This window comes from Oncorhynchus keta, chromosome 26, assembly GCF_023373465.1.
Source record: "Oncorhynchus keta strain PuntledgeMale-10-30-2019 chromosome 26, Oket_V2, whole genome shotgun sequence".
In the NCBI taxonomy this organism is placed as follows: Eukaryota; Metazoa; Chordata; class Actinopteri; order Salmoniformes; family Salmonidae; genus Oncorhynchus; species Oncorhynchus keta.
Window position 1 is genome coordinate 18,524,621 of NC_068446.1, and position 72,089 is coordinate 18,596,709.

The following is a 72,089-nucleotide window of genomic DNA, read 5'->3' on the forward strand; positions in this document are numbered from 1 at the left end:
AGTAGCAGGCAGTTGAATATGGGCATGCATTTAATCCGGATGTGAAAATACTGCCCCCTGTCACCAAGAAGTTAATTGAAATGCATTCCAGGTGACTACCTCATGAAGCTGGTTGAGAGGATGCCAAGAGTGTGCAAAGCTGTCATCAAGGCAAAGGATGGCTATTTGAAGAATCGCAAAGATAAAATATATTTAGATTTGTTTAACACTTTTTTGGTTACTACATGACTCCATATATTGACTCCATATAATGTAATTTTCTATAATATAATACAAATTATTATGTCATTGTTATTATTATTAGACAATAGGGTGGCTATTTGAAGAATCGCAAAGATAAAATATATTTAGATTTGTTTAACACTTTTTTGGTTACTACATGACTCCATATACATGACTCCATATAATGTAATTTTATAATATAATATAATACAAATTATTATGTCATTGTTATTATTATTAGACAATAGTTGCCATATTATTTATTTTAATTTATTTTACCTTTAATTAACCAGGTAGGCCAGTTGAGACAAGTTCTCATTTACAACTGCGACCTGGCCAAGAAAAAGCAAAGCAGTGCGACAAAAAACAACAACAAAGTTACACATGGGATAAACAAAAGTATAGTCAATAACAATAAAGAAAATCTATATACAGTGTGTGCAAATGGAATAAGGCGTTATTGGCAATAAATAGGCCATAGTAGCGAAGTAATTACAATTTAGCAAATTAACACTGGAGTGATAGATGTGCAGATGATGATGTGCAAGTAGAAATACTGGTGTGCAAAAAAAGTAAATAAAAACAATATGGGGATGAGGTAGGTAGTTGGGTGGGCTATTTACAGATGGGCTGTGTACAGCTGCAGCGATTGGTGAGTTGCTCAGATACCTCCACCAGCCAAACTCCAACCAGTACCACAACCCTCTCCTTCATTGCCTGGTCCCAGTGGTATTCGATTCGCACTCCCGAGGGAGTACGATGGGACGGCGACAGGGTGCCAGGGGTTCTTACTCCAGATGGAGTTATACCTGGCAACCGTTCACCTGGCTCCTTCGCGAGGTCGGAGTGTTAACGCCCTCGTCTCCTGCCTCTCACGCAAAGCCCTGGAGTGGGCTAACGCGATATGGAATGATCCAGACTCGGCGAGGGACCACTACCCAGAGTTCACCCGCCGCTTTCGGGCCATGTTCGACCACCCACCTGAGGGCCGAGCGGTGGGTGAACGGCTGTTCCATCTAAGGCAGGAGAAGAGGAGTGCACAGGACTTCGCCCTAGAGTTCCGGACCTTGGCCGCATCACTATAGGTGCAGTTTGCGTGAGGAGGACACCACACTCTCCTTGGACCAGCTGATCGACATGTCCATTCGGTTGGACAACTTGCTGGCGACCCGCGGACGTCCGGATCCGGTCCTGCCGGTTTCATCCCTCAGCCCCTCCACTCCAACGCCCATGGAGCTAGGAGGTGTTGCAGCGAGGGTGACCGGAGGAGGAGCACTTTCCTGTACCAGCTGTGGTCGTAGAGGGCACACTGCTGACCGGTGCTGGAGGGGACACCCCAGGTGAGTCGGCACCAGGCTCACTCAGAGTCCCCTGTTGGTCACATGTATGTGTAATTTATTTTCCTGAATTTTCCCCTCATTCCCGGCATAAGGCGCTAGTAGATTCAGGCGCAGCAGGGAATTTTATTGACCGCGGTTTTGTGCATTGTTTAGGGTTCCCCCTTGTTCAGATTGATAAACCCTTCCCAGTGCACGCCTTAGATAGCCGACCATTAGGGTCAGGGCTAGTCAAGGACGCCATGGCTCCACTGGGAATGGTTACGCAGGAGGGTCGTGAAGGAAATAATGAATCTCTTCCTCATTGATTCTCCTGCGTTTCCGGTGGTGCTGGGGATCTCCTGGTTGGCCCGTCTCAACCCCAAGATTTCGTGGCAACAGAGTGCTCTAAAGGGGTGGTTAGAGGAGTGCTCAGGCAGGTGTGTAGTGGTTTCCATGGTGCAACGATGGTGGAAAGTCCAGACCAAATCTCCACCGTGCGCATTCCCTCAGAATATGCCGATTTGGCTATTGCCTTCTGTAAAAAGAAGGCGACCCAATTACCACCTCATCAACGAGGGGATTGTGCGATAAATCTCCTGGTAGACGCTGCACTTCCCAGGAGTCACGTGTATCCCCCGTCGCAAGCAGAGACGGTGGCTATGGAGACATATGTCTCTGAATCTCTGGGGCAGGGGTACATTCGGCCCTCCATCACCTAACTCCTCAAGTCTTTTTTGTGAAGAAGAAGGAGCGAGGTCTGCGTCCGTGCATTGACTATAGAGGTCTAAATTCCATCACGGTGGGGTACAGTTACCCGCTACCTCTCATTGCCACAGCAATTGAGTCATTTCACGGGGCACGCTTTTTCACAAAACTGGATCTCAGGAGCACGTATAACTTGGTGCGTATCCGGGAGGGAGATGAGTGGAGGACAGCGTTTAGTACCACATCCGGCCATTATGAGTACCTCATCATGCTGTATGGGTTGAAGAATGCTCCAGCAGTCTTCCAATCTTTTGTAGACTAGATTCTCAGGGACCTGCACGGGCAGGGTGTGGTGGTTTATATCGATGATATGCTGGTCAATTCCGCTACCGAGCTTGTGTCTCTGGTGCGCAAGGTACTTAGGCGACTGTTGGAGCATGACCTGTACGTTAAGGCTGAGAAATGCTTGTTCTTCAAACATGCCGTCTCCTTCCTTGGGTATCGCATTTCCACATCAGGGTTGGTGATGGAGTGTGACCGCATTGCAGCCATGCGTAATTGGCCGACTACGGTAAAGGAGGTGCAGCGGTTTTTAGGGTTTGCCAACTACTACAGGAGGGATATCCGGGGTTTTGGGCAGGTGGCTGCTCCCATTACGTCACTGCTGAAGAGGGGGCCGGTGCGTCTGGGGTGGTCGGCTGAGGCGGACAGAGCTTTTGGTCGCCTGAAGGCTCTGTTTACCTCGGCTCCCGTGCTGGTGCATTCTGATCCCTCTTCGGCATTCATAATGACGGTCTGCCTTTGTAACAGGGCAACACCACGATCCTGGTCGTTGTGGATCGGTTTTCTAAGTCCTGTTTGCCCTGTCTCCCTATTGCCCTACAGACTGCAGAGGCCCTGTTTACTCACGTCTTCCGGCACTACGGGGTGCCTGAGGACAACGGGGTCCCCAGTTCACGTCCAGGGTGTGGAAGGCGTTCATGGAATGTTTGGGGGTCTCGGTCAGCCTTACCTCGGGTTTTCACTCCGAGAGTAATGGGCAGGTGGAGAGAGTGAACCAGGATGTGGGTAGGTTTCTGCGGTCGTATTGCCAGGACCGGCCAGGGGAGTGGGCGAAGTATATCCCATGGGCAGAGATGGCCCAAACCTGTTGCCCTTCCAGTGTGTGTTGGGTTATCAGCCGGTCCTGGTACCATGGCATCAGAGCCAGACCGAGGCTCCTGTGGTGGACGATTGGGTGAGACGCTCGAGGGAGACCACTGGAGGCCGCCCATGGGTACCTTAAACGGGCCGAAGGGCGGCAGAAGGCAAGTGCTGACCGCCACCGCAGCAAGGCCCCGGTGTTCGGAACCGGGGGACCGGTATGGCTATCGATCCGAAACCTGCCCCTCCACCTGCCCTACCGGAAGCTAGGTCCGCAGTTTGTGGTGCCGTTTAAAGTCCTGAGGAGAGTAAACGAGGTGTGTTATAGGTTACAGCTTCCCCCTTATTACCGTATTAACCCCTCGTTTCATGTGTCTCTCCTCAGGCCGGTGGTGGCCGGTCCGCTTCAAGAAGCTGAGGTGCGGGAGGCCCCCCTGAGGGAGTTTCACCGCCTCCATCCAGATCGCCCTGCGCCTCGTCCTCCCCGTGTCGTCCTCGAGGCCGGCCCTGCGGGAGCCGCGAGTCGGGTGGTACTGTCACGGCTTCCACCAAAGGTAGTTCCTCTCCCCGATCGGGCGGTGCCGGCCTACTAGCCATCACCGATCCTTTTCTGCTTGCTTTTTCTTTGGTTCTTTCACACCTGGTTTCATTTGCCTTAATTTCTGTGTGTATATATTTACCCTGTTGCCTGCCTAGGTTTGTGAGGGATTGTTTTATTTTGTGATGTAGCTCGGTGAGGTTGTGCCTAATTTTTTTGTTTTCACCCATTCATACGAGTGTGTTATTTAGGAGCTTTGTTTGTTCCTCCTTGCGTGAGTAACGAGTGTCTCTGTTGTCGAGGGCGTTTGACTTTTGGATTGTGTTTGGTGGACTTGCCTATTAAAAGTACGCATCTCAGACATCTCTGCTCTCCTGCGCCTGACTCCTTCACCTACCTCCTAACGCAACATTGTCACAAATGTGCACCTCGATTAGGCTGATAGAGATCCTCATTATTTCTATATAGCCTACACTTTCTCGTTCTGAAGTTCTAAGGTGAGTGGGATGGGTGTGGTTTCGTGACAATGATCACGAGAGCAGTTCCACCTCTGACACTGCCAAAACATCAGCTATGCGGTGTCGTCTATCGCCGGTTAAGCCTTGATCTTATTGAATCTAGGCCTAAGAATTAAAAAAATTGAAATTAAGAGGCTGCAACTCAAGATGCAAAATATCAAATAAATAATCACTCACACGCACGCACACACACATTGTGTATTATTGACATACTGTACACTGAGTATCCAAAACATTAAAAACACCTGCTCTTTCCATGACATAGACTCACCAGGTGAAAGCTATGATCCCTTGTTGATGTCACTATGTTAAATCCACATTAATCAGTGTAGATGAAGGGGAGGTGACAGGTTAAATGGGCCAGCATGCCTGTGGAATGCTTTCAACACCTTGTAGAGTCCATGACCCGACGAATTGAGGATGTTCTGAGGGCAAAAAGGGGGGGAGGGGTGCAAATCAATATTTGGAAGCTTTTCCTAATGTTTGGTATACTCAGTGTAGTGTGTCACATATTGGCACTCTGCCCTTGTAATCCAATCATGCTAGAGAAAAAGCAATGGAACTGCCATGACACAATTGGATGTTTGTTTTTCCATCTTGGTCAGAAGTATCATTTACCAGAGGCTGTTAGAAAACACATGAGACTATTGTGCTGGAATGAGGGCCTGATCAGAATTCTACCCTCACTGAGAGAGGATAGACGATGGACAGAGAAAAAAGAGTGGTGAAGCACAATGAGCCTAATTAGACTGTATTGTGATAGCAATACATATCAAAATCCCAAATGGGCCATATAGAAATCCATACCAGACCCACAGTACAGTAGCTCAAGGGTGAGCAGCGTTTGCTGTCAAAGGTCAGTCTCTCAATGATCTACAAAACATGTGAGGAAATATTACAGAGAAGATTCTTCCCTCTCTCTCAGCTGTTTTTTAAAAACTTTAAGCGACCACTCAGTCTCACAAACGTGTTCATTCAACCACTCAGTATCAATGGTGGGATTTCCTGTCCCTCTTATCAGATATATGCTCGAACAATGGACTCAGCCCACGCAGTGACACGCACAAAGCCCCTCCGTCTGTCCGTACACCGGCCTGGCCTGCTGGACAAACCACTGTCCTCGCGGTGTTCCCCTAAAGCCAGATGTCCCCTGCTGGAACCAAGCCAAAGACCCTGACCATTCTGGAGCAGGAAACGTGATTTTAAAAACAGATACAGTCCATGGCTATACACTAGAATGACTGTACACTAGCATGGGAAGGAGCTCGTCAGTGAGGTGCCCCGAGGCGTCACCTGCTCATAGGCTCGACACAGATGGCTGACAATATGTCCCTCAGATCTATGAGGGACAATTCAAGATGTGACATGTTAAATAAAATGACTCCACCACAATATCAAACTGGATCAAAAAAGAAGACAGCAATGCCACCCGAAACAACTAACCTGCACACATATAAAGTAATGGCATGAAAATAGAAAAATACAAATCTAATACAAATCACAATTAACAAAACAATTTTATGCGTTTATTTGATTTATATTACAGTAACAAGAGACAGCAACCCATTGCAAATGTGCACAACAAACATTGCCTCTAGTAAAATAAATATACAACTAAATGCACAAAATAAACGTTGTATAGGGAAATATACAAATGTTCTAACATTTCTAAAACAACCGTCATATTGTATCAGCCGTCATATTGTATCAGCCGTCATATTGTATCAGCCGTCATATTGTATCAGCCGTCATATTGTATCAGCCGTCATATTGTATCAGCCGTCATATTGTATCAGCCGTCATATTGTATCAGCCGTCATATTGTATCAACCATCATATTGTATCAGCCGTCATATTGTATCAGCCGTCATATTGTATCAGCCGTCATATTGTATCAGCCGTCATAGAGTAAAATTGTTAGGGATAATCAGACAATATTTTGATTGTGCTTTTTAACAGCGTGATGAATGGCCCAGATATAACCATGTAACCTCAGTGTTATTACTGTGTAATTACCTATTTTTATGTTTCCTATTCTACGTGGCATAAGGGAAAGAGCAGAGTAGTGATGTAAGTTATTGCCCCACAGTTCCACTTGTCCTTTCTTGTAATTAGCCAAATTAGACAATATTTGCCATTTCCATGAAAGTACAAGGCATTCCTGTTTTCGGGTTGAAAACCAACTTGGATTTGTAAGGCAAAGCTGTCCATAAGCGTTTAAAAAGAAATAAATGTGTTGGCTTGCTTGTTGAAGACAGAATGCAATGGTTAGTGCCAAGCCAAGGGGAAAATGACACTACACAAGGAATAATACATTCTACAGCAAAGCCCAAACAAAGACTATGTACAGTACAGGAACAGTACGTTCACAGTAGTTACCACATCGACAGAAAAACAAGCAGCTTATCTCCAAAGAAGAAGATGTACAGTAAATATTATGTGGCTGTGCGTATCTGTGTATCTATTTCTGGTGAGACATGTTTCACATTACAGCATATCAGAGTTGTGCATTAAATGTACCATATCAATAGAAAATAAAAATAAAACATGAAGACAGCATCCACATTACTTACATTGTATTCACACACATATTTACAAATATCCAGCTTTGGGAAGGACCGGGTTGAACAGTTTGTTGGGTAAATGTCATACATTTAATTCAGTGGCACCTACAAATAGCACACATGCAGACACACACATACACACACACAGACACACACACACACACACACACACACACACACACACACACACACACACACACACACACACACACACACACCCTTTCAGTCATTCAGACAGCATTTTCCAGGTGCTCTTCACAACAATATCTCAGTGTGGGAAGAGGGAAGTCCAAGTGATGGGAGTCTGGAGTGATACAGAGCCCTGGTTGAGTGATGTTGAAAGTAGCACTTCCGTCAGAGGAAGCAGCTGGACACAAAGAGTAGAGGGATGGCTGAGAAATCAGCTACTGACTGCTGGGACGGGAGCACTGACGCTACTATCCACAGGACTGTTGGGAGCTATAAGACATGTCACCACCTGGTCGGACTAAACACCTCTAACATCTAACTTTCAAATTGGCTTTTTCTCAGAACAGTTAGCTTAACGGTTGTCGGTCTGTACGGCAAGCTCCACATTGGCATTTGAAACAAGCATCACTGGCTTTACCTCAAAACAGAAAGCCTTCTTTGACAATCTGTATGAGTAGAAAAGATCAAATGGCTAATACCTTGAAGAGTGATCGCCTGTTTCCTTGTACAGTATGCTCATGATAACCATGCACTGTTTCAGCCTCCTCCCGTCTTTGGAGACAGTACTAAGTGATACAGCAGTACCTGTCTGATGACAAATGTAAACAAGGGTCACACATACGCTACAGGACAGAAGAGGTGCTGACACCAGAAGCATATTTACATATTTACAAGGAATCTCCAGCAGGCAACGTCCCAGGCGGAATCTAAGCTGATGCTACCTCTCACATCATACACTTATTACTAGTCATACCCAAGGTCAATATGTACATATATACACAGGGACATCAACTGAAAGCGGAAGTCATAGTACCTTAAAACATCCAATCTAATCAAGTGATAAGACTTAGCCCACTGAATGTCATTTAAACCATTGGCCCTAGAAATGTCTGACAAAATGTCTCTCCATCACATAGTCACCAAAACTGAACACGTGGAATAATACTGACATTAATTCTTAAAGGGTGGAAGGTGGAGCAGACAAAAGGTGAAAGCTTCATCACACGATGTCTACATCTGGAATGATGTTCAAATTGAAGTGCCTCCACCTCAAATAATAATTGTGCTCCAACCATGGACGACGCTCTATGATTTAGTTAAACGTCATTCAAAACGACAACAAAAACATAGTCATTCAGTTTAACATTGACAAGAGAAATGTGACGCAAACATAAACACTGTATGAAACATATTTAGAAACGGTGAAAAAGCAACATTGAGAAAAGTCCACAGAAAATAGCACTGCTCCGGAGCTATAAAACACACTGTCCATTTCTAACAGCACAAACGTGATACACAGTAGCTCAATGGCCTGGAGAGTAAAGACAGTGTGACTATATCCAAGCTTGTGAGAGACAGGACCAGATACTATGGAGATAGTGGGTGACAGGTCTCGTCCATGCACTAAAGGCGCCAGGAGCAGAGGTTTTGAGAGGACCTCGCCCTTCTTCAAGCCTCTGACTGAAGAGGGAAGCTAATAGCGAGACATAGTATATGGTTGGGATAGGTGTGGTGGGGTGTTTGGGCTGCACTAAACAGGCACTTTATGGGGCAGCCATCGTGGGGGCGTGGCCTTACACCCGGTGGACCCTGAGCCTGGTGCCCATCTCCTCCAGGAAGACGTCGTCGCTGGCGCTGGCCAATAGAGGCTGAGTGGAGGCGTTGCTGCTGCCCACCGAGTTGAGACGCAGGACGTTGGCGTTCTGTGTCCCCTGGTCCACACTGGTACCCTGGGGCCCTATTGTAACCGGAAACTTGGAGCTGAAATTCAGATAGATCTACACAGAGAAGAGAAACAGAGCGAAAGAGTGTTGGAGAGGTGTTTTCATTGCAGTTCTACGTACTGCGTAAGCAACATGCAGCATGGTGAGGAAAGGAGATGACAGTGTAGCCCTCTGGTCTGAAGGTGTGAAGGGGAAGGTGTGAAAAGAGAAGACCTGCTCTGTGTTCAGAGCTCACTGGCATGTTTCAGAAGTGAGAGATGAGCCGAGTTCATGAGGAGACTGTTAGTTTGACCTCACACCCCTGTCACTCGCACCAGAGAGGACATGACACAGTGAAAGAGGTGATTATGGCACGAGTGATCGATCAATCATATTAATCTCCTCCTCTAGCCTTCGTGTCACGTTCAATGGGTACTGAGTGTGAGTGTGAGTGTGTGCGTGCATTAATGGAGGGTTGACACATTTCTGTGTGTCAACTGCTATACAGATGGAGGGCTGACTAGTCTGGTGGTATTAACATGTGGCCCTTGGTGGTTGCAGTGGAGGAGCACACAGTCATGTTCTGTATGCTACTAAAACAAGAGGGCAGGTAATATTTTATTGAATTTGTATAGTAGTTCGCTACTATTAAATACAGCAAAATCTCAAGGTGCTTCTACGTCTGGTTACCTTTTGGTACTTAAAAAAAAAAATCTCAGAATATAGAAATGACTGCTGGTGAATAACTTAAATCCATAGTCTGTCAACATGTGTACACAAGCAGGTTAGATGAGAGTGACCTACGTGTTTGGTGGTGTCTGACAGCTGTTTTTCGATCCTCTCCACCACCTTGCTGAAGGAGGGTCTCTTAAAGGGGTCCGCTTCCCAGCACGACCTCATTATCTCATACCTGAAACCACAGCACACACATGTTCAGGGGCGGCAGGTAGCCTAGTGGTTAGAGCGTTGGGCCGGTAACCGAAAGGTTGCTAGATCGAATCCCCGATCTGACAAGGTAAAAACCTGTCGTTCTACTCCTGAACAAGGAACCCACTGTTCCTAGGCTGTCATTGAAAATAAGAATTTGTTCTTAAATGACTTGCCTAGTTAAATAAAATAATACAAATATTTGCACACACTTGTTCTTTCTCGAAGTGTAAATGTTTTTAGTTGTAATATGAACTTTTATGGTGAAGAAAAATTCATAAAATCTGCCATCTGCTCAAATCCCACATATTCACACCCATGCATAGTACACCCACGCATACACTTCTCCTACTCCCTGATTCTTTCTCAAGATACTTAGACACGCACACCACACAAACACACACACTCACATTTCACTCGGTGCAAACTCTGGTGCATCCATTCTGTATCCTTCCTTAATCATTTTGTAGAACTTTGAGTCCACAGGTATCCCAGGATATGGACTGCTTCCTATAGGCCAAATAGGAAATAAGATAATAAAAATCAATGAAGACACACACACACACACACACACACACACACACACACACACACACACACACACACACACACACACACACACACACACACACACACACACACACACACACACACACACACACACACAGAGAATAATGTGTATGTAAGTACCGAGTGAGAAGATTTCACAGAGCAAGATGCCATAGGACCACACGTCACTCTCAAATGTGTACACACACTCAAAGATGCTCTCCGGAGACATCCACTTGACTGGGAGACGAGCCTGCGTGGAACACAAACCATCACAACCAGTCAAATATGTCAGACGCACTCCATCTATTCAGCAAATTCATCAAAGCAAATCTATTGAAGTCGTCCATCATCTCCATCACTTCAGCTGTGGAGGCTTGAGAACCGGTGAGGGGAAATGGTTCATGCAGATTCTGCTGTTCTGGAATTTCAAACCAATGTTCAGCATTGCTTGTTTTTGTGTTAGTATGAGAGGAGATGTATTTCCTAGGTTAAAACTCCCATAAGGTGCTGAATGTTTGAGACATTTGTATCTGGTGACCCCATACCAGTGACATTTCAAGTAATTCATAAACACACAGCTGTCTCAGAGTGCGCATTAAAATGTCACATTCACCAAATATACAGATTGGGACCAACATTGACATCCTTGATAAGATGAGCAAGAATGCCTGTATAAAATACAGTCAAATACTGAGCTAAATTGTATGCACCAATGAATTTGTGGCCAATTAACAATTTCTTTGTGGATTGTGCTGTATGCTTGGGGTTATTGTCTTCCTGGAAGATCCACTTGCAGCCAAGTTTCAGCCTCCTGGCAGAGGTAACGCGGCTTTGGCTAAAATGTTCATGATGCCATTGACCTTAAGCTAAGCCTTTTTTTTTAAAGGCTCAGTGATGTTAGGCTCAGTGAAGGTGAGGTATTGAAAGGGTGTCAATCATTTATACTCTTACCTTTTGGGAAATACAAATATATATTTTCCACATTTTTTGGCATACAATATAGCTCAGTATTTGAATGATTTATTTTATACAGTAATTCTCGTTACCCCACACATACAGATAATTGTAAGGTCCCTCAGTCGAGCAGTGAATTTGAAACACAGATTCAACCATAAAGACCAGAGAGGTTTTCCCAATGCCTCGCAAAGAAGTGCACTTATTGGTAGATATTCAATATCCCTTTGAGCATGGGATATTATTACACTTTGGATGGTATATCAATACACCCAGTCACTATAAAGATGCAGGTGTCCGCATCCTTCCTAACTCAGTTGCCGGAGAGGACGGGAGTTTTCAGGATAAAAAAGAAATGGAATGGCTAGTTGAGAGCTCCATGAACACGGTTATGCTAACATTTTTAGAAGCATTAGACCAGAACCTTGATACTGTTTGACGTCTAAATCTGAACATTAGTCATGAAGATTAGGCTATTTCCCGGCAAAATTCTAAAGGAAAACCTGGTTCAGTCTGCTTTCCACCAGAAACAGATGAATACACCTTTCAACAGGACAATAACCTAAGACACAAGGCCAAATCTACACTGTAGCTGCTTACCAAGAAGACAGCGAATGTTCCAGAGTGGCAGATTTACAGTTATGAAGTCATAACTGTAAATCTTCCAGTCAGGAACATTCACTGTCCGCCAACTGAGTTAGGAAGGATGCGGACACCTGTATCTTTATAGTGACTGGGTGTATTGATATACCATCCAAAGTGTAATAATATCCCATGCTCAAAGGGATATTGAATATCTGTTTGTTTTACCCATCTACCAATAGGTGCACTTCTTGAAAATCAATGGCAAGACTTGAAAATGGTTGTCTAGCAATGATTAACCACCAATATGACAGAACATGAAGAATGTAGAAGATAATAATGGGCAAATATTGTACGATCCAGGTGCGCAAAGCTCTTAGAGACATACCCAGAAAGACTATGGTAATTCTAACATGTATTGCAGGGTTTTCCAAACACGGTGCTGGGAACCCCACCCCCTGGGTGCACATTTAGTTTTTTTCCCCCAGCACTACACAGCTGATTCAAATAACCAATCATCATCATCAATCATCATCAAATGTTGATCATTTGAATCAGCTGCGTAGTGCTAGGGGAAAAACCAAAATGTGCACCCAGGGCCCCAGGACCGGATTTGGGAAACCATGATGTATTGACAGGGGTGTGAATACTTATGTAAATTAGATATTTATGTATTTCATTTGCTAACATTTCTAAAAACACGTTTTTACTTTGTCATTATGGGGTATTGTGTAGATGGGTGACATTTGTATTTTTATGTAACACAACAAAATGTGTAATATTTTCTGAAGGCACTGTAGCTGACAAACACACTTTATATCAATACAGTGCCTGTGCTTGACGGCTTTCACTGCAAAATGTCCAAAGCAGTATCTATAACTCATATTGAGATCTACAGCGAGTGATGGGGCAGACTTACATTGCCTTTGACTACATAATTGGAGTCAGTGGTGATGTCACGAGCAAGGCCGAAGTCACAGATCTTTGCCACTCGTCCCTGGGTCAGGAGAATGTTCCTGGCTGCCAGGTCTCTGTGGATGCACTACACACACACACACACACACACACACACACACACACACACACACACACACACACACACACACACACACACACACACACACACACACACACACACACACACACACACACACACACACACACACAGATAATGAAACATAATGCAATAAGACAAGGGTCCATAACATACTGTAGAACACTCAATACTACTAATACATTGTGACAGAGAATTTTCTTTCCCAAAAGTTGTTCCATACACACCCAGATACTAATACGGGGCCTGGCTGTAGTCTGGTGTCCGCTTGCCTTAATGCCTTATACATTTTTCAGTAGCATGCTCAAACATGCATCCTGGACCTGTTGACCAGCCATGGAAATGTGATCCTGGTATTGTTTGGAAAGAAAGAGGATGGAACTAGTGTGTGTGTGTGTGTGTGTGTGTGTGTGTGTGTGTGTGTGTGTGTGTGTGTGTGTGTGTGTGTGTGTGTGTGTGTGTGTGTGTGTGTGTGTGTGTGTGTGTGTGTGTGTGTGTGTGTGTGTGTCTAAATGTAATCTCATACAATGAACCAATAATACCAGTGGAAAGGGTGCTTTCCAGAGAATGGTTGGACATTAACATGGTCCACCATCATGGATTTAACTAGCTGGACTGAATTGCAGAGTACAATATAGACCTGTTGTTCTAGATAGCTGGTGGTGAGGGGTTTCAGGAGCTTATTAGGACAGGAGATCTTCGGTGAGGACATGAAGGGCTTACATTTTTGGAAGCCAGGAAGTCCATGCCTTTGGCCACTTGATAGGAGAAGCTGAGCAGATCCTCTGTGTCCAGAGAGAGACCGTCCTCATGGAGCATCTCACTCACAACATCTGGCTCACTACTGGAACCACCTGAGAGAAAGAGAGAGGATGGAGCAAAAAGAATTAGAGAGGTGTATAGAGAGAACAGCATTGTGTAGAAAGGTAGCTTCATTGTTTATAGAGGGAGATACATTGCAGGTTGTATAAATTCACTCTGAAATGATACATGTGACAATTATCAATGAATATCAGAGTGGATGTCTTGCCTGCTTTGCGCATCGAGCGCCTCTTCTCTGAGGAGAAGCCATTTGGCAGGACGCCAGTGACAGAAGGCCTCATATCCACGTAGCCATTCCTGCTGTCTCTGTGAGGAGGAAAGGAGCAGTCTGATCTCAGTTCAGCTGCCATGCCAATACTACATATTACTCCTACACACTGGGTAGGAAATCCTCCCTTACATAAATTGTGACTCTCCAGATACATTTACTCTAAGTATGTTTTCTGAATAACAACAAAGAGTGCTTCATGCTTCGTTCAATTGGGGAATTTTCAACAACGGCAGTGGTACTTTACTTCCGTGAGCAGGTGAGATGACATAAAGCAACAGCACATGCATACCGTACATACTGTGCTGTGATAATGATACACCACTCAACTACCACCCTCTCCTTGTCATTGTAAAAGGTCCACACTGACCCAGCTGTAGCTGTTCCCCTCTGCAGCATGACATTCCTGTAGTAGCAGTCGTCCCCTAGCTTGGAGCAAAAGAACGTCTCTCTCTTCCTTCTCAGAAAGTTCAGGAGGTCACCAAAGCAGCAGTACTCTGTGATCACCAGGGTTGGGCCTGAAGACAAGGAGCACAATTGCCATGTCGTCACGTGACAGTAGAAATAGAACACAAAAGAAGCAACACACAGAAGACAAACCAAGATAAACAAAATACTCTTGACGTATAGACACATCAATACAATCACAGTAAGTTTCAGGATCACCACCCCTACATCATAAAGCATGATCCAATGCTCAACAAGCCATAAAATCATTGGTGATAAAAAGAGGGAGTGTTCAGGTTATTACTGACAAACCAGTTACCCACACCATTCAGATTGATGATACCATAGACTTCTAGTCTTGGATAAACTCTTCTTCTTCTATGGTTGGTACAGTCCTCCAAACCTTCTGCCCCTTACCTCCAACAGTACAGGCTCCAAGAAGGTTGACGATGTTCATGTGGTTTCCGAGGTAACTGAGAACTTTCAGCTCTGACATCAGCGCCTCCTTCTCAGTGGCATGGGCACTGGCTGTGGAAAAACCATCGGAACGCGATCATTTTAAAGTGCTTCAAAGTCATCATCAAAGAAAACATCAAAGGAAATCTGCTTGTGCTAGTTTCACCTCGTGCTAGCACAAACACCTCTGGCCGCTGTCGGTGTCACAAGCATACATACATCAATGCAAACACGCGCACACACACATACTCAATAGCTACTGAAATATATGTTGTCCAATATCTGTTGAGGGTGTTCACCAATCATCATTCGGGCCAGGGGTCTTCTGACTGTGACTTGACCAGGTCTGATTAGTCAGACACCATAAAATAAACCGATTTGTCACCAACATGTGTCTCTTTTTATTGCCATTAAACTTGTCTGAGGCTGCGCGACCAAAGGTAACCCACCCGGTACCGCCACCCTGGAAGCCTCTTCCCCAGAGCTAAAGAACCGAATCACGCTGTGCGCATGTGTTCACTTTACTCACCCTCTTCTGAACCCTTGTCATCAAGCCATTTGATCGACATGATGATGTAGCCTATGTCTCTATTTCTGAACAGCTGATATAAAAACTAGCTGCGGTTTGATCGAACACTCCACAAATATATATACACTGAGTGAACTGAGTGAACAAAACAACAACCTGGCGACCTACTCTTTCAATAACATAGACTGACCAGGGGAAAGCTTTGATCCCTTATCGATGTCACTTGTTAAATCCACTTCAATCAGCGTAGATGAAGGGGAGGAGAATGGTTAAAGTAGGATTTTTTTTCATTTACATTTTACCCCATTTTTCAAGGTATCCAATTGGTAGTGACAGTCTTGTCTCATCGCTGCAATTCCTGTACGGACTCGGGAGAGGCGAAGGTCAAGAGCCATGCGTCCTCCGAAACACAACCCAACCAAGTCACACTGCCAGCCGCACCAATGTGTCGAAAGAAACACTGTACACCTGGCGACCGTGTCAGTGTGCACTGTGCCCGGCCTGCCACAGGAGTCGCTAGTACGCGATGGGACAGGGTCATCCCTGCTGGCCAAACCCTCCCCTAACCCGGGCGACACTGGGCCAATTGTGCGTCGCCCCATGGGGTGTTCCGGTCACGGACGGCTGAGACAGAGCCTGGACTCGAACCCAGAATCTCCAGTGGCACAGCTAGCACTGCGATGCAGTGCCTTAGATCACTGCGCCACTCGGGAGGCCAAAGAAGGGTTTTTAAGCCTTAAGACAACTCTACTCAATATTAGGAAGGTGTCCTTAATGTTTTGTACACTCAGTGTATTTTGTAGGCTAATTTAGGATGTAGGTTACAACTTTCTCTGTGTTGTTGTTACTAAGGACATTTCAGGAGCACAAGCAGGACGCAGTCTACACATTGCATTGGGGCAAAAACAATCAGCGTTTTAACCACAACTAACATAGAACCGTGAAAAGCTGACTGCCTCTGCCTCCTGTTTAACCAATCAAGGTTTGCAGACTGTCTGTCTGTGTCCTGCGTGTCTTTGTTATGTTGCTGCAGCGGAGGGGGAGAGAATACCGCTCATACGCAGAAGCTTGTTTAACTATTCGGAAGAAGATTCCAGAGGATTCGTCAACGCAGCTCCTCTGAAATGTTGTATTATCACTTGTGTCATCACTTCGGTCTTACGTTTGAGCATTTTGACCGCCACTGTCATCACTGTATCAGCTTTGGACATTCCATAAGCAGTAGCCTCCACCACCTTCCCGAAGGCTCCGGAGCCCAGAGTTTTCCCTGCAGACAGACATGGAACACAGACAGACTAATGTTATTCCATCGTGTTCCCCTCCCACATCCGAGCTCTGCTTCCTGCACCAACGATCACCAGGTTTACCCTGCAAGGGCGGGGAAAGCAGACACCAGGACACGCAGAATCCTGTTTGGGGTGGTTTCAAAATGTCCAAAAACAACAGAACATTTGCTTAAAGGGAGGGGTTGAGGTTGTTTATGAAAGAAAACAGCTACATGAAATACATCATGCAGTTAGTGTGTGCTCACAGCCATTGCAAAAGTGTAAAACTGTAACCAATTGGTCTGCAAATAGGGTCTGCATCCATCATTATGAGCCCGCAAAGATACATTGGCTGGCTCCAAATACCAAAACAAAACAGACTTTCAACAGCTGCTGCTATGACTTGATACTACACATCTTAAATAGACCTGGGTAATACTAAAAACAAACTAAACATCATACAGTCCTGTATTAGAGATGACGGATATACTGTAAAAGATGTCTGGGGCAACCTCCCCGCTTGGTGATGATTAAATGTGCTATTCCTGAGTGTGATGAAAGCCAAGGAACTCACCGAAACGCAGTTTGTCCCGGGGGAACTCCCACTGGTGGTCGTATGGGAGCTGGGTAGGGTCAATATACACATAGTTGTTTCCGTGGATACCTTCAATGACTTTCCACTGGATCTGGTATTTGGGTTTCTGTGAGGCAAGCAGGGAGTTTATCATTTACATTTACATTTAAGTCATTTAGCAGACGCTCTTATCCAGAGCGACTTACATTGGGAGAAGCACAGAGGATGCCATAAAACTCACATCAGTCATGGTACTTCAGCACAGTTTATGCTGAGATACTGTACCTTATCGTTGGCTGTGAGTTACTGTGTGTCATTTTTATACTCAGGTGTAACCTGCAGTAGAAGTGGGTGTGACATGCATGAGAAGAGGTGAGTTACCTGCAGGTACTTGTAGAAGAGCACTATGAGGATGACACAGAGGAGGGCCGCTGCCGACACAAAGCCAATCAGCAGTGGGGTGAAGAGCTCATGGGGCACTGTTCTCTCTGTAGGGACAAACACACAACACAGAGAGATACAGAGATATCAGTCAAGGACGTTAGAGAGAGGAGTAGAAGCACTATGAGAGAATGACAGAAACACAGGAAGAGATCAGATCTTATGTTTGGCTTTATATTAGGCGTCTTATGTGGAGAGTGCTATGTGATAATCACTCTAAAGTAATCCTATTATTTGAGTCAAACTTTATTTTCTGTATTTTGTTAATGTCTTTGTATATTGTTACCTACATAATTCCTGTTATAGTCACAGTGCCTTTGGAAAGTATTCAGACCCATGAACTTTTCTCACATTTTGTTATGGTTACAGCCGTATTCTAAAATGGATTAAATAAATGCAAATCCTCATAACGACAAAGCGAAAACAGGTCTTTAGAAATTTTAGGTCATTTATTAAAAATTAAAAAACAGAAATACATTATTTACATAAGTATTCAGACCCTTTACTATGAAACTTAAAATTGAGCTCTCTTTCTACAACTTGATTGGAGTCCACCTGCGGTAAATTAAAATTGATTGGACACTTCTGTCTATTTAAGGTCCACAGTTGACAGGGCATGTCACAGCAAAACCAAGCCATGAGGTCGAATTAATTATCTGTAGAGCTCAGAGACAGGACTGTGTCGAGGCACAGATCTGGGGAAGGGTACAAAAAATGTCTGCAGCATTGAAGGTCACCAAGAACAAAATGGCCTCCGTCATTCTAAAATGTAGGAAGTCTGGAACCACCAAAACTCTTCCTGGAGCTAATGTTTGTATCTAGGAAGAGCAATCGGGGGAGAAGGGAGGTGACCAAGAACCAGATGGTCACTCTGACAGAGCTCTAGAGTTCCTCTGTGGAGATGGGAGAACCTTTCAGAAGGACAACCATCTCTGCAGCACTCCACCAATCAGGCCTTCATGGTAGAGTGTCACGCCCTGACCTTAGAGATCCTTATTATTCTCTATGTTTGGTTAGGTCAGGGTGTGACTCGGGTGGAAAAATCTATGTTTTCTGTTCCTTTGTGTTTTTGGCTGAGTATGGTTCCCAATCAGAGGCAGCTGTCTATCTTTGTCTTTGATTGGGGATCAGAAGGCTCATGAAAGCCCACTTGGAGTTTGCTAAAAGCCATCTAAAGAGGTTCAGACCATGAGAAAGAATATTCTCTGGTCTGATGAAACCAAGATTACACTTTTTGACCTGAATGCCAAGTGTCACGCCTGGAGGAAACCTGGCATCATGCCTACAGTAAAGCATGGTGGAGATAGCATCATGTTGTGGGGATGTTTTTCAGCTGCAGGGACTGGGAGACTAGTCAGGATCAAGGGAAATATGAATGGAGCAAAGTAAAGCGAGATCCTTGACGAAAACCTCCTCCAGAGCGCTCAGGACCTCAGACTGGGGTGAAGGTTCACCTTCCAACAGGACAACGACCCTAAGCACACAGCCAATACAACGTAGTGGCTTCGGGACAAGTCTCTGAATGTCCTTGAGTGTCCCAGCCAGAGCCCAGACTTGAACCCGATCTAACAACTCTGGAGAGACCTGAAAATAGCTGTGCAGCAATGCTCCCCATCCAACCAGACAGAGCTTGAGAGGATCTGCAGTGAAGAATGAGAGAAACTCCCCAAATACAGGTGTGCCAAGCTTGTAGCGTCAAACCAAAGAAGACTTGAGCCTGTAATCGCTGCCAAAGGTGCTTCAACAAAGTACTGAGTAAAGGGTCTGAATACTTATTTAAATGTGATATCAGTTTTTTATTTTTAATAAATTAGCAAAAATGTTTTTTTAAAGTTTTTGCTTTGTCATTATTGGGGATTGTGTGTAGATTGGGGATGGAAAAAAAATATTTAATACATTTTAGAATAAGGCTGTAACCAAACAAAATGTGGAAAAAGTCAAGGGGTCTGAATACTTTCAGAAGGCACTGCACAGTATGTAGCATGCTGTGGTGTTGTGCAGCATGACGCAGTACTGCTGCTGTTGTTGTGTAAAACTGCTGTATAATAAGTCGTCTGTTCCTTTGTGTACTGTAGCGGTTTGTGGTGTTATTGTTTTCCTAGCTCTGTACACTAGGTGTAATAAGCTCTTTAGCCATAAGAGGATTTCTCTCCATTTCAAATCATCTCAGAATGCAGAGTCTGCAGGAACTAATCTTCTGTAAACCTGTCAGTGGCTTTTAAAGCTCTCCCTCCATCCCTTTATTCTTTCCCTACAGCTTCCTGCCTCCTTGGCTGGCCACGTTCAACATTCCCACAGTGTTTAAACATTCAGGGTGGCAAGGGCTCCAACTGTTGTCCAGACTTCCCTGCAAGTCTCCGTGTGTCTGCCGTGCTCCAATAAGCACTAAGGCCTGGGCACAAGCTCCCACAAGCCTGTCCTGCCTGGCTACACACTCCTCGTCCATAATGCCACCCACATGCCCGATGTGTCCAGGCAACTTCCCCTCCTCCTCTACACCATCGCAATCTCATTCTCCATACCCACGCTAAGACAACTCTCTTCTCACTCTGGTTTCAATTCCCATCATATTAGAGTAGCGCATCAGACAGTATATAAACAGGATGTTCTAGAAAGTTGGATCCGGGTTCCAAAATGTACACTATGCCCCTACTACTGATGATCATTTCTGCTAGTAAGTGATGAGACATTATCACACATCACACAGGTTTGTGTTATCTCTCCTCACCTATGTTTATATAAACAGACTCCGGCCCTATAATCAATGCTTAATATTGCACCTCTGTTTATGGGTAAGATCTATGTCAAAAACCCAAGTCTTTCGTAAACAATCAACGGATTATAATTGCGAAATCCTTCGAGTTGAGCTGAAGAGGGTTGATGGTGCGGATCACTTACATGACCTTGAGCCACATAAAGAGAAACAGCTGTAACGCTGCACCTCAGCTCAAGACATAATGGGAGCAGACCTGAATGGGCTTTGACTGTAATGAGGGCGCTGAGAGTCGCGAAGCAAGTACAGGGAGTGAGTGTATGAATAAATAAACAAAACAATAAACACGAAACACAAACCACGCAGCGACATGAAACAGAGTCAATGACGACTGGGGAAGAAACCAAAGGGAGCGACATATAAAGGGCAGGTAATCAAGGAGGTGATGTGGAGTCCAGGTGAGTGTCATTATGCGAGTAACGCTGGTGACAGGTGTGCGCCATAACGAGCAGCCTGGTGACCTAGAGGTCTGCGAGGAGGCACACGTGACAGTGACCTGAATGTAACACAGCCGAGACTTTAGTTAGTGCTGCATTACTGACATCAATTCAGTTTTTTCGTATTGAGTATTATCTATTTAAAAAAAATTAAAAAAATGTAATCTACAACAACTCCCCACTCATTTGTATATTGCTATGTGTGTGTGTGTGTGTGTGTGCGCATGTCACCACAACTCACCACTGATAGAGAACAGTGTGTAGGCCTGCTCTCCCTCCACGGTGGCCACACACTCCAACGTGTGGAATCTTCCTGTGGTAATGTTCAGCCTGCTCTCCACCTCCGTCTTCCCAAAGGAGGGACTCAACAATGTCACTGTGACAATGTCCTGCTCCTCCTGAGTGGCATTCATCTGGTGGGAGCACCTGAGGGATGGGACAAACTGTCAACCAAACTAATGTGACTGCATTTGGATGTCGTTTGTAGTAGATTTAATGCAATGTTGCTTGTTTCCCGTGGCTCTATGAACACAGCAGTTGTAAATGTAAAATGGTTGAATGAGCTGTTATGAGTAAACAAACAGGAGACTAAGGGATTGTTGACCATCTGTTCACCATGTGTGCCCTCAAAACAACAGCCAGGTACAGAGAGTCTTTGGACAAAACTGGGGCATGACGCATACAAGCATACATTGGTCATTGATCTCAATAAAATAAATATATGGGGGGGGACATTCCATACCATCACCTTGTGCCTTGTGTAAACAAACATTTCAAAAGTAACTGTACGCATGTTTGTTTGAGTTGGACAGCTCTCTAAGTCATTTTGATCATAATTGAAAGCGATAGGATAATGACTAGCCAATCGCCTCTGACTCATTGCCAGAGTTTGCTTGGATTGGTGTTGCCATGCTTATTATAAATAGAGTGAAGTTGTGAATATTACTACTGTTTCCTGAATGAGGTATAACATACTATGGGGAGTCGACGACCCATCCTATTCACCTGCAGCAAACTGAAAGCACGCCCAATGGGCCAATAGATGCCGAGCCAGACTCGGAAGCTCCTCCTTCCTGGCTATAATACCGGGGCTCACATCCATTTCCTCAATTCAATACCGCTCTTCAGCGAACCCAAACCCCCTGAAGGCACAGGTCAAAATATGTTATACCTCGTTCCCGCCTTCAGGGAACAGTAGTTACATTCATAACTGTCCGTTCCCTTTCAGTTGGTCAATGGGTATAATTTACTATGGGGACATGAGAACTTGCCGCAACATGGCTATGTGTACTGACACACTGTCACTGCAACCCAAATCCATAGACCCCATGGTTCCAAGAACAATACTTACATTCCGAGCCTGAAATGTCAGGACTCGTACCTGTAATCGCAGGTCTAAAACGAGAACACCTGTTGTGACTTGGTAAAGCGCTCGCACGCGAGCTGCATAACATTGACCAGGGTTGATGCAAAAGCTGTTCACAACACGGCCATCCTTGTTCAAATCTATATACGCGTGTAAGCTGTGCACCGGACACAGGCCATGCTACAAAGCAAACAGAGAAGGTGAGAAAGGGTAGCACTGTAAGACATAGGCATAACCTAGGGAGAAACTGCATTAGGATTGTGGCGGATTAATCAGAATTAGTTGGGTAACAGATACTTAAGATGTTTTATTTTGCATAATATGCTTATGTGAGATACTTGTCATTAGAATGTATCCTTTTGGACTATAGTGTTGGCAGTTGCACTTTTCCCTCAGCTGGGGCTCAGTCACCTGGGACCCAGAGAGGGGAGAGGTCAGGCTTGTCTTCAACATGTCCCTGGTGCTATGCAGAATATCAGAAAGGGAACAGGACAGAATGGAACATTTTCTTCATATGTGAATGTGTATTTACCTATTCTTAAACCATGTGAAGGGATGGCGTGATTAATGGGAAACCAATTACTTGTCTCCACAATGTCTGTGCACCAGTCAATCCCTCCTTTGGCATTGGGGGAAGGTGAATGGTAGTGTCTGGAAACATTGCATGTCCTCTCTGATGTTGCACCTATCCTGGGATAGTGTATGACCTAGAGGCTAACTCCCCTCAGTGAGCTTGTCCAGGAGTGGGGTCAAGAGGGGGTTTATTTGAGATGGGGGTATCTAGAGTTGATCATTGATATATGCCATTGGATGTGTTGGTGTTTTGTACTATGAAGTACCAGGAACGAGACTAGAACCTCGTCTGAGGGACCAAACTGAACGATCATTTATAGTGAATGTTATCTGGATTAGGGATACTCCTTTCTAATGAAAAGGTATTTCTTTGTGAACAGTTCCTAAGATCTGTGGTTCGTCATGTAAGTTGAGAGGGGTGTATCTTGGCTATAAAAGATCTTTGTACTTTTCTGGTGCTACTTTTCAATGGTTCATTAGAGATAGCGCATCATTGAAAGTCAAAAAGGCTATTGCAAAGCTCTTATTAAAGTATAACTCTGACTGGTGTGTGAAGTTTCTAACTCCTCATTTGGTAAAGCAGAAATATGCCACCACAGGGTGTAAACTCACTTTGAAGTCAACAGGCGCAAACTCCAAATAGGAAAGGTGCACTGATAGCATTTGGAGATCCCCCCCCCAACAGGCTTGGCTGACACCAAGGCCATAAATAGCAGGGCAGTCTTGAAGGAAAGGACTTTCAGGTCCACACACTCTAATGATTCAAACAGAGGCTCACACAGAGCGTCCAGGACCAACACCAGGTCAGTGCCATAGGCTTTGACCCTGACACACGCCTTCCAGGACCCGCACCACCAGAGGATGAGACCCTGGGGCAGAGCCGTTCATCCCTACATGACGCCCTACACGCCGAAATGGCTGCCATATAAATGTTCAATGTGGAAAAAGAAGGGCCCTGCTCAAAAAGTTATTGCAAGAACATCAACATGTCTACCAAAGAGCTCTGAAAAGGAGAAACTCCCTCAATCTGACACCAACCCTGTAATGCATGTCACTTATAGATATAACTCTCTCGTAGAGGCACACAGGCCGACTGTAATCACGTTTGCGGGTAAGCCCCTAGCCATCGAATTCAAACATTCAGTCATGGGTGCCAAATCCTCCCCTGCGCCTGGTACAATAGATCCCAACGACATGGCGTGTCCCCGACTAAACAGGCAAATGATCTCCGTGGTATCAGGGTTGTCTGGGCCAACGGGGAGCCACCAGAATCAATAACAGACCCTCATGACAGACCGTCTGCACGGTGGCCTGAATCAGGTCCCCTAGAGGAATGCATAGAGCAGAGGCCGAGGCCACTGATACGCCAACGCATCCGTTCCTAATGGAGCACTCAGATCCCTCATTGAGAAGAACAGACGACAATGCGCGTTTACTCGCGATGCGTAAGATCTACATCGGCCATACCACCGAGGAGTGCAGTCCCCACTCCGGACGTTCCCTTAAAAGTAGATCTGCACTCAAATTGAGAAAACTTGGAATATATGTTGGCCTGTGCAACAGGGCATGTGCACTGCTTTATACGAGCAGATAATGGGCCAGGTTAGGAGACTGAGAGACAGCGTCCGTCCCTGCCTGTTGATGTGTACGCCACCACCGTCCTGTTGTCGGACCTTACCAACACATGCTGGCCCTCCAACATCAAAAGGAAATGCCTCAGCACTAGCAAAACAGTCAGTAGCTCTAGGTAGTTGTTTTGCAGTGGCCTTTGCGCTGTTGACCAAATCCGTGACCACCCCTGCGGGACACTACCCGGCCCATTTGAATCCCCTGACACAGCAATTGCGGACCACTCCAAGGAGTCAACACCCTTAGGCATGACAGAATACCTTGAGCAACCGATGGCAGTGGCGAGATGCGCCCAGTGCTGAAACAGATGCATCAACAGAAATCCCAGAGGCCCCACAGCTATCATAGAGGCCATCAGACCCAATAATCACAGGCACAAGCAAGAAAACCACCAAGTGCCCCAGCTGAAACTGTGCCAGACAGAGCCTGAATGCGACCCTTCTTTGTTGGGACAAAAACACAATTCAGAATTGATTCCATTATGAGATCCAGAAACGGAATGCGCCGAGCCGGAGTCAAACAACTTTTCTGGGGAGTCACTATGAACCCCAAAGACTGAATATGCAAAACCAGGATGGCAGTGTGGAACTCCACCTGTTCACTTGACCAGCCAATCGCCCAGATAATACTCTGACCCCTGGCACCGAAGCGGTGCCAAAGCCACCTCCACAGCCATAGAAAAGGTGTGGGGTGATAGGTGGGGAGGATGTATAGCGCATGGAAATATGCATCCTTCAGATCTATGATGTGAATCAATCGCTGGGATGTACCGACTGCAATAGCCAGCATAGTGTGAGCATTTTGAACTTTGATGTGCTTGTTTAAAACATGTAAGTCCAGGATTAGGATGCAATATTCCAATTTTCTAGGCAACTACGAAGTACGGGCTGCACTAACCGCTCTGTACTTCTGACATGGGAACCACCCGAATAACGTGCTTTTGAAGGAGAGAGGAAATCTCCTCTCTCAAGACAGGCGCTAGGACCTTGTGGACCAATGACGTAATGACTCCACGAAAAGGAGGAGGATGCACAGCGAACTGCAGACCGTAGCCCCTCACCACTGTCCTCATCAGCCGTGGTGAAACTGCGCCTGCCCACCACTTGATAGAACACGCTACCAGTCTCGCATACATTATATCCTGAAGGGGCAGAATGCCACCCTGAGTACTGGGATAAAAAAAATTGTTGTTAAATATCCACCAACCGAGTGTCCGAATGTGGGGAAGGAACTAGGTGTTCTGATACCCGGCCCACACCGGGTTCAGGGACCTCTGAGCTAGGAATAGACCCATTGTGAGCCTCTGGAGCTAAGTAACTCGCCTCTCATCGGCAGAATCTTTACACAGGGGTAAGCAACGACTCACTGCTGCAGGGACAGGAGGTAAACACCTTACCCCAAACCTGGAGGAACTCCACTGAGGGAGAGAAAAACACCAAAGGTGCATTCACCACCAATGGTTCACTCTCCCCGCCGAATCCACAGCCGGGGCTTCTGGCTGCCCCGGACTGAGGTCATCCAATTCATACTCTGAAAACCCTCCAGAGTCAATCAGGGATAGTCCGGAATCCGGACTCTGAACACTGCCAGAGAAACCGGAATGAGCCTAACTCGGCTTAGATCACCCCTATCAACGCCGACCACCAACCTCCCTCACGAAGTCAGCGTGACTCCCAAAGGACGTTGAACCCAGCTGGAGACAATAGTCACACGAACTGATCCGAACTAAAGCCTGCTGAGTATGTTTCCACCGCAGGCAAAAAGGACAGCACTCGTGAGTATCTTTCATTTTCATTGTGAAACCACATGCCCCGGTCAGATTTTCAAACTCAGCTGCTTAGCCTTTTTGAATTTATTCTTACCACTGGCCATTTTACTCAAGCAAGGAAGAACTGTCAGAGTAGAAAGTAGTGGGTTTTCAGCTCACAAATCCTACACAGACAAGGAAGTATTAGCTACACAAGCAGAGCAGAAAGTAGTTAGCTTTCAGGAAATCCAAAAATCTAAACATTTTGGAAATGGATGCAAGCCCCGGGATTATAGCCAGTTTGCTTTAGCTGAATAGGATTGGTCGTTGACTCCCCATAGTTTGTTATACTGACTGACTGAAAGGGAACTTCCTAGAACATACTGTCCAATCCCCTAATCATAACACAGTCCTCTCGTGCCAAGCCAACAAGCCAATCACAAATCACCTCTGCCCAATCCTTAATCACATAAGGGTAATCTCCCTTCAGTCCACCATCAAGTCATGCTTGTCCAATCCCACATCAAGATAATTAGACCATGTTGAAACCCTCTTACTGAGGGTTGAAACAAATATTTTCTTAGAGTAACATTAAGTAAATACAGTTACATTTCAAAATTCCCTTGATCTATCAACGAAGTCCAATCATAGCATGCCATTGTGAGTATGTGTGTGTGTGTGTGTGTGTGTGTGTGTGTGTGTGTGTGTGTGTGTGTGTGTGTGTGTGTGTGTGTGTGTGTTGTCACCTCATATAGGGCTGTTCACAGTAGTACCAGGTGATCTGTGGGGCGGGGTATCCCTTAGCTACACATCGCACCTGTCCGTCCACCGGGCCCTCGTGAGATACAATCTCTGGTTTACCTGGCAGAGGCACAGAGATGTTAGTGACGACACCAGGTGGGGATTCACATTCACACATACTTACACGCCAACACGTACACACACACACACACACACACACACACACACACATAACACAGGCACACACACACTTACACACTCATCACACACGCTGCTGCTGCTGTCTATTATCTATCCCGTTGCCAAGTCACTTTACCCCTACCCTTTCCTCATACCCCTGCACATCGACTTGGTACTGGTACCCCATGTATAAAACCAAGCTATCACTGGTCATTGTGTAATTATTCCTTGTGTTAATATTTTTTCTATTATTATTATCATTTATTTAAATTATTGTATTCTGCATTGTTGGGAAGTAAGCATTTCACTGTTAGTGTACACCTGTTGTTTACAAAGCATGTGATTATAAAACATTGATTAGAAGTAAATTGGCAAACTAATATCTTCAACTATTTTCCCTAGTTATGGGCCTGTACATGAATGAACTGTAATGCTCTGATTTACTGTTTTGATGGTTGGGGGGAGGAGGGGAATAAGTGGTTGGGCTTTAACATGGTGAATAATCTGTGAAAATCTAGTCATAAATGTCACACCATGTTAATGATTAATTACATCATATTGATAGCATGTAGAGATTAAGTCTCTAACTACCCATTTCCTTACATAATGTATGTGTGGCTCCAGGGCACAGAAAACATTTAGAGAATATAATGTTACGACTTACTGATTACGTAGACCGAAAATGACTGATTGACTGATGCGTCACCATTGGAGGCATAAAAGGTGTAGACTCCACTCTCCGACATTTTCAAACGCACCAGCCTCAGCACAATGTTGTACCTGGTGATTGAATCAACAACAACATTTAAAAAACAACTCACATTATAGAGGCTGATTTTTTAAAATAAGCCACCAGTGCTCTGCCTAGGTCAGAAACTGCCTCATGGTTATTTACCACCAGTAATAAGCCACCAGTGCTCTGCCTAGGTCAGAAACTGCCCTGTGGTTATTTACCACCAGTAATAAGCCACCAGTGCTCTGCCTAGGTCAGAAACTGCCTCGTGGTTATTTACCACCAGTAATAAGCCACCAGTGCTCTGCCTAGGTCAGAAACTGCCTCGTGGTTATTTACCACCAGTAATAAGCCACCAGTGCTCTGCCTAGGTCAGAAACTGCCTCCGGTGGTTATTTACCACCAGTAATAAGCCACCAGTGCTCTGCCTAGGTCAGAAACTGCCTCATGGTTATTTACCACCAGTAATAAGCCACCAGTGCTCTGCCTAGGTCAGAAACTGCCTCATGGTTATTTACCACCAGTAATAAGCCACCAGTGCTCTGCCTAGGTCAGAAACTGCCTCGTGGTTATTTACCACCAGAAAGACAGTTCTTTTCCCACAGTTTAACTGCACAATACTTCCTCTCACTAAAAGCCCTGAGGCACTAATGTGTGTGTGTGTGTGTGTGTGTGTGTGTGTGTGTGTGTGTGTGTGTGTGTGTGTGTGTGTGTGTGTGTGTGCGTGACTATACTTGTGGGGAACAGAAGTCCCTACAAGAATAGTACACAAACAAACAGTTTACCAACTGGGGACATTGAGGTCAAATGCTATTTCTAGGGATTAGAATTAGGGTTAGGGTTAGTAGGGTTAGCAGCTAGTGTTAGGTTTAGGGTTAAGGTTACATTTTGGTGTTAAGGGTTAGGGTTAAGGTTAGGGTAAAGGATAGGGGTTAAGGAAAATTGGATTTTGAATTGTATGTCCCCGTTAGCTGCACAAGACTGTGTGTGTGTGTGTGTGTGTGTGTGTGTGTGTGTGTGTGTGTGTGTGTGTGTGTGTGTGTGTGTGTGTGTGTGTGTGTGTGTGTGTGTGTGTGTGTGTGTGTGTGTGTGTGTGTGTGTGTGTGTGTGTGTGTGTGTACCTATGTTGGTGGTTCTGTGTGGTGATGACATGGTCGGAGGTGTTCCTGAGCTGCTGGCCTGAGAAGCTCCAGGTGAAGGTGTGTGGTTTGGGGTAGGCTTCCATGTCCACATGCAGGGACAGACTCTCACCAGCACGTACACGCACTGTGCCGTTGTCTGACGGAGTCAGATGAATGAATCCTCTATCTGGAAGACAAACAACCCACCCGTCAGACACAATGACATCACAATGCCCTTGATGTATTCTAAACAAAACCACTTAATTTCCACTTAGGTTTTCAAATTAGTGTCGCGATAGCTTCACGTCATGGAAATACATAATACCACCCATTCAAATTGAGAATTTCAATATCGATCAGCAGTGGTTTTACATAATTGACCATACACTGTAATGCCCTACTCACCATAGACGTCCAGCCAGATTGACTCAGAGTTGATCCCCTTCTCATTCTGACCCTCACATCGATATCTCCCAGAATCCCGTGCCCTGACAGAGTTGATGTAGAGCCTAGCGCTACGGACGTGTTTGATGGGCTCAGTGAGGATGCGTGAGGCATTCTCCACTGCCGGTTGCTGTGGATACGAAGCCCACACGGCATCCTGTCAATCAACACCCAGAGATGTCTAGAGATGAACCATGTTAATCCTGGCCTGGGCTACATTCCTTCCCTCTCCGGCCAGGGGGACAGGAGGGCTAACTTCTCACACACACACGCACACACACACACACAGACGTAAACACACACCTCACTGTGACGGGCCTGAGACTCAGTAAATATACACACAAACTTAGTCCTGCAACCTCCCATCACACTGGTTTCTCAAGATACTGAAGTTTCAGTCTTGGAGCGTTTTGGACTCTCTTGTAAACCCTTCATAACTCCTATAGTCCCTTCTAAATATTACAAACATCGTTCTGAGAGCTTTTGTTATAACTTCATATCCCCGAATTTGACATATATCTTTTCAGCTTTTCCAATAAAATTCCAATCTCAATCTCTCTTTCAGCCAATTTGTTGGAGATCTGTCCATGGTATCCCTCCAGCTTCCCTGGCCAACCCCGCAGAGAGAGGGCAAAGGGTTCTCACCGTGCCGGGCGGTGCAGCCCACTTCAGCTTGATGTCTCCGTTGACGTTGGTGGTGCTGCAGGTCAGGGTAAGAGTCTGGCCCCGTGTCAGGATCACCCTCTTGGGTTCCCGCATCTCAATCACAGGGGCCGCGTCTGGGACTGAGATAAAAAAAATGTTGAATATCAAATAAAAGATCTGAATACTGTACTTCACATCCTAGAACACACACAAATAATGTTATTTTACCTGGGCGCACATTCAGATCATAGTGATGTGATTTAACGTGGGCGCTGCCAAGTCTGCCAGTGCAGATATAACAGCCCTCGAAGGCCTTCTGAGTGTCGAAGATAACCATGCCCCGCTCCAGGCTGGCAACATAGTGGAGGCCAGTAGGGAGGGCACCGCCATGACACGGCTCCAGGCTCAGGTTGACCACGCCCGGGTCAGTTGCTAGGCAGGGGATGGAGGCGCTGTCTCCCGCACGAGTTAGGATACTGAACACCATAGTCTTTCTGAAGGCATTATCAGGATCTGCCAAAACAACAACTTAAAATCAACATTGTGGTATGAAAACAACCACAGGTAAACTGTACAAAAATTATCTTTGGATCAACTTTTTTTTTAAATCACTTAGGTTCTCAATTGATAAATACTACATTTGCTGAAAACAAATATATTATTTATTGGCAACTGTTTTATTTGATTATTATCAAACCTATATTTCAAGTTGCAACTTATTTCTTTCTTTCAACACTTCCCCTTTGGTTCAACTTACAAAATAACACATACAAACTAATATTTCATGTAAATACATCAAATTCTGTCCAAAATCTCATTACATTTTTTATTTGGAATTACGTATTTCTTCAATTGGGTTACAAGCAATTAACTAAACTCCCTGTACATTTAGAAAGTTTCTTCAATAATGTTAACAAACATATTTTTTAACAAAATACTTGTATATTTAGTAGCCACAATATTGTAACCAAACACTCTTCAGTATCACGTGCAGTTATGCCAGTATCATTACAAAACCTAACAGTGTAGAAGTTTATGTTTGAATGTCGATTACAATAGAGCACAAAAACTGTAATGACATTCACTCTCATGGGTAGCCAAAATGAACAACCTGAAAGCCATGCCCCCAATAAACCACGCCTCCAAATCTTCTGCTAGCCTGCCGCCGTTACATTGCCCCCACCACAAGTGTTGAAAGCAATTCAGAAGCTTTCATTCAATTAAATTCCAAAAATCACATTGATCAGTCAAATTTGTTATTTGATTTCAATCATTCCAATCAGCGTTGTCCCACTTTTTCTTTTACAGAGTATATGGAAAGATGTACACAGTGTATGTACTGTATGTATAATACGGAGAGAGGAGATTAGGAGAGGAGATAGTATGTGTAATACTGAGAGAAGAAATGAGGAGATAGTATGTATAATACTGAGATAACAGATTAGGAGATGGTGCTAATTGTGTTAGCCAAACATTGATACAGATCCAGTTTGCTCTTTAGGCAATAATCAATCAATCCCTGACACACACACACACACACACACACACACACACACACACACACACACACACACACACACACACACACACACACACACACACACACACACACACACACACACACACACACACTTTCCAAAAAATAAGCAGTTCTATCTAGATGTACTGCCCTATAGTCATGGCACTTGTCTAAGTAGTATTGAAGACTGATCCAAATACCGATCTATCCAGGAGACACTTGTAAAAACCTTCATGCACAAACTGAACCTCAAACAATGCCCTTCTGAGAAAAGGTTTTATCACATGTTCTGCCTCAAAAAATGTTTTACAAGATCAGAGAAAAACAGGTTCCTTTCTCATGTGCATTCTTTCTCCCACCCCTCTCTTTCTCTCTCTAGCTTGCTGGCTCACTCACTCCCTCATACCCAGATACACATAAAAACTCAATCATATCACATACACATCTTACATACATGCCCACACAGGCACACAGGGCCATGAATGTTGAGTCAGAAACACACACCTTTGACAAAGACGTAGACAGAGCTCTGCTCTCCGCTGCTCTCCTCCAGGCAGATGTATCGGCCCATGTGGACAGGCTGAGCTTTGGGGATTTCCAGGTCGGACACCCCATTACTCCGCACCTCGCCCCTCAGCTTTGGACGGTCCTCCCTCTGCCACCGCATCACCTGGTCACCCTGGCAACGCAGACTGAAGGGGGCATTGAGTGGAATGACCAGGTAGGGGTTGCTGGGGGTGATGGTGGGCCTGGAGCTGCCTGTAGTAACATGGTCGGGATCTTCATTACAGTACAGTATAGATAAAACAGGCTCTGGATCAGTGGAGGCTGCTGAGGGGAGGATAGCTCATAATAATGGCTGGAACGGAGCAAATGGAATGGCATCAAACACATAGAAACCATGTGTTTGGTGTATTTGATACCATTCTACTTAATTCTGCTCCAGCCATTAACACGAGCCCGCCCTCCCCAATTACGGTGCCACCAACCTCCTGTGCTCTGGATATCATACACAGAATCACTGAAAATCAGTGATGTAGTGGAGGGTATATCCCGGTATACACCGTATACCCACTTATTTTTCAGTGGGCATTGCGTACACTCACTTCTTAATCCCCACGGATAAGTATCAAAGTAGTGATAGTGGAGGTATCCACCTTATCAATGAATAGGGCTGATGGAACCGATCAGAATATTTAGCTTAACATGTTGATAAACTATTATTTCTTCACATTGTAGGCGCAGGAATGTACACACGACAGTAGCCCTACGCGTGATGGTTCCAAAAATGCAATTTGATAGTATGTAAGGCCTAACAGTCTTCCGGTAGATGGAAGGGCTTCCCCAAAAACCTTCTCAGATAAACTAGCTACAAAGTAGAATGACATCATTATTCGCATCAATCCAGTGTGCATTTATTTTTCAAACCTTTTCATGTGCTACCAAAACACTGCAAACCAAACTACAGTTCTAGGTGCCTGCACACTTGAATTAAGGGGTAACTACATTTTTTTTAAATCCCAGACTTTAAAAGTGGTCTCCTGATGTCGTTTAAGCATTGTTATGGACTTTCCATTTTGTTGTTTTTCTGTTAAAAAAAAGTGTAATTTTGAGAACAGAAACCTGAAAACCTGTAAAGTCTGAAACCCGTGAATTTCTGACTCAGTTGACAACCTCATTTATCTGTTTCAATAGTAGGCCTACTATAAGTCTACTTGCACAGTACAGCTTGGATTGGCCTGACTGTGAAAGACCAACATGGGATTTATAATTTTTTGGTAATTCAGTTTGTCACCCTTTCTCATAGAAGTTTTCCCACAGGGCGCCTTTCCTTCACTGGAAATTTTTGGGCAAAATTAGAGTATACCCACTTCTCCAGGCACCACTACACCACTGCTGAACATTTTATTATAACACACACAGTCCTCACAACTGACAGCAGCTAGTTTCCAAAGGACCTTAATCAGTATGTATAGGCTAATGGTAATTCAGTTTTACTGTACACGTCAGGCTTTCACTCTCATTTGTGTTTAGATGGGTAAATGTTAAGATTACGGGTATGTTTCACAGAACGGAGTAAATAAGTAACTGCCAAAATAAAGGAAACACCAACATAAAGTGTGTTAATAGGGTTTTGGGCCACCATGAGTCGCTAGCACAGCTTTAAAGCGCCTTGGCATAGATTCTACAAGGGCCTGGAACTTTATTGGAGGGATGTGACACCATTCTTCCACGAGATATTCCATCATTTGGTGTTTTGTTGATGGTTGTAGAAAAACGCTGTTTCGGGGGGCCGCTCCAGAATCTCCCAAAAGTGTTCAATTAGGTTGAGATCTGGTGACTGAGACACACATACTCTAACACACGCACGCACACACACACACACACACACACACACACACACACACACACACACACACACACACACACACACACACACACACACACACACACACACACACACACACGCACACACACGCACACACACAATCACACAAACACCCTTTAAACCCCCCTATGCTCCTTTGAGACCTCTTCTTCTAGCCATTGTAGCCAAAATTGTGTACATGACCCAAAGCATGATGGAATGTTATTTGCTTAATTAACTCAGGAACCACAGCTGTGTGGAAGCAACTGCTTTCAATATATTTTGTATCCCTTTTTCTCAAGTATTTCCTTTATTGTAGCAGTTACCTGTATCCTTAACAGCAAAGAGTGCACAGCAGTAATAGTCAGTTGGAAATGTATGTCAATACAGAGGATGGGTAGATGAGAGCCTCATAGCTTGTTTTGCATGCATTTTGATAGTAATACAAATCATAATCATAGCCCTCCCATCAATATATTGACACCACTTCATGACTGAAAAATGACAGGTGAGTCATCGCTTTGGCAAAGATGTGAAACTATGCACCATGTACAATTCTTAGCACAACTTGAAATCCACCTGCAGCAATATCAGCACTGGCAGAGAGTCATATTGATTTTGCTTTGAAGGCCAACCAAGTTCTCTCCCGTTCCATTCCCTAGGCCTCCTTTGGCTCTCAAGCCGACTGAAATGTTTTTCTTTTTTAATAAAATTGTAAAAACCAGATCACTTAATATAGCAATGGAGGCTCCTCAGGGGAGGAAGGATGAGGACCATATTACTCAATGAATTTCATAAAAATAGTGAAACATTAAAAAAAGTTATCCTTTTTAGATAAAACTATATAAATATATTCACGTCACAAAATAACTGATTCATTTAAAACAGTTTTGCAATGGTCTGCAGTAGCTCAACAGCACCCTCTAGGGTAGAACCCCGGTGTAGCCGGAGGACAGCTATTTTCCATCCTCCTCCTCATTGTTCTCACTAGGGATTCATATTTCCCCAAAAATCGACCAAGTTTCAATGCCGGGAATAATTCATATTTATCCAGAGAAATACAGCAAAAAACACAAGTGCCCATTTATACCGTTTAAACCGAGCTTTGGTTACTATGGCAGCGCTTGTGCCTTTGTATCGGCTTGGCTGCACCACTATGTAAAGATTACAGAGCAAATGAAACTGATATTTACTAATGATAGAGTACTGAAGAGTCATAGGATGCCACATTTCCAACAAGTCAGTTCGTCAAATTTCTGCCCTTCTAGAGCTGCCCTGGTCAACTGTAAGTGCTGTTATTGTGAAGTGGAAACGTCTAGGAGCAACAACGGCTCAGCTCCGAAGTAGAAGGCCACACAAGTTCACAGAACAGGACCGCCGAGTGCCTCAGTTGCAACACTCACTGCCGAGTTCCAAACTGCCTCTGGAAGCAACGTCAGCACAAGAACTGTTAGTCTGGAGCTTCATGAAATGGGTTTTCATGGCCGAGCAGCCGTACACAGGCCTAAGATCACCATGCGCAATGCCAAGTGTCGGCTGGAGCGGTGTATAGCTCGCCGCCATTAGATTCTGGAGAAGTGGGAACGCGTTCTCGGGAGTAATGAATCACGCTTCACCATCTGGCAGTCCAACTGAATAATCTGGGTTTGGCGGATGCCAGGAGAGCACTACCTGCCCAAATGCATAGTGCCATCTGTAAAGTTTGGTGGAGGAGGAATAATGGTCTGGGGCTGTTTTTCATGGTTCGGGCTAGGCCCCTTAGTTCCATTGAAGGGAAATGTTAATGCTACATCATACAATGACATTCTAGACAATTATGTGGTAACAGTTTGGGGAAGGCCCTTTTCTGCTTCAGCATGACAATGCCCCCGTGCACAAAGCCAGTTCCATACAGAAATAGTTTGACGAGATTGGTGTGGAAGAACTTGACTGGCCTGCACAGAGCCCTGAACTCAACCCCATCAAACACCTTTGGGATGAATTGGAACATCAACTGCGAGCCAGGCCTAATCACCCAACATCAGTGCCCGACCTCACTAATGATCTTGTGGCTGAATGGAACCAAGTCTCCGCAGCAATGATTCAACATCTAGTGGAAAGCCTTCCCAGAAGAGTGGAGTCTGTTACAGCAGCAAAGGGAGGCCAACTCTATATTAATGCCCATGATTTTGGAATGAGATGTTCGACGTGAAGATGTCCACATACCTTGATAGACAACATGGCCAAAAGTATCTTAACGGGGACCAACTGTGTTTAAAAAAAATATCCATATCTACTATTATACTGTTTGTTGATCACACATTCTCTACCGAAGCTCTATCATGGGCAGAAAGTACAAGACATGTTATAGCGGTATTTTAACATGCATAGGTGAGAGACGTGCTTTGAAAATATAACCAATTGATTACAGAATAAAGTTAGGAATGTTCATGCAATACAGGAGTCAGGATTTGGGGTTTTCAGTTGGATTGGGACTGGATAGGGAAATAGGCTCTAGGACAGGAGACAGAATTTCCCCTCATGCCTCTGAATTGTTAACAGGCTTCATGTCTGTTACATAGATCCTATGTAGTGAATTGTGTATAGGCTAGGGCGATATATAAAATACATTTGATTAATTCGAATGTATGTTTTTGCACAATATATTTCAAATGCCTGTATCGCAAGAATCAATTGTTTTAGTGGGAAACATTTTTTTATGAGCGTTTATGTCCGTTTCTTCTCATGTATTTTTGGTCTTGTCTCCTTTGCTCCTTTCTGTGCCTTCCCTACACCAGAGATCTGTATATAATGTTGAGATGGTCATGTCTCCGCCCCAACAATGGGAGTCATTGTCCCAAAGGAGGGAAGGCAGGCGACAGTGGGCTTATTTTGGACAGTTTTGGTGAGAGTGAAACCTCTCACTTTGCATCTTCCTTCCTGTTTACAGACACACACAAACAAACACACACACACACCAATATCCTCCCCCTGCCACTCACAACAACAGAGATGAGAGGTCACCTCTTCCTCTCTGACCTCTGACAAGAGGTTTCAACTGGCTATTTGCATTTGAGTTTTGGTCCAACAGAATCGCTCATATGGACACAAACACATTGAGAAGTTAACCTTTCTAACGATAGCCTTTTTATGTCGCAGCATCTCAAATTGCATACAGAGCAGACACTACTAAAACAGGAGTATCAATTAACAAAGATTCTGGATAATTATTGCTCAGTTTGTCACGCGTGGCATTGTGGTACCATGTAACACAGCAGCGTTTCAGACAAAGAGCGTTATGCTAGCTGTCTAGTCTGTGTTTTATAAATGTGCAATAAGCATAGAGCATAGGTATACAAAGAATTGGCAACTCGTTCTCATTCTGAGAAATAAGGTAGGCCACTTGATTTCATCATCTGAACAAAGTGGACAGGCCAACATGCTGTTCAGACAGTTGGAGACGGACAGAAGGTTGTGTTCATAACAATTCAACTGTTCTACCTTGTTAGCTAGCAAGTAGATCCAAGTTGGCTAAACTTCAAAAATAAAGATTACCTGCCTACTTTCTCACTAGCTCGTGGGCTTGCGCTTAAGATATTGTTTATGAGACCGGTGTTAAGTTTCTATAAAGACAGCTACAAGAAGTTAGTCGTTATTAGTGAATGTACATTATGCATGGTTCTGATAAAAATGTTTACAAACAAGGCATTTTAATAGACTTCAACGCCAGATCAGTGATTATTGCAAAAAAAGCAGGTTAAACTATTTTGATCAAATAATTTAGTTATTAGGGCGGCAGGTAGCCTCGTGGTTAGAGCGTTGGGCAATTAACCGAAAGGTTGCTAGATTGAATCCCCAAGCTGAACAAGGTAAAAATCTGTCGTTCTGCCTCTGAACAAGACAGTTAACCCACTGTTCCTAGGCTGTCATTGTAAATAAGAATTTGTTCTTAACTGACTTGCCTAGTTAAATTTAAAAAAATGTGGGTCTTAAGGTTGTGGAAGGCTCATACTTCGGTATAATTTCACATGCCCTGTATTCATTAGATTATTGCTCACTGTTTGGAATGCAGTGTATTTGACCGTTAACTGTACAACAAAGCTTGTGTAGGGATTTTTTTTTATTTTTAAATATACTGTATATAGTTGAAGTCAGAAGTTTACATACATTTAGGTTGGAGTCATAAAAACCTGTTTTTCAACCACTCCACAAATTTCTTGTAACAAACTATAGTTTTGGCAAGTCGGTTAGAACATCTACTGTGTGCATGACAAGTCATTTTTCCAACAATTGTTCAAAGACAGATTATTTCACTGCATCACAATTCCAGTGAGTCAGAAGTTAACGTACTCTAAATTGACTGTGCCTTTAAACAGCTTGGAAAATTCCAGAAAATTATGTCATGGCTTTAGAAGCTTCTGATAGGCTAATTGAAATCATGTGAGTCAATTGGAGGTGTACCTGTGGATGTATTTCAAGGCCTACCTTCAAACTCAGTGCCTCTTCGCTTGACATTATAGGAAAATCAAAAGAAATCAGCCGAGACCTCAGAAAAAAAATGGTAGGCCTCCACAAGTCTGGTTCATCCTTGGGTGCAAACACCTGAAGGTACCACGTTCATCTGTACAAACAATAGTACGCAAGTATAAACACCATGGGACCACGCAGCCATCATACCAGATCACACAGGAAGGAGAAGAGTTCTGTCTCCTAGACATGAACGTACTTTTGTGCGAAAATAGCAAATCAATCCCACAACAACAGCAAAGGACCTATTGACGATGCTGTAGGAAACAGGTACAAAAGTATCTATCTCCACAGTAAAAAGAGTCTTATATAGACATAACCTGAAAGGCCGCTCAGCAAGGAAGAAGCCACTGCTCCATAAAAAAAAGCCAGACTACGGTTTGCAACTGCACATGTGGACAAAGATCGTACTTTTTGGAGAAATGTTCTCTGGTCTGATGAAACAAAAATTCAACTGTTTGAGCATAATGACCATCATTATGTTTGGAGGAAAAGTGGGAGGCTTGCAAGCCAAAGATCACCATCCCATCCGTGAAGCACGGGGGTGGCAGCATCATGTTGTGTGCTTTGCTGCAGGAGGGACTGGTGCTTAAGAAGGACAAAGTCAAGGTATTGGAGTGGCCATCACAAAGCCCTGACCTCAATCCCATTGAAAATTTGTGGGCAGAACTGAAAAGGTGTGTGCGAGCAAGGAGGCCTACAAACCGGACTCAGTTACACCAGCTCTGTCAGCAGGAACTTATTGTGGGGAGCTTGTGGAAGGCTACCTGAAACGTTTGTCCCAAGTTAAACAATTTAAAGACTTCTATGTAACAATTGAAGGACAATGCTACCAAATATACTGTGATTTTTAGACGTTTCCTGTAGGGTTTATTGACTGCATGCGTGTTTTCCTGCTGCATGCGTGTTGCGTGTGCAGTCCTGCGGTGTCAATTATGCGTTTTCTTTGAATCGATTGTGACTGTGTGAAGTAGATACACTAGGCTAAAGGCTTCCATTTGACAACCTGTTTGGATAATGTGCTATTTCATTTTTTGCTAATCTGCTGCTGCGCAGGTTGTGTATTTTGTGGAATTGCATTAGTGTGACATTGGGGGAACAAATGTTTTAGTTTCCTAGGTCGTGTCATTTCATTTTGGGGAAATGTGTAGAGTTTTCTTGGGACAGTCCTGGTATCCCGGTTAACCATGTTAATCTGTAGTTCTCACCCCCTTCCATAGATTTACACAGCAATTATGATGACGTCACTGAGCTGCAGCTAGCTAGCACTGTAGTGAAGTGTGGTGAGTAGTTGACTCAAAGGGAGAGAAAGACAATAGTTGAACAGTTTTGAACAAATTAATTGCTTCAAAAATGAAGGAGAAGCAGCAGAGAGAGAGAGAGAGATTTAGTTGGATTTATTTTCTTCTTAGTTTACCTTTCACATACTTAGATAATGCCGCTAATTTAGCAGAGCGCCAAGACTAGGTCCGAAAGGCTTCTTAACAGCTTCTACCCCCAAGCCATAAAACTGCTGAATAGCCAATCAAATGGCTACCCGGACTTTTTGCATTGACCCCCCACCCCTTTTTAATGCTGCGTGCTACTCGTTGTTTATCATCTATGCATAGTCACTTTTCCCCTACCTACATGTACATATAACCTCAATTACTTCGACCAACCTATACCCCTGCACATTGACTCGGTATCAGTACCTGTATATAGCCTCGTTATTGCTATTTTATTGTTACTCATTATTTTTTTTACTTTAGGTTATTTAGTAAATATTTTCTTAACTCTTATTTTTCTTAAAACTGCATTGTTGGTTAAGGGCTTGTAAGTAAGCTTTTCACGGTAAGGTCTACCTACACCTGTTGTATGTGACAAATAACTTTTGATTTGATTTACTCAACCTGACTCAAACAGAGAGGAATGTTATTTATGACAGCTAGCTGGCTAAGGCTATCCAACACAGCAACCCTTCCAAGCCAAGATAAGCTTTCGATTTTATTAATTTATTGCCACCGCGACCAGCTGGTGTAACTGCTAAACTCCTTACCGTACACTGTACTGCATGATTTTACACATGGATTGGATTGTGGGTTTACTGACGCGTTATCGCTAGTTTGTTGACTATATGACGTTAATATGGTGACAACAGTGTAAACTGTGTAGCTGTTAGCAGTCAGGGTATGAAGGTTTGTCTTGGATAGGCTTTTGCGCCTTGTCACAGACAGCTGTTGTGTTGTGCACTGAAGTCCACAAGTGAAGGAAAAAGGTGAGAGGAAGAGAGCACGTAGATTTGAGAAGGAATTAGACATCGAGTAAAGTGATGATGCCGTATGTGACTGCTATGTGCGGGTGATCAGGGGTGTATTCATTCCCCTGATTCTGTTGCAAAAACAAATTCTTAAACGGAACGAAATGGGGGAGGGACCTAACTGAATTTGGCACATTGTTTGGACTAATGATTACACTCTAGATACGCTAGATGGGAAACTCCAGGTCTCCGGGGCCGGAGTGGTGTCACAGATTTCCCCATCCCTAGCAAACACACATGATTAAACTAATGGTATTCTAAACTGAAGAACACGATTAGTTGATTATTGGACTCATGTGGAACTGCTGGAACTGCGGCAAAAGTGTGACACCAATCAGGCCCCCGAGGACTGGAGTTGCCCAGCCCTGGGCTAGATAGATGCAGGCACGATTGTGCAAGGTGGTATTGAATGTGTCTCTGTTACCTTGAGTACTCCAATTTTGTCTCTCAACCGTTATAAACTTTAATTTGTAGGATAGGTTGTAGCAACCTCATGATGGGTATAGGGGTAATTGAATTATAGTATCATGTAGTAGTCCAAACCTATTGATGTTACATTGAGCTGGGTGAATGGAATATGAATGACGGTCATCCAATATGCTGTAATGGAAATAAGGGCACACTCATAAAAAAATCAAATAAATCCTCCCTGACCACCACTGGAATGAAGCCTAAATTGGATTTAGCAGAATGTATGTAGAAAAGGAAAATCACCTGCGCTCAGAACAAAATAAACGCCACCTGCAGAATACAATTGGTGAAAATAACCCCTGCACAGGCGAGAAGCAGAGCTTGCCTGAGCTGTACATCCAGGACAAAGACGTACCAGGCACAACGCACTTCGCGCCACTCTTTGTAACAGACCACAAACCAACCCCCACCCACCCTGTAGACAAACTCCCCGAACCCTTCACAAGATCACTGACATTTTTTTAATCTGTCTTTGCCTGTTGTGTTTTCAAGTGGGTGTTTGGATTGATTCTTTAACGATGTATGCAATTGCAAGCATAGGAGATAGGCCTACCACTCAGAGCTCAATACTGCTCATTCACAGGTGAGGCATGTTGTAAATCATGTCAAATAACATCAAAACACCATTCCATGGCTTACAAAACTGAGTTTGAGTGGGAATGTTGACATAAACATTGTTGATATAAAAAATTATGACAAAAGCCTCTGTATAATGGTTATAAAAAAAATCTATAAACATTCACAGTCCAACAGTAGGTCTATGCAAAACCAATTTGTCGACAATTTCACTGCCAGTGTTAATGTTCATACTTCCAAGGAATTCGTATACATTTCCATAATTACAGTCATCCCTGAGATGACAAGACTTGACAACAGCAACTGATCAGCGCAGCGCTTTCTACGCCAATGACTAAATGCTCTTGGAAAATAGCAATTTAGCGAGCATATACATATACGCCTCATACATACTTGGCTGTTGAACTAATGTTGTGCATTATAACTAGGTTACCTGTCATATTCCCAAATCATATAGTTGATCAAAACAACAAGTTTCATTCTTTCAAGAAGAACGATTCCTAATTGTAATAATTTAAATCTTTACTTTACCCTACAACGAGGTCAATTACAAATCTCTCCATAAATAAATCGCTGTTTATTTACTTTTTGCCAATGTCTCCGTACTGTGCACGGCCTGCTAGATTAATAATTGAGAGGAACACAAACTGATGCTCAGCGCACAAATATCCAATTTCCTCATTAGGTTTCAGTGACTAACTGAAAATGTCAAGGTAATGTTTCAAGGTAACGAACAGGTAGGAAGGCTACCTCTACATCCTGAACGACCTGTGTTGACAAAATTATAGACTATACAAAGTTATAACCTGCTGAAAATGTGTGTAGTTTAGGCTACAATACAATCCTTAACTGAATAGAAATTACATATTCATAGTCCACATGAAAAACGAACAAAATTACGATGAACCAAACAGTGGCAAAAACGCTATTTAGTGCAGTGACCAAGGTGATCATGTTCGTGAAGTGTGATCAATAAACTTCTGTAAAACAACAACTAGAACCACAACAGTTGGCAGAGAGACAATGTTGACCAATATTATGCCTTACCTGTTTGGAAGGTTAACTGCAACAAGACAGAAAACAGTACCCAGTGGTATTCCATTATTACAATTCCATCTATATTGCGGTGCTTTATCAGTGTCTACTCTCTGAAGTGCTCGCGCTTGTAAATGGCTGAGTGAAGGCTTGCTATACATGCAGTTGAATGTCTTAAAGACACAGTGCAGCAGCGGGGTATTGCGTTGAAGTACTAGGATCAACTGGTGTTGACGTTGTGTTGGACTGAATCCAGAGGTCGGTAGCAGACAGCTATAACAACAACAACAAGCATTTCAATTAGATGCCTTGCATGCCCTGAACAGCCATAATTTGCATTGGCAGCCGTGGGGATAAAGTCCACCAATAGTTAATCTGACAGATAGTTGTAATGTGTATGCAATAGACTGGTTCAGTAGACATTGGCATGTATTCATGACTGCCAAGGGAATCCATGCTTCCCCCCAAAATTGACAACATTATATATATATATATATTTGTTGTTTTGATATATATATATATATATATATATATATATATAATGTTGTCAATTTTGGGGGAAGCATGGATTCCCTTGGCAGTCATGAATACATGCCAATGTCTACTGAACCAGTCTATTGCATACACATTATATATATATATATATATATATATATATATATATATATATATATATATATATATATATATATATATATATATATATATATATATATATATATCATTTATATTTTGTCTCTGTGTTTCAGAATGTTCCTTCAATTCGCTAGAGGCTGAAAGTATCTCACAGGATAAAGTGTTCGACCAAGCGAAACAGCGCCCCCCTGTCTCTCTATATGTGTAGCCCATCTATCTGATGCTGTCTGGTCAAAAAGAGTATGACATTGTTGCCGCCCATAGCATTGAGTGCAAGGGAAGCCAGCGAGCATTTGTCCTCCCTTGATAAAAAGTATGAAATAATAGCCTGCCAGCTTTGAGCTAAATTGAGTGAGCTCAACTGTGAAAGGTACAGGCATACCAAAAAAAAAGTGTCCAAAAAACTTGAATTGTTGCATCTCGTTGTGTTGTCCTCTTGTGCCTAGCTAGCTAGTTAAAATCGTCCAATTCCTAAATTAGCCATGGATGGCGATAGGGATTTGGACTTGTGGTTTTACTTAAATCTCCATACTGGCCAATGATGATAATGGTGATTATGATCCAACCATAAATTAATACATTGTGCCCCTGGCCTGAGAGGATGGAAGTTTAATATGTTGCTAGATGTAGTAGGCTAATGTTAACTAGATGACTCATCGTTGCCCATGATAGGATGTTAGGCTAGGGAGTAAGCATTTTAGCCAGGTAGCCTAGGACAACAACTAAAAGCATGTGCTGTTTGTCAAGATAAGAGAAAGGAGGATGGCAATGGCATTTCTACTAGTAGGGTGAGTCAACATGTTTTTACTACTTGCAGGAAAGCACACGTGCACACACACAGAGAGAGAGATAAATCAGAACCACATCACATGTAGCTTACGTTGATTGGATAAAATAGTTTTTTGTATCTTTTAGTTGTCACTGTATTAGACTAAGCATAGGTGATTTGATGATACTGAAATGTTGAAGACGAAATGGTACTGGAATAGTAGAGGCAGCTCCTGTTTTCTTTGCGACTTGCTATAATTCTCTGTGGTTCTAAACCCATAGTTGTTCAGTAGTTTAAAAATGTTGGAAACATTAACTAGCTTGACCACGCTATAGGTCATGTAACTGTTTGTTATATGCCATATGCTTTGTGGACTTCACCTGAAAGTTGCTCTGGCGTTTTTGTGATGAAACAAAGGTGTGGTTGAATTTATTCTGCCACTCTGTCTTTGTCTTGGCCTTAGGCCGATATAACATGGTGGCAAGGCATATGAACTAACAGGTTATAGAGCAAACAACGAAAATCATAGAGTATGAGGTTTTGGTATAGCTTACTAGGCATGTTCTAATTTTGAAATCTAGAAACACCTTATGCAAACCTGGAGGATGTCCAAAATGCTGTTTTATCCTAGGTCATTGTATACTCTCGAGACAGTCTGTCACGTTCGTCGTAATGATGAGACCAAGGCGCGGCGTGAGTAGAGTTCCACATAATTTTAATAAACCGAAACTCACTGAACAAAAACAACAACCAATCGAAACGTGAAGCTACTGTTGTGCACTCAGGCAACTAAATGTAGACAAGATCCCACACCAGAAAGTGGGGAAAAGGGCTGCCTAAATATGATCCCCAATCAGAGACAACGATAAACAGCTGTCTCTGATTGGGAACCATATCAGGCTAACATAGAAATACACAACATAGAATGCCCACCCCAAGATCACACCCTGACCTAACCAAATAGAGAAATAAAACGTCTCTCTAAGGTCATGGCGTGACAGTACCCCCCCAAAGGTGCGGACTCCCGGCCGCAAAACTGAACCTATTCGGGGCGTAGGTTCGGGGCGTAGTCACCGCTCCCTACACTGATCTTCTGTGGAACCGGACCGTGGAGCGTTGCCGGAGGAACCGGACCGTGGATCATCGTCGGAGGCTCAGAACTGGGAACCCCCGCTGGAGGCTCTGGACTGCAGCTCGTCGCCGAAGACTCTGGACTGCAGCTCATCACTAGATGCCCTGGACTGGGGACCGTCGCCGGAGGCCCCGGACTGGGGACCGTCGCCGGAGGCTCCGGACTGTGGACTGTCGCCAGACTGTGGACTGTCGCCTTGTGACAATCCAAGATGGCGTAGCAGTCGGACGTCTTGTCGTGTCGTGTCCCTTGTATATATCGTTTTTTTTTTTACATATTTTTCATCGCATATCTTTTAAAACATTTTGCTAAACCTCAAATTCGAAATACTCGCCTCACCCAATGTAGCGCGGATCTGCTTTTTTTTCTAAAGTACTTATATTTACTTCGGATCCGGAACCCCTCAACTGAAGCTAGCCAGCTAACGCTCCCACAAACCATTGCTAGCGGTCATCAGCTAACTGGTCATCAGCTAACCTTTAACTCGGAAAGCTCTCGCCAGTTCGAACAACGCAACTCTAACCAGAGCATAACGGACCTATTATTATTTTTTATATTTTTTTTTAATCCCCGGATTCCTACCGCAAACGGAACATTTTCAGCTGGATCTTCACAACTAGCTAACTAGCTAACCGCAACCCCGGATGATTACTCCTGGCTAGCGTTTCCATCCACTTAGCTTGAAGCTAGCCCGGCCAGAGCTCCTGTGCTACCACCGAAGCATACTCCTGGGCGACAATATCCGGACCCACGACTGGTCTATCGATGTCACCGCATGAAGAGGCATAAACAGACTCACCCCATCGCGACGTCCCCCAAAGACTAACTTTCTAGCCCTTGCTATCTGCTTGCTTGCTAATTCGGCCTGCTAACTGCTAGCTTGTTTAGCCCCGGTCAGCTAACTGCTACCTTGCTCAGCCCCGGCCTACTAACTGTTAGCTTGTTAGCACAGGCCTGCTAACTGTCTGAATCGCCGCGTCCCCAGCCAGCCCAACCACTCACTGGACCCATATTTACTTTCAATCTCTTTTCGATTTTTAATTCGATTATACCTTCCGGTAACCTGCCTCACTCAATGTGATACGGAATCGCTATTATTTTTTATTTTTAGAACACATTCAAGAACCTCCAGAAGCTAACCAGCTAACTAGCTATAAGCTATTTAGTCATTGTTAGCCACTGCTAGCGGCTTTACCTTCTGCACAGCCAGCCAGTTTTTTTTACCTGGATAATACTCGCCAGTCCCATCCACCGCTGCCCCCTGGACACTGATCACTTGGCTACATAGCTGATGCATGCTGGACTGTCCATTAATCACGGTACTCCATTCTGCTTGTTTATGTTTTATCTGTCGGCCCCAGCCGCACTCAGGCTCTGTGTGTAGTTAATCCGACCCTCCCTGCCTAGTCAGCGCCATTTTACCTGCTGTTGTTGTGCTAGCTGATTAGCTGTTGTTGTCTCACCTACTGTTTAGCTAGCTCTCCCAATTCAACACCTGTGATTACTGTATGCCTCGCTGTATGTCTCTCTCAATTGTCAATATGCCTTGTATACTGTTGTTCAGGTTAGTTATCATTGTTTTAGTTTACAATGGAGCCCAGAGTTCCACTCTTCATACCCCTAATACCTCCTTTGTCCCACCTCCCACACAATCGGTGACCTCACCCATTACAACCAGCATGTCCAGAGATACAACCTCTCTCATCATCATCCAGTGCCTGGGCTTACCTCCGCTGTACCCGCACCCCACCATACCCCTGTCTGCGCATTATGCCCTGAATATATTCTACCATGCCCAGAAATCTGCTCCTTTTACTCTCCCCAACACTCTAGGCGACCAGTTTTGAAAGCCTTTACTACTCCTCCTCTGTTCCGCGGGTGATGTGGAGGTAAACCCAGGCCCTGCATGTCCCCAGGCACCCTCATTTGTTGACTTCTGTGATCGAAAAAGCCTTGGTTTCATGCATGTCAACATCAGAAGCCTCCTCCCTAAGTTTGTTTTACTCACTGCTTTAGCACACTCTGCTAACCCTGATGTCCTTGCCGTGTCTGAATCCTGGCTCAGGAAGGCCACCAAAAATTCGGAGATTTCCATACCCAACTATAACATTTTCCGTCAAGATAGAACCGCCAAAGGGGGAGGAGTTGCAGTCTACTGCAGAGATAGCCTGCAAAGTAATGTCATACTTTCCAGGTCCATAGCCAAACAGTTCGAACTACTAATTTTAAAAATGACTCTCTCCAGTCTCTCACTGTTGCCGCCTGCTACCGACCCCCCTCAGCTCTCAGCTGTGCCCTGGACACCATTTGTGAATTGATCGCCCCCCATCTAGCTTCAGAGTTTGTTCTGTTAGGTGACCTAACCTGGGATATGCTTTTAACACCCCGGCAGTCCTACAATCTAAGCTAGATGCCCTCAATCTCACACAAATCATCAGGGAACCCACCAGGTACAACCCTAAGTCTGTAAACAAGGGCACCCTCATAGATGTCATCCTGACCAACTGGCCCTCCAAATACACCTCCGCTGTCTTCAACCAGGATCTTAGCGATCACTACCTCATTGCCTGTATCCGCTACGGAGCCGCAGTCAAATGACCACCCCTCATCACTGTCAAAAGCTCCCTAAAACACTTCTGTGAGCAGGCCTTTCTAATCGACCTGGCCCGGGTATCCTGGAAGGACATTGACCTCATCCAGTCAGTTGAGGATGCCTGGTCATTCTTTAAAAGTAACTTCCTCACCATTTTAGATAAGCATGCTCCGTTCAAAAAAAATGCAGATCTAAGAACAGATATAGCCCTTGGTTCACTCCAGACCTGACTGCCCTCGACCAGCACAAAAACATCCTGTGGCGGACTGCAATAGCATTGAATAGTCCCCGTGATATGCAACTGTTCAGGGAAGTCAGGAACCAATACACGCAGTCAGTCAGGAAAGCTAAGGCCAGCTTCTTCAGGCAGAAGTTTGCATCCTGTAGCTCCAACTCCAAAAAGTTCTGGGACACTGTGAAGTCCATGGAGAACAAGAGCACCTCCTCCCAGCTGCCCACTGCACTGAGGCTAGGTAACACAGTCACCACTGATAAACCCATGATTATCGAAAACTTCAACAAGCATTTCTCAACGGCTGGCCATGCCTTCCGCCTGGCTACTCCAACCTCGGCCAACAGCTCCGCCTCCCCCCCCCACCGTACCTTCTCCGCTGTGCAATCTGGTTTCCGAGCCAGTCACGGGTGCACCTCAGCCACGCTCAAGGTACTAAATGATATCATAACCGCCATCGATAAAAGACAGTACTGTGCAGCAGTCTTCATCAATCAATCAAATTTTATTTATATAGCCCCTCGTACATCAGCTGATATTTCAAAGTGCTGTACAGAAACCCAGCCTAAAACCCCAAACAGCAAGCAATGCAGGTGTAGAAGCACGGTGGCTAGGAAAAACTCCCTAGAAAGGCCAAAACCTAGGAAGAAACCTAGAGAGGAACCAGGCTATGTGGGGTGGCCAGTCCTCTTCTGGCTGTGCCGGGTGGAGATTATAACAGAACATGGCCAAGATTTTCAAATTTTCATAAATGACCAGCATGGTCGAATAATAACAAGGCAGAACAGTTGAAACTGGAGCAGCAGCACAGTTAGGTGGACTGGGGACAGCCAAGGCTTTCGACTCTGTCAATCACCATATTCTTATCGGCAGGTTCAGTAGCCTCGGTTTTTCGGATGACTGCCTTGCCTGGTTCACCAATTACTTTGCAGACAGAGTTCAGTGTGTCAAATCGGAGGGCATGCTGTCCGGTCCTCTGGCAGTCTCTATGGGGGTGCCACAGGGTTCAATTCTCGGGCCGACTCTTTTCTCTGTATATATCAATGATGTTGCTCTTGCTGCGGGCGATTCCCTGATCCAACTCTACGCAGACGACACCATTCTATATACTTCCGGCCCGTCCTTGGACACTGTGCTATCTAACCTCCAAACGAGCTTCATTGCCATACAACACTACTTCCGTGGCCTCCAACTGCTCTTAAACGCTAGTAAAAACCAAATGCATGCTTTTCAACCGTTCGCTGCCTGCACCCGCACGCCTGACCAGCATCACCACACTGGATGGCTCCAACCTTGAATATGTGGACATCTATAAGTACCTAGGTGTCTGGCTAGACTGTAAACTCTCCTTCCAGACTCATATCAAACATCTCCAATCGAAAATCAAATCAAGAGTCGGCTTTCTATTCCGCAATAAAGCATCCTTCACTCACGCCGCCAAACTTACCCTAGTAAAACTGACTATCCTACCGATCCTCGACTTCGGCGATGTCATCTACAAAATTGCTTCCAACACTCTACTCAGCAAACTGGATGCAGTTTATCACAGTGCCATCCGTTTTGTCACTAAAGCACCTTATACCACCCACCACTGCGACCTGTATGCTCTAGTCGGCAGGCCCTCGCTACATATTCGTCGCCAGACGGACTGGCTCCAGGTCATCTACAAGTCCATGCTCGGTAAAGCTCTGCCTTATCTCAGTTCACTGGTCACGATGGCAACACCCACCCGTAACACGCGCTCCAGCAGGTGTATCTCACTGATCATCCCTAAAGCCAATACCTCATTTGGCCGCCTTTCGTTCCAGTTCTCTGCTGGCTGTGACTGGAACGAATTGCAAAAATCGCTGAAGTTGGAGACTTTTATCTCCCTCACCAACTTCAAACATCTGCTATCTGAGCAGCTAACCGATCGCTGCCGCTGTACATAGTCTATCGGTAAATAGCCCACCCATTTTTACCTACCTCATCCCCATACTGTTTTTATTTATTTTATTTATTTTATTTTCTGCTCTTTTGCACACCTCCAGTGTTAATCTGCAAAATTGTAATTATTCGCCTACCTCCTCATGCCTTTTGCACACAATGTATATAGACTCTCCTTTTTTCTACTGTATTATTGACTTGTTAATTGTTTACTCCATGTGTAACTCTGTGTTGTCTGTTCACACTGCTATGCTTTATCTTGGCCAGGTCGCAGTTGCAAATGAGAACTTGTTCTCAACTAGCCTACCTGGTTAAATAAAGGTGAAATAAATAAAAAATTAAAAAATAAAAGAGGCTCTGGACTGTGGACAGTCTTCGTAGGTTCAGGACTGTGGACCGTCTTCGTAGGTTCCGGACTGTGGACCACCTTCGGAGGTTCCGGACTGTGAAACGTCGCCGGAAGCTCCGGACTGTGAAACATCGCCGGAAGCTCCGGACTGTGAAACGTCGCCAGAAGCACTGGACTGGGAACTGTCGCCGGAAGCTCTGGACTGCGAACTGTTGCCGGAAGCTCTGGACTGGGAACTGTCGCCGGAAGCTCTGGACTGGGGAAGCGTACTGGAGGCCTGATGCGTGGTGCTGGCACTGGTGGTACCGGGCTGATGACACGCACCTCCAGGCGAGTGTGGAGAGGAGACACAGGACGTACTGGACTGTGGAGGCGCACTGGAGGCCTGATGCGTGGGACCGGTACAGGTGTCTCCGGGCTGATGACATGCACCTCAGGGCGAGTGCAGAGAGGAGGCACAGGACGTACAGGACTGTGGAAGCGCACTGGACGTCTGGAGCGTAGAGCTGGCACAATGCGTCCTGGCTGGATGCTCAATTTAGCTCGATAAGTGCGGGGCGCTGGCAAAGGACGCCCTGGGCTCTGAAGACGCACCGGGGATACAGCGCGTAAAGTCGGCACAGGATATCCTGGTCCGAAGAGGTGTACTGGAGACCAGGAGCGCTGAGCCGGCAGAGCACGGCCTGGCTGGATGCCCACTCTAGCGCGGCAAATGCGGGGAGCTGGAACAGAGCGCGCCGGGCTATGATTGAGCACTGGAGACACAGTGCACATCATTGCATAACACGGTGCCTGACCAGTCACACGCTCCCCATGGTAAGCACATGGAGTTGTCTCAGGTCTAAACCCTGACTCTGCCAATCTCCCCGTGTGCCCCCCTTTTTGGGGCTGCATCTCGTGCTTGCCTCATTGGTATAGCTCCTCGTAACGTTGCCGTTCCGCTTTCGCTGCCTCTATCTCCTCCTTAGGACAGCGAAACTCCCCGGCCTGCGTCCAGGGTCCTTTTCCATCAAGGATCTCCTCCCAAGTCCACTCCTCCTGTACACGCTGCTTTGTCCATTTTTGGTGGGATCGTCTGTCACGTTCGTCATAATGATGAGACCAAGGCGCAGCGGGAGTAGAGTTCCACATAATTTTAATAAACTGAAACTCACTGAACAAAAAAAAAAAGAAAACAAACAAACGAAAAGTGAAGCTACTGTTGTGCACTCAGGCAACTAAATGTAGACAAGATCCCACACCAGAAAGTGGGAAAAAGGGCTGCCTAAATATGATCCCCAATCAGAGACAACAATAAACAGCTGTCTCTGATTGGGAACCATATCAGGCCAACATAGAAATACACAACATAGAATGCCCACCCCAAAATCACAGGGCGTGACACAGTCATATTAAAGTGATTTTCCAGAGCTTTTGTATAATTTTAGCCAGTATTTTTGACGTAGTGCTCATGAGCCAAAACAGGTCCCCGAACATCGTGCACAATTTAGTACCTCACGTCATCAATTTCGTTTGATACAGTATGTTACGTCTAGCAAAGAAACAAAATATATAGAGATTTTTGTTTTCGCAATTCGTATGGTATGTTACTAATTCCAAATCTTACTCTATGTTATGAATTTACAAGTGCCTAAGCTCCCGAACTGCATCTTTAATCATGTACTTTATTATTTTTGTTATGGGTTCAGTTACACACATGGCCCAGATGCACTAACCTTTTGCACAATGTGATTTTTTTCAGTAAGGGATTTAACATCTTAAACAAAGCTAGTCTAGAAAAGATTAGTGACTGTAGACCAATTTTGTGGCTTTAATGTTGTTGCCGCAGAGTTTTAGTTACAGGTCACGTGTTTTGCACAGTTTTCTCTGCTTACGCTTTCAAGGAAAGCATTTCAAGTTTCACTTTTGGTTAAGAGAGGAGTGATCAAATCAAATATACGTTTATTGGTCATATACACAGATTTGTCAGCTAAATGCTTATGTTACTAATAAACAGCGCAGTAGAATGTCTCGCAAATACAATGCAAATACACAAATAATAACAAGAAAGAAATAACAATCCAAAGTAGATTCGAGTGAGTGAGCATGTGTATTAGAGTGAGCATGTGTATTAGAGTGAGCATGTGTATTAGAGTGAGCATGTGTATTAGAGTGAGCATGTGTATTAGAGTGAGCATGTGTATTAGAGTGAGCATGTGTATTAGAGTGAGCATGTGTATTAGAGTGAGCATGTGTATTAGAGTGAGCATGTGTATTAGAGTGAGCATGTGTATTAGAGTGAGCATGTGTATTAGAGTGAGCATGTGTATTAGAGTGAGCATGTGTATTAGAGTAGGCATGTGTATTAGAGTGAGCATGTGTATTAGAGTGAGCATGTGTATTAGAGTGAACATGTGTTCACTCTAACACATTATCACAGCACATTGGCAATATGTCTGTTGTGCCAATATTGTTCTTCTGAGACCAGATCATTTTCCAAAACTTGAGCTTTGATTAGTAAATAGATCAGTTGTTGTAGCACTTGAGGCACAGCTGACTGATGGTACCTGCATCTGATGGTCATGGTGCTTTCAAGACAACTGGGAACTTTGAGAAAAAAAAACATCAGCGATCTTTAGGTCGGAATGAGTTTCAGACTTCGAAATCCGAGTTGGATGACCATTCAAAATTACTTTTCACAGTCGGATCTCGTTTTTTTCCGAGTTCCCGAATGTCATGAACGTACTGAGTTCGAAAATCGGAGATTTATGAATTCAGGGAATCCAGTTGTTTGCAACAATGCATTGTGGATGGCTCAAAATGTACAGAATGGGGACCTGGAGGGAAATGGAGGAGGGTCATGCTTTTTCAATTTCAGTCAAGGGGAGGGTTTAGTATTTTTGTTATTTAATCCAGGGGAGGGTCATCTCATTTGTAATTTATGTCATTTCAATACTTCTCAGTGTTTAAGAATACGTTTCTTATTAGGCTAGGCTATATATCGATGTGTACTAGATGCCGCACCTCATCTCTGATTCTCCGCTGGGCACGCAATATCACGTGCGCCTATAGGCTATTTAGTGTAGTCTCTATCAAATAATCCATAGCCTAGACAATACGCAGTCCATACTCGAAGAAGTACAGAGCAAAGTTATATTTCTAAGAAAACTAACTTTCTTACCAAGTATTTTTCGCTGCTGGGATGGTGTAAATAAAACTAGGCTGCATTACACTCTGCAATGGATATTCCAACCCTGAGCACCGGCCTACTCTGCTCTTGCTGAACAAAATCTTGTGATGTGTAGGCCTACGGTGGCAGTACAGGCGAAGAGTCAAACGCTTGTTCCGAAAATAATTTAGGATTCGTTAAAAAAAAATCTATATCGTGCGCGTGGACTATCCTATATTCTGTTCAATTTGAGGAGAAGTGTGCAAAGATGAGAAGGACGGAGGTCAACTTTGATAGCTTGTTACTACTATAATTGTTTATAATTTATCAGAGTTATTGAGCTCACAATAAAACAGATTTGAGTCATTTACTTTGTGGTGCTGAAACTTAAAGTGGCCCGCCGCAGCACAATCAAATGTACAGGTCTTGGTGCGGAAAATAGTGAAGTTCGAGTAGGCCTAATTAATTTAAACCGTCCTCATTTGAATTCAACTTTATGAACAACAAGAGGGCTTTGTGTTGGAGCCCATTTCTTGCTATTTAAGAAATAAGATGTAGGCTTACCTGCATGACAGACAAAATTAGGCTAGGCTGTTGTACACAGATTTGTAGGGACAACTCCTCCACCCACCATACACTCTTTAAATGTTTTATTTTTTATTGCACCTTTATTTAACCAGGTAGGCCAGCTGAGAACAAGTTCTCATTTACAACTGAGACCTGGCCAAGATAAAGCAAAGCAGTGCGATAAAAACAACAACAAAGAATTACACATGGGATAAAACAATGTACAGTCAATAACACAATAGAAAAAGTACATTGTATGCAAATGTAGTAAGATTAGGGAGGTAAGGCAATAAATAGGCCATAGAGGCGAAATAATTACAATTTAGCATTGACACTGTAGTGATAGATGTGCAGATGATGATGTGCAAGTAGAGATACTGGGGTACAGGTACAGTGATTGGTAAGCTGCTCTGACAGCCGATGCTTAAAGTTAGAGAGGGAGATATAAGTCTCCAGCTTCAGTGATTTTTGCAATTAATTCCAGTCATTGGCAAAAGAGAACTGGAAGGAAAGGCGGCCAAAGGAAGTGTTGGCTTTGGGGATCACCAGTGAAATATACCTGCTGGAGCGAGTGCTACGGGTTGGCGTTGCTATGGTGACCAGTGAGTTGAGATAAGGTGGGACTTTACCTAGCAAAGACTTATGGATGACCTGCAGCCAGTGGGTTTGGCAACGAATATGTCGCGAGGGTCAGCCAATGAGAGCAAACAGGTTGCACTGGTGGGTAGTATATGGCGCATTGGAGACAAAACGGATGGCACTGTGATAGACTACATCAAATTTGCTGAGTAGAGTGTTGGAGGCTACTTTGTAAATGACATCACCGAAGTCAAGGATCGATAGGATAGTCCGTTTACAAGGGTATGTTTGGTAGCATGAGTGAAGGAGGCTTTTTTGTGAAATAGGAAGCCGATTGTAGATTTAATTTTGGATTGGAGATGCTTAATATGAGTCTGGAAGGAGGGTTTACAGTCTAACTAGACACCTAGGTATTTGTAGTTGTCCACATATTCTAAGTCAGACCCATCCAGAGTAGTGATGCTCGTCGGACGGACGGGTGCGGGCAGCAATTGGTTGAAGAGCATGCATTTAGTTTCACTAGTATTTAAAAGCAGTTGGAGGCCACAGAAGGAGTGTTGTATGGCATTGGAGGATGTTTGGAGATTTGTTAACACAGTGTCCAAAGAAGGGCCAGATGTATACAGAATGGTTGTCATGTTCTGACCTTTATTTCCTTTGTTTTGTCATTTTTTAGTATGGTCAGGGCGTGAGTTGGGGTAGGCAGTCTATGTTTGTTTTTCTATGATTTGGGTATTTCTATGTTTCGGCCTAGTATGGTTCTCAATCAGAGGCAGGTGTCATTAGTTGTCTCTGATTGAGAATCATACTTAGGTAGCCTGGGTTTCACTGTGTGTTTGTGGGTGATTGTTCCTGTCTCTGTGTTTGCACCAGATAGGACTGTTTTGGGTTTTCACGTTTCTTGTTTTTTGTATTCAGTTGTTCAGGTGTACATTTACATATTAAAAGAACCATGGACAATTACCACGCCGCATATTGGTCCTCTGATCCTTTTCGCCTCTCCTCTTCGGAAGAGGAGGAGGAAATCCCTTACAGAATCACCCACCAACCAAGGACCAAGCGGCGTGGTAAAAGACAGCGACGACAGCAGCAGCAGCAGCAACAACCGCGGCCAGCATCACAGGACTCCTGGACATGGGAGGAGATACTGAACGGAGAGGGACCCTGGGCACAGGCTGGGGAATATCGCCAACCCCAAAGCAGAGCTGGAGGCAGCGAAAGCTGAGCGGTGGCGATATGAGGAGGCAGCACGGCAGTGCGACAGGTACGAGAGGCAGCCCCCCCCCAAAAAAATTGGGGGGTACACGAGGTGTGGAGCTAAGCCAGGTAGCAGACCTGAGCTCACTCCTCGTGCTTATTATAAGCAGCGTGTTACTGGTCAGGCACCGTGTTATGCGGTTAAGCGCACGGTGTCACCAGTACGTGTCCATAGCCCGGTGCACTATAGGGCAGCCCCCCGAGAGTGTCATGCGAGTGCGGGCATCGAGCGAGGGCGTATGGTGTCTGCTCAGCGGGTCTGGTCGCCGGTACGCAGTTTTGGTCCAGGGTATCCTGCGCCGGCTCTGCGTGCTGTGTCTCCGGGGCGCTGGGAGAGTGCAGTGCGTCCTCTGCCTGCGCTCCGCTCGTGCCGGGCAAATGTGGGAGTGGAGCCTAAGGGAGAGGTGTGCGTAGTAAGCACTAGATCTCCCGTGCTTACCCACAGCCCGGTTCAACCTGTGCCTGCACTCTGGAGGGTCCGGGCTAGAGTAGTTGTCCAGCCTGGGGAAGTGGTGCCAAGGCTGCGCACCAGAGCTCCAGTGCTCCCCCACGGCCCGGTCCTTCAGGTGCCTCCTCCTAACACCAAGCCTCCTGATGGTCTCCCCAGCCTGGTTGTTCCTGTGGCAGCCCCACGCACCTGGCTGTCTCTCTGTCTCCTCCCTGCAGGTGGTCCCGCCTGTCCGGCGCTGCTGCCGGAGTCTCCCGCCTGTCCGGCGCTGCTGCCGGAGTCTCCCGCCTGTCCGACGCTGCTGCCGGAGTCTGAGGCGCCAGAGCCCCTCAGCCCAGAGGCACCAGAGCTTCCGCCCCTCTATCCCGAGCTGCCCCTCTGTCCAGAGCTTCCGCCCCTCTGTCCCGAGCTGCCCCTCTGTCCCGAGCTGCCCCTCTGTCCCGAGCTGCCCCTCTGTCCAGTGGGGTCATTGAGAAGGTTGGCCATGGTTAGAAAGCCACGGAGGCGGACAATAAGGCGGACTAAGACGATGGTGAAGTGGGGTCCGCGTCCCGCGCCAGAGCCGCCACCGCGGACAGACGCCCACCCAGACCCTCCCCTATAGGTTAAGGTTTTGCGGCTGGAGTCCGCACCTTTGGGGGGGTACTGTCACGTTCTGACCTTTATTTCCTTTGTTTTGTCATTATTTAGTTTGGTCAGGGCGTGAGTTGGGGTGGGCAGTCTATGTGTGTTTTTCTATGATTTGGGTATTTCTATGTTTCGGCCCAGTATGGTTGTCAATCAGAGGCAGGTATCATTAGTTGTCTCTGATTGAGAATCATACTTAGGTAGCCTGGGTTTCACTGTGTGTTTGTGGGTGATTGTTCCTGTCTCTGTGTTTGCACCAGATAGGACTGTTTTGGGTTTTCACGTTTCTTGTTTTTTGTATTCAGTTGTTCATGTGTACATTTACGTATTAAAAGAACCATGGACACTTACCACGCCGCATATTGGTCCTCTGATCCTTTTTGCCTCTCCTCTTCGGAAGAGGAGGAGGAAATCCCTTGCAATGGTGTAGTTTGCATAGAGGTGGATCAGAGAATCACAGGCAGCAAGAGCGTCATCATTGATATATACAGAGAAGAGAGTCGGCCCGACAATTGAACTTGTGGCACCCCCATAGAGACTGCCAGAGGTCCGGACAACAGGCCCTCCGATTTGACACACTGAACTCTATCTGAGTAGTAGTTGGTGAACCAGGCGAGGCAGTCATTTGAGAAACCAAGGCTATTGAGTCTGCCGATAAGAATGCGGTGATTGACAGAGTCGAAAGCCTTGGCCAGGTCGATGAAGATGGCTGCACAGTACTGTTTTTTATCAAAGTGGTTATGATATCGTTTAGGACAATGAGTGTGGCTAAGGTGCACCCATAACTCGGAAACCAGATTGCATAGTGGAGAAGGTACGGTGGGATTCAAAATGGTCGGTAATCTGTTTGTTAACTTGGCTTTCGAAGATTTTAGAAGGGCAGGGCAGGATGGATATAGGTCTATAACAGTTTTGGTCTAGAGTGTCTCCCCCTTCGAAGAGGGGGATGACTGACGATCTCAGACGATATGAAAGAGAGGTTAAACAGTCTAGTAATAGGGGCTGCAACAATTTTGGCAGATCATTTTAGAAAGAGAGGGTCCAGATTGTCTAGCCGGGCTGATTTGTAGGGTTCCAGATTTTGCAGCTCTTTCAGAACATCAGCTGTCTGGATTTGGGTGAAGGAGAACCAGGGTTGGGCTTGAGCAAGTCTCTGCGGGAGGTGCAGAGCTGTTGGCCAGGGTAGGGGTAGCAAGGTGAAAAGCATGGCCAGCCATAGAAAAATGCTTATTGAAATGATCAATTATCGTAGATTTATCGGTGGTGACAGTGTTTCCTATCCTCAGCGCAGTGGGCAACTGGGAGGAGGTGCTCTTATTCTCCATGGACTTCACATTTGTGTTTGAAAAAGCTAGCCGCAGCTTTCCTAACTGACTCTGTATATTGGTTCCTGACTTCCCTGAGAAGTTGCATATCGCGGGGACTATTCGATGCTAATACAGTATGCCACAGAATGTTTTTGTGCTGGTCAAGGACAGTCAAGTCTGGAGTGATCCAAGGGCTATATCTGTTCTTAGTTCTACATTTTTTGAATGGGGCTTGCTTATTTAAGATGGTGAGGAAAGAACTTTTAAAGAGCAACCAGGCATCCTCTACTGATGGGATGAGGTCAATATCCTTCCAGGATACCCGGGCCAGGTCAATTAGAAAGGCCTGCTCGCTGAAGTGTTTAAGGGAGCATTTGACAGTGATGAGGGGTGGTCGTTTGACCGCGGATGCAGGCAGTGAGACAGTGATCACTGAGATCCTGGTTGAAGGCAGCAGAGGTGTATTCAGAGGGCAAGTTGGTCAGGATGATATCTATGAGGGTGCCCATGGTTACGGATTTAGGATTGTACCTGGTAGGTTCATAGATCATTTGTGTGAGATTGAGGGCATCTATCTTAGATTGTAGAATGGCCGGGGTGTTAATCATATCCCAGTTTAGGTCACCTAACAGTATGAACTCTGAAGATAGATGGGGGGCAATCAATTCACATACGGTGTATTCAGACACGGCTAGAACATTAGGGTTGGCGGAGTGTGCAAAAGCAGTGAACAAAACAAACTTAGAGAGGAGGCTTCTGATGTTAAGATGCATGAAATAAGGCTTTTACGGTTTCAGAAGTCAACACATGAGAGCACCTTGGGAATGGGTGTGGTGCTGGGGGCAACAGGGCCTGGTTAACCTCTACATCACCAGAGGAACAAAGGAGGAGTAGGATAAGGGTACTGCTAAAGCCTATATTAACTGGTCATCTAGGTCGTTGGGGACAGAGAATAAAAGGAGAATATTTCTGCGTGTGGTAGAATAGATTCAGGGCTTAATGTACAGACAATGGTATGGTAGGATGTGAGTACAGTGAGTGATGATGAGAGCGGTTGCGTCTGGAGGCACCAGTTAAGCCAGGTGAGGTATCCGCATGTGTGGAGGGTGCGACAAAAGAGCTATCTAAGGCATTTAGGGCGGGGCTGGGGGCTCTATAGTGAAATAAAGCAATAATAATAATAATAACTCACTTAAACAGCAGTAGACAAGGCATATTGACATTAGGGAGAGGCATGAGTAGCCGAGTGATCAGCAATAGGTGAGTCAGGGGGCCGTTCGGTAGTCGCTACTATTCTTGGCGAGCTGGTGACACGGTGTTCAGAAAGCTAGCGTGCTGTGGCCAGCAGATGGATCTTCAGCAACGCCGCAACGGAAAAGCCTGTTGAAAACACTTCGGACGATTATGTCGGCAGACCAGTTGTGATGGATCTCAGTGTCGGCAAAAAAGGGTCCAAGCCAATTGGCAAAAGAGGTATTGTAGCACAAGAATTAGCTGGTGGACCTCTTCGGCTAGCCAGGAGATGGGCCTAGCTCGAGGCTAGCTCAAGGCTAACTGGTGCTTGCTTCGTGACAGAGACGTTAGCCAGGAGTAGCCACTCAGATTGCAGCTAGCTAGCTGCGATGGTCCGGTGTAAAGGTCCAGAGCTTGCGGTAGTAATCTGGAGCAGTCCGATATTCTCTGGGTTGATATTTCGCTGTGCAGACTGGCAGGTATTGACTAAGCTGAGGCTGGCTGGTGTCTGAGTTAACGGTGAAGACCGCTAGCAGTGACTAACTGATAACTAGCTAGTAGTTAGTTAGCTGGCTAGCTTCTGATGGGGGTTCCGTTTCTAAAGTATAAAAATATCAGATCCGTACCACATTGGGTGTTGCGGGTTGCAGAAGAGTATATTCAGTCTGTAGATGGAAAGTTAGATTAAAATATATACGAAAAAACAAGGAAAACAATTATTTACACGGGACAAGACGGGACAAGACAAAACACACGTCCGACTGCTACGCCATCTTGGAATGGTAATGCCTTCCTCCGTTTCAGTGAAGTGTCAATGAAGTTAAAACCAGGACTCTAATTGTGGGGGTATGAGAGGGTATGACAGGCCTACCCTTTGTTAAAGAAAATGGCAAAAAGCATAGGCCTACACTATATTAGCTTAAGATTTTGAAGAAAATAAAACTGATCCAATTCTATAAAGTGATATATAACAGCTGTAAAATTTAGTTTCTGCGACATTAATTTGCTGAGCTACAACCTTCGATAGCTGAGGAGACACAACATGTATTTTGCTTTGGAGGTAATCTAATTCTGTCGCTATCAATTTATTGAGCTATTCACTTTTATGTTTAAACCCAGACAGCTTTTAGGGAAGCACTTGAATGAATCTGAATCCAAGATGGTGTAGCAGTCAGACGTCTTTGTCCTGTCGTGTCCCTTGTATATCCTTTAAAATATTTTGCTGAACCTCAACATCTAAATACTCTCCTGCAATCCGCCTCACCCAATGTGGCATGGATCTGCTTTTTTTCCTAAAGTATTTATATTTACTTCGGATCTGGAATCCCTCAACTGAATCTAGCCAGCTAACTACCAGCTATCAGTCAGCAAACCATTGCCAGCAGTCATCAGCTAACCTTCAGCTCGGAAAGCTTTCGTCAGTTCGAACAACGTGACTCTAACGAGAGCATAACGGACCTGTTATTTTTATCCCTTGATTCCTACTACAAACTGAACATTTTCATCTGGATCTTCACAATTAGCTAACCGCAATCCCGGATGACTACTCCTGGCTAGCATTTCCATCCCAGAGCAAGCACCAATTAGCTTGAAGTTTGCCCGGCCAGGGCTCCTGTGCTACCACTGAAGTATACTCCTGGGCTACAATATCCAGACCCCTTATACAGCCGGTACGGGGCATGGAACCCCGCAGATCCCCTACGACTGGAATACCGACATAATCTGCCCGAGGACTCCAACTGGCCCCTCAGGCGTGACGCCCACTGAAGGCCCATTATGCTAACCAGCTATGCCTGCTAGCTACCCAGAGCTACTTGGAACCCTACTAATTCCACGACTGGTCTATCGACGTGACCGCACAAAGAGGCAAAAACAGATTTACCCCCATCGCAACGTCCCCCAAAGGCTAACTTTCTAGCCCCTGCTATCTGCTTGCTTGCTAACCCACTCTGCTAACTGCTAGCTTGCCTGCCCGGTCTGCGAACTGCTAGCCCTTGCTAACTGCTAGCTTGCCCCGGTCTACTAACTGCTAGCTGCTGGCCTGCTAACTGTTAGCTTACCTGCCCGGTCTGTAACTGCTAGCCCATAATAACTGCTTGCTTGCTAACCCGGCCTGCTAACTGCTAGCTTGCCCTGGTCTTCTAGCTGCTAGCTTGTTTAGCCCCGGCCTACTAACTGTTAGCTTGTTAGCATCGGCCTGCTAACTGTCTGAATTGCTGTGTCCCCAGCCAGCCCAACCACTCACTGGACCCATATGAAATATGTTCACTTGGCTATGCATGCCTCTCTCTAATATCAATATGCCTTGTCCATTACTGTCCTGGTTAGTGATTACTGTCTTATTGCACTATAGAGCCTCTAGCCCTGTTCAATATGCCTTAACCAACCATGTTGTTCCACCTCCTAAATATGCGATGACATCACGTAGTTTAAACATCCCTAGCGACAATACCTCTCTCTACATTACTCAATGCCTTGAATTACATTTACATTTACATTTAAGTTTACCGCTCTTATCCAATGTATTCACCTCATCATCCTACCTTACCTTTGTCTGTACACTATGCCTTGAATCTATGCTATTGTGCCCAGAAACCTGCTCTCTGTTCTGAATGTGCTAGACGTCCAGTTCGTATAGTCTTTACCCTTATCCTACTTCTCCTCTGTTCCACTGGTGATGTGGAGGTTAATCCAGGTCCTGCAGTGCCTAGCTCCACTCCCATCCCCCAGGTGCTCTCATTTGTTGACTTCTGTAAACGTAAAAGCCTTGGTTCCATGCATGTTAACATTAGAAGCCTACTCTTTAAGTTTGTTTTACTCACTGCTTTAGCACACTCTGCCAACCCAGATGTTTTAGCCGTGTCTGAATCCTGGCTTAGGAAAACCACCAAAACCCCTGAAATCTCCATTGCTAACTATAACGTTTTCCGCCAAGATAGGGCGGTGTTGCAAAGGGAGCGGTGTTGCAATCTACTGCAAAGATAGTAATACAGAACTCTGCAGGCTATCTAAGTCTGTACCCAAACAATTTGAGCTTCTACTTCTAAAAATGCACCTTTCCAGAAACAAGTCTCTCACTGTTGCTGCTTGCTATAGACCTCCCTCTGCGCCCAGCTGTGCCCTCGATACCATATGTGAATTGATTGCCCCCCCATCTGTCTTCTGAGCTCGTGCTACTAGGTGACCTAAACTGGGACATGCTTAACACCCCGGCCATCCTACAAATTAAGCTTGATGCCCTCAATCTCACACAAATGATCAATGAACCTACCAGGTACAACCACAAATCAGTAAACACGGGCACCCTCATAGATGTCATCCTAACTAATTCGCCCTCCAAATACACCTCTGCTGTTTTCAATCAAGATCTCAGCGATCACTGCCTCATTGCCTGCATCCGTAATGGGTCTGCGACCAAACGACCACCCCTCATCACTGTCAAACACTCCCTGAAACACTTCTGCGAGCAGGCCTTTCTAATCGACCTGGCCGGGGTATCCTGGAATGACATTGACCTCATCCCGTCAGTAGATGGATGATGCCTGGCTATTCTTTAAAAGTGCCTTCCTCACCATCTTAAATAAGCGTGCCCCTCTCAAAAAATGTAGAACTAGGAATAGATATAGTCCTTGGTTCACTCCAGACCTGTCTGCCCTTGACCAGCACAAAAACATCCTGTTGCGTTCTGCATTAGCATCGAATAGCCCCCGTTATATGCAACTTTTCAGGGAAGTTAGGAACAAATATACACAGGCAGTTAGAAAAGCTAAGGCAAGCTTTTTCAAACAGAAATTTGCATCCTGTAGTACTAACTCAAAAAGGTTCTGGGACACTGTAAAGTCCCTGGAGAATAAGAGCACCTCCTCCCAGCTGTCCACTGCTCTGAGGCTAGGAAACACTGTCACCACCGATAAATCCACTGTAATTGAGAATTTCTCTACGGCTGGCAATGCTTTCCACATGGCTACCCCTACCCCGGTCAACTGCCCGGCACCCTCCACAGCAACCCGCCAAAGCCCCCACCATTTCTCCTTTACCCAAATCCAAATAGCTGATGTTCTGAAAGAGCTGCAAAATCTGGACCCCTACAAATCAGCTGGGCTAGACAATCTGGACCCTCTCTTTCTAAAATGATCTGCCGAAATTGTTGCAAGCCCTATTACTAGCCTGTTTAACCTCTCTTTCATATCGTCTGAGATTCCCAAAGATTGGAAAGCTGCCGCGGTCATCCCCCTCTTCAAAGTGGGTGACACTATAGACCCAAACTGCTACAGATCAATATCTATCCTACCCTGTCTTTCTAAGGTCTTCAAAAGCCAAGTTAACAAACAGATTACTGACCATTTCGAATCCCACCATACTTTCTCCGCTATAAAATCTGGTTTCAGAGCTGGTCATGGGTGCACCTCAGCCACGCTCAAGGTACTAAATGACATCATAACCGCCATCGATAAGAGACAATACTGTGAAGCCGTATTCATCGACCTGGCCAAGGCTTTCGACTCTGTCAATCACACCATTCTTATTGGCAGACTCGACAGCCTTGGTTTCTCAAATGACTGCCTCGCCTGGTTTACCAACTACTTCTCTGATAGAGTTCAGTGTGTCAAATCGGAGTGCCTCTTGTCCGGACCTCTGACAGTCTCTATGGGGGTGACACAAGGTTCAATTCTCGGGACGACTCTCTTTTCTGTAAACATTAATGATGTTGCTCTTGCTGCTGGTGATTCTCTGATCCACCTCTACGCAGCCGACACCATTCTGTATACTTCTGGCCCCTCCTTGGACACTGTGTTAACTAACCTCCAGACGAGCTTCAATGCCATACAACTCTCCTTCCGTGGCCTCCAACTGCTCTTAAACGCAAGTAAAACTAAATACTGCCCGCACCTGCTCGCCCGTCCAGCATCACTACTCTGGACGTCTCTGACTTAGAATACGTGGCCAACTACAAATACCTGGGTGTCTGGTTAGACTGTAAACTCTCCTTCCAGACTCACATTAAGCATCTACAATCCAAAATTAAATCTAGAATCGGCTTCCTATATCGCAACAAAGCATCCTTCACTCATGCTGCCAAACATACCCTCGTAAAACTGACCATCCTACCGATCCTCGACTTCAGTGATGTCATCTATAAAATAGCCGTCAACACTCTACTCAACAAACTGGATGCAGTCTATCACAGTGCCATCCGTTTTGTCACCAAAGCCCCATACACTACCCACCATTGCGACCTGTAGGCTCTCATTGGTTGGCCCTCGCTTCATACTCGTCGCCAAACCCACTGGCTACAGGTTATCTACAAGTCTCTGCTAGGTAAAGCCACGCCTTATCTCAGCTCACTGGTCACTATAGCAGCACCCACTCGTAGCACGTGCTCCAGTAGGTATATCTCACTGGTCACCCCCAAAGCCAATTCCTCCTTTGGTCGTCTTTCCTTCCAGTTCTCTGCTGCCCATGACTGGAACGAATTGCAAAAATCTCTGAAGCTGGAGATTCACATCTCCCTCACCCGGCTTTAAGCACCAGCTGTCAGAGCAGCTTACAGATCACTGCACCTGTACATAGCCCATCTGTAAACAGCCCATCTATCTACCTACCTCATCCCCACACTGGTATTTATTTATTTATTTATTTTGCTCCTTTGCACCCCAGTATCTCTACCTGCACATTCATCTTCTGCTGATCTACCATTCCAGTGTTTAATTGCTATATTGTAATTACTTCGCCACCATGGCCTATTTATTTCCTTACCTTACCTCATTTGCACTCACTGTATACAGACTTTTTGTTTTCTTTTGTTCTACTGTATTATTTACTGTATGTTTTGTTTTTTCCATGTGTAACTCTGTGTTGTTGTATGTGTCGACTTGCTACGCTTTATCTTGGTCAGGTCGCAGTTGCAAATGAGAACTTGTTCTCAACTAGCCTACCTGGTTAAATAAAGGTGAAATAAAAAATAAAATAAAACTTGTGAGCTTCGTTTGTTGGGATAAGCCACAGAAGAAGAGTAGCCAGCAGCTAAAGCTTACATTTAAAAAATACGTTTTTATGTCAGTAGGCTTACTCTGTCTGAAGTGGAAAGGTAGGCCTAACTTTTGAAAGTAGCCTACCATGCTTAGCTTCATAGTGATGTCTCAGATTGAATTTCATTGCAAAAAATACACACTGATTTGGCATTGGAGAAATATGATAAGATGAACACATAGGCCTATCTCTCTGTCCATTCTTAGCCTGTAATTTCCATAATTTGTGTGGTATTAAAAAAGATTCTGCTAACATGCTGACCCGACCGCTCACGTCATGTGCACAAGTGTTGCAAAATAAATGTACACATCCATGTCATTCAATCATTGTGGGGGGACAAAATCAATTTGCTCACGATGGCGCGTCCGGTTTGGGTACGGTGTAAGGTCTCCAGTGATGTGGAATTGAATGAAATATTCATAAAAGGCTACATTGAAAGATCCATGCAATGCTTTTATCATAAAGAACATCTTTCCACCCTTGGTCTTGTCCAAGGTGGTCTGCGAACCCACAACCTTCTGGCCTGCAGCCCTGTGCACTACCAACATTCCTGCGTTGCCAATGTAATACTTACAGGACGAACAACAGTATATGTAAGTCTCTGGTCTGTCTTAGAAGTGAGGGTTAAACAGTAAGCATGTTCTCTGCAATCCACTTTAAATTGGAATGATTTGGTTACAGAGGAGGGTCAAGCGTTCAGGGAGGGTTTAGTTGAAATATATTTTGCTGACGGGAGGGCCATCCATTTTCATTTCAGAGAGGTCCGATTTTCTCCAGGTAACCCTTATTTAAATAATGTACACTCCCTTACTCTCAGCAGAGGTAGGTTGAGATCAACAGAGGGTCATCTCACGGTCCCTGCACTCTCCTTCCTTTCCTCTGGTGCGACTGACCAGAGAGAGGGGACACTGTTTTCCACCTGACAGCAAAATTCAAGTTGCACCGCATCTGGCTTATGCACATATTCATGTTGTTCCTATGACCAGAGAAAGTGAAATATTCCTTGATATTAAAATAGACATGACAATTGCTAATAATAATACAAACACAGGGCTTTCTTTACACTTGCCTACTCATTCATTGCAGCTGCAATGCGAGTGGAAGTGGATGCACAGTTTTATTTTTGTAATAGTGTTGAATAAAAACAGGGTTGACAGTGCTAAATATGTATATTTTTTTACATGAACTCAGCAACTCTTTGCTGTATTCTTTGACAGTCTCTGGTCATGGTTTTAAAAGTTCTGAAATCTCTAGTAGTATCAAACTTTGCTGTGACCGGGGTAGTGGAAGTTGCAGGCTTTTGAGCTATCGAATTGGTCAGCACGCACTATTCTGCTCCTCCCCTCCACCATCAGCACACCAGCACCAGATTCCTAGTTACAAGCACAGTAGGCACACTGAATTTAACCACAGATATTCAGTCTAAAGGATGAGCTGAGTTTGTCTTTCAGACAAATTCAATCGTTCAAAATGGGAACACATTGTGGTGTGCAGGGCTTCTGAATCAAGTGCACCTACTGCCAACAGCTCAACACAAATAAAATGAAGGCGCAGGCCTTTATCGTTGGCTTTTCCACAGAAATGTTTGGTGATCGACTGCAAGTGCACCCCGCCTACAAACAAAGATTCAAGAGGGACGTTCTGGTGGTCAGATCGGTACAGTGTCGGTCCAACCGATCAGAATTCCTACTGATCACGTGGACTGGAATATGTTCCAGGTCGCCTCTGGAGATTACATCAATAAATACTGGATTCATCAAAAAAAATGCATAGATGAGGTGATACCTATAGTGTCTTTCAAAACTTTCCTGAATCAAAAACCGTGTATTGATAGCAGCATTGTAGGGAAACTGAAAAAGAGAGATGCTGCTCATAAACAAGGCAAGTTGACCAGGGACAACAGTTTGGTTAAACAATACAAATACGATGTATGTGGCGAAACACAAGATGGTGAAACACAAGATGGTGAAACACAAGATGGTGAATCACAAGATGGTGAAACACAAGATGGTGAATCACAAGAAGGTGAAACACAAGTATAGGGAGCAATTCAGCGGGTCGGACCAAAGGTGTATGTGGCAGGGGCTCCTAATAATCACAACTTACAAAAAGAAAGCCAGTCACATCGTGGTTCCCAACGCCACCATACCGGACGAGTTAAACACCTTTTTCTCACGATTGGAGCACAATGACCAAGAACTGCCGAGGAGAGCCCCTGATGACAATGTGGGCTACGTACTCACAGTCTTATAAGTCAGGACATATGTAAGTCATTCAAACATGTTAACCCTTTCAAGGCTGACAGCCCAGACAGCATCCCTAGTTGTGCCCCCAGAGCATGTGCAGACCAACTGGCTGTTGTGTTCTCTGATATTTAAAATCTCTCTAGCTTAGCTCGCTATACCCACCTGCTTCAAGATGTCCACTATCATCCGCACGCCCAAGAAAGGGAAAGTAACTAAACTGAATGACTACCGACCCGTAGCACTCGCTTCCTTCATCATGAAGTGGTTCGAGAGACCATATCACCTCCTCCCTCAGCAACATACTCAACCCTCTCCAATTCGCCTACCTCCCTGGCAGATCCACGGACGATGCAATCACCATTGCACTGCACACTGCCTTTACCCACCTGGGCAAAAGGAATGAAAATGTGAGGATGCTGATCATCGACTACAGCTCGGCCTTCAATACCATAGTGCCCTATCAGCTCATTACACAGCTCACGGCCTTGGGTCTGAACTCCTCCTCATGCATCTGGGTCCTGGACATCGGGGACGGACCACCTCCAGGTGGTGAAGGAAGGCAAAATTACCTCCTTGACACTGATTCTCAACACTGGTGCCCCACAAGGTTGCATCCTCAGTCCCTTCCTGTATTCCCTGTATACCCACGCCTCATACAAGTCCAACTCCATCATCAAGTTCACTGATGACACAAGTTGTAGGCCTGATTACCAACAATGGCAAGACGGCCTACAGGAAGAAGGTAGGCACTCTGACGGCATGGTGCCAGGAAAAAAAACTCTCTCTCAACGCCAGAAAAACAAAGGAGCCGATTGTGGAATTCAGGAAGAACAAGGCTGGACACGCCCCCATCCTCATCAACAGGGTCGTTGTGGAGACGGTCAACAACATCAAATTCCTCAGTGTACACATCTCAGAGAAGCTGATATGGTCAAACCACATGGACACCATGGTGAAAATGACATGGCAGAGACTCTTCAACCACAGGCTGCTGAAGAAATTTGTCCTGGCCCTCACAGTGTTCTACAGGAGCACCTTTGAGAGCATACTGTTGGGCTTCATCAAAGCCTGGTACGGCAACTCCACCTCCAACTCCACATGGTGCTTCAGAGGGTTATACGAGCAGCCGGATGCCCCTTTGTGTGCGCAGTGGTTAAAAAAGTACACAATTGTACTATTTGAGTAAAAGTAAAGATAACTTAATAGAAAATGACTCAAGTAAAAGTGAAAGTCTCCCAGTAAAATCCTAAAGTCTAAAAGTATTAGGTTTTAAATATACTTCTGTATCAAAACTAAGAGAAAAAGTATAAATATTTTCAAATTCCCTACATTAAGCAAACCAGACCGCACCATTTGTTTTATTTTTTATATTTACGGATAGCCAGGGGCACGCTCCAACACTCAGACATAATTTATTAACTAAGCATGTGTTTAGTGAGTCTGTAGATCATTGGCAGTAGGGATGACCAGTCTGTGAATTAGACAATTTTCCTGTCCTGCTAAGCATTCGAAATGTAACGAATACTTTTGGGTGTCAATGAAAATGTATGGAGTAGAAAGAACATAATTTTCTTTAGGAATGTAGAAGTAAAAGTTGTCAAAAAGATAAATAGTAAAGTAAAATACAGATACTCAAAAAAAACTACTTAAGTAGTACTTTCAAGTATTTTTTCTTAATTACTTTACACCACACAGCCTGCCCTCCAGGACACCTACATACAGCAACCAGGTGCCGCAGGTAGGCAAAGAAGATCAACAGGGACCACAGCCACCCGAGCCAAGCCAGCTCAGTTTAGATGACTTGAGCGCAGACCCCTGTTGCTGGGTCAAGTGGCTAACAAACTATGAAACCTGACCCCTGTTACAACTCAGTCTGACCATCTCATACAATTAACCCCCCTTTAGATCCCCTCAGATGAGCGCTCATGTCACCAACCATCGATTTACTGTAGCTATTCAAACAGATCTTTCTCCTAATGGATTTCAACATCCCCACTGAAAAAGACAGCTTATATATAAACAATAGAATCCATTGGGCCTATCTGTTGGATGTTTTTTTATTTTTTTATTTCACCTTTATTTAACCAGGTAGGCTAGTTGAGAACAAGTTCTCATTTACAACTGCGACCTGGCCAAGATAAAGCAAAGCAATGCGACACAAAAAACAAGACAGAGTTATAAATGGAATAAACAAACATGCAGTCAATAATACAATAGAAAAAGGTCTATATACAATGTGTGCAAATGAGGTAGGATAAGGGAGTTAAGGCAATAAATAGGCCAGAGTATAATTACAATTTATCAGTTAACCTCTCAGGGATATGTGGGATGGTAGCGGCAGCTAGTGAAATTGCAGGTCGCCAAAGTCAAAACAAGAGAAATCCCATAATTACAATTCCTCAAACATACAAGTATTTCACGCCATTTTAAAGATAAACTTGTTGTAAATCCAGCCACAGTGTCCGATTTCAAAAAGGCTTTACGACGAAAGCACACCAAACGATTGTTAGGTCACTGCCTAGTTACAGAAAAACACAGCCATGTTTTCCAGCCAAAGAGAGGAGTCACAAAAAGCAGAAATAGAGATAAAATGAATCACTAACCACTAACCTATAATTGTCATCTTCATCAGATGACACTTATAGGACTTCATGTTACACAATACATGTATGTTTTGTTCGATAAAGTTCATATTTATATCCAAAAATCTGAGTTTACATTGGCGCGTTACGTTCATTAATGTTTTGCTTCCAAAACATCCAGTGATTTTGCAGAGAGCCACATCAATTTACAGAAATACTCGTCATAAATGTTGATGAAAATACAACTGTTATGCATGGAACTTTAAATAAACTTCTCCTTAATGCAACCGCTGTGTCAGATTTTTAAAATGCTTTACCGAAAAAGCACACCATGCAATAATCTGAGTACAGCGCTCAGACAACAAAACAAGCCATACAGATATCATGTTGTTGAGTCAACAGAAGTCAAAAATAGCATTATAAATATTCACTTACCTTTGATGGTCTTCATCAGAATGCACTCCCAGGAATCCCAGTTCCACAATAAATGTTTGTTTTGTTCGATAAAGTCCATCATTTATGTCCAAATACCTCCTTTTTGTTTGAGCGTTTAGTACACAATCCAAACTCACGCGGGCAAGTACAGGCGAAAGTTCAGACGAGATGTCATATTACAGTTCGTAGAAACATTTCAAATGAAGGGTAGAATCAATCTTTAGGATGTTTTTATCATAACCCTTCAATAATGTTCCAACCGGAGAATTCCTTTGTCTGTAGAAATCCTATGGAACGCAGGTCGCTCTCACGTGAGCGCGCATGATCAGCTCATGGTACTCTGCCAGAGCCCTGACTCATTCAGCTCTCATTCCCCGCTCCTTTACAGTAGAAGCATCAATGTTCTAAACACTGTTGACATCTAGTGGAAGCCTTAGGAAGTGCAATATGACCCCATAGACACTGTATATTCGATAGGCAATGACTTGAAAAACTACAAACCTCAGATTTCCCACTCCCTGGTTGGATTTTCTCAGGTTTTTGCCTGCCTGTTATACTCACAGACATCATTCAAAAGGTTTTAGAAACTTCAGAGTGTTTTCTATCCAAATCGTATAATAATATGCATATATTAGCAACTAGGCCTGAGTAGCAGGCAGTTTACTCTGGGCACCTTATTCATCCAAGCTACTCAATACTGCCCCCCAGTCCCAAAGAAGTTCAACACTGGAGTGATAGATGTGCACAATATGAGTGTGGAAGTAGGGATACTGGGGTGCAAAGGAGCAAAATAAACAACATAATTAACAGTATGGGGGATGAGGTAATTGGATGGGCTATTTACAGGTGGGCTATGTACAGGTGCAGTGATCTGTGAGCTGCTCTGCCAGCTGGTGCTTAAAATTAGTGAGGGAGATATGAGTCTCCAGCTTCAGTGATTTTTGCATTTCGTTCCAGTCATTGGCAGCAGAGAACTGGAAGGAGAGGCGGCCAAAGGAGGAATTGGCTTTGGGGGTGACCAGTGAGATATACCTGCTGAAGCGCGTGCTACGGGTGGG

General features: G+C 44.6%; 1 protein-coding gene across 3 annotated transcripts; it reads right to left on the minus strand.

Moving 5' to 3' along the window:
* Nucleotides 1–5,949: 5,949 nt before the first annotated feature.
* kita (KIT proto-oncogene, receptor tyrosine kinase a) lies at nt 5,950–43,112 on the minus strand. 3 transcript variants are annotated; one of them, XM_052480304.1, is made up of 21 exons: nt 42,948–43,112; nt 32,185–32,439; nt 30,390–30,674; nt 30,162–30,301; nt 29,478–29,646; nt 29,073–29,259; nt 27,883–27,998; nt 27,044–27,158; nt 21,224–21,408; nt 17,713–17,819; nt 17,332–17,458; nt 16,655–16,759; nt 14,925–15,035; nt 14,431–14,578; nt 14,001–14,098; nt 13,694–13,824; nt 12,836–12,958; nt 10,519–10,630; nt 10,239–10,338; nt 9,706–9,811; nt 5,950–8,976 (listed from the first exon to the last, which is right to left on the minus strand). In XM_052480304.1, exons 1-21 carry the CDS (start codon nt 43,000–43,002, stop codon nt 8,773–8,775), a joined length of 2,979 nt encoding a protein of 992 aa, XP_052336264.1. In that variant the 5' UTR covers nt 43,003–43,112; the 3' UTR covers nt 5,950–8,772. The 3 variants fall into 3 exon arrangements, with proteins under 3 accessions (XP_052336264.1, XP_052336263.1, XP_052336265.1); XM_052480303.1 differs by having other exon boundaries at nt 29,478–29,673; XM_052480305.1 differs by lacking the exon at nt 32,185–32,439 and having other exon boundaries at nt 29,478–29,673; nt 42,948–43,092.
* Between the last annotated feature and the right edge of the window lie 28,977 nt (nt 43,113–72,089).

What these genes read in the sequence shown, in the direction of transcription:
- kita (XM_052480303.1), bottom strand. Translation starts at nt 43,002, where the DNA reads ATGGAATACCACTGGGTACTGTTTTCTGTCTTGTTGCAGTTAACCTTC. An exon ending in GGGCTGCACCGCCCGGCACG is followed by an intron (nt 29,674 to 30,161) that starts GTGAGAACCCTT and finishes GTTGATTGACAG; the next exon opens with GATGCCGTGTGGGCTTCGTA. An exon ending in TGGAGCCTGTACTGTTGGAG is followed by an intron (nt 14,579 to 14,924) that starts GTAAGGGGCAGA and finishes CCTTGTCTTCAG; the next exon opens with GCCCAACCCTGGTGATCACA.